Genomic DNA, 72089 nt, shown 5'->3' with positions numbered 1-72089 from the left:
AATACAGCCTAAATACAGCCTTTTTAACATAAATCTTTTGTAACAGTGTACAAGTTATTGCAGTCACTTTTAAGCAATTTAATCCATTCATGCTGAATAAAAGTATTAATTTCTTTCAAAAATATGACTAACCCCAAACTTTTAAATGATAGTTCAGGATATGGCCTCTCTAAATATTTGCTCTTTCAGTGTAATCACATAGGATTTTTAAAATGTATTTCATTTATTCATTTATTTTTCCATGTCAAATCACTTCAAAGTAACAGTATGCCTCAATTTTTACAATTTAAAGTATCATTCATATCTGCAGCACAAAAGTCTCAGCAACGTTTAATATATTAGAAATAAGCAATAGTCATTGGATGCACTAAAAATTACATCTAAAATATAATTTCAGGGTTAAGAATTATTTCTGCATTTTCCTGAATGTTAAACGTGTTCACCCTTGGCTTTTAAACATGCATTCCTGACCTTAAGAGAAAAATGAAAATCTGCAGCTGACGGCTATATTTGTATCTCTGCCTGAAGAGACTAAAGTGTTAGAGTTCAGGGTTTGCTCTTATGTTGATGCACTCGATGTGTCAGAGTGTTTCAAATAAGGCCTGAATTGTACCTTTTATAAAGACATTTCTTATCTCCCAGGCCACAGAATAACCAGTAGAGTATGAAAGAAAGGTCCAAACACCCATTTCAAGCAGGTTCTTAAACAGTGAAAAAGCACTGGGTTTTAACGAAAATGTGATAGATTGCTTTAATTTTGCTTTAAAGTTTGGTTGAGTGAGTAAAAAGAAGCAAAATAATGTTGAAAAACAACTGGTTGTACAATGTTGACTTGGTATCGGCTGCACTGAGTCAAAGGAGCACATGTGATGTATTTTAAAAATGTGAGCTTACCTTTCTTTACTTGAGTCCTTTAAAGAGGACCTATTATGCCCCTTTTTACAAGATGTAATACAAGTCTCAAGTGTCCCTGGAATGTGTCTGTGAAGTTTCAGCTCAAAAAACCCTCCAGTTCATGTATTATACCATGTTGTAAATGCCCATTTTTGAGCTGAAGCAAAAATGCGCTGTTTTCATGCATGTATCTTTAAATGCAAATGAGCTGCTGCTCCCCGCCCCCTATCACGAAGAGGGCGGAGCCTTTACAGCGTGCCTCCACTCTGCCAAAAACTGAAACATCTGTTTGGTTTTGATCATCATCTCTGTCGCAGCCATGCTTGCGTGAGATTGCAGTTCTTCACCATCATGAAAGTTATTATTTGAATGCGTTTAAAATATCAGTCTAAACTTCTGATATATGGTTTTCTGAGCGCACACATCCAAAGCGCGAGCACATGCACTGTCAGACGGTGTGTCACGTGAGTATTAAAGTTTTCTTTCACTCTTATTGCGGTTAAACTGTCAAATACACACAAGGTTGTGTCAAAAACACAAAGTTCACAAACTCATTGGTTATGTCTGTGAACGTAAACAGCATGGAAAGAAATGTGTATATTAGATCTGTGTATTAAAGTGAAAGCAGCGTAATATACAGTACCTAATGCTATGTTAATATGAATCAAACAACAAAAGAAAAACAGAAAATCACTCACTACTCTTAAATGAAAAACTAGTAGCTTTAATAAGAATACATTTCTTACTTGAATGCTGCTGTTCAATGATCTGGCGAGGAGATAAACATGGTGGACTGTGTACAGCTCACTCAGGGGAGGAGCTATGCTAATAGGGCAGAGTCCATGCCAGTCGTGGGCGGGGCCTGGGTGGGAGCAAGCCCCTGAACGGCTCAATTTGAGACTGTAACAGATTTATGGCAAAAATAGCAAACAGAGTGGATGTGTTTTTACCACAATAGGATGGTTGTGTACACACACTAGACACATAAATATGTTCAAAAACAATACAAAAGTGAATTTTGCATAATAGCTCCCCTTTGCCTCCGAATATGACTATTTCCGTAACAGGTGAAAAACATAATGTGAGCCGAGAATTCACAGGAGAGGATTTGTGAATGGAAGTGAAGTGACGCAACTGACGCCGTAGGTCACATGACAGTGTAGCGGATGTACGTCTGAATTTCATTCATTCTACACACATTCATACTACATAGAACATACTTTTTTAAAGGTCGTAAGTATGTTTCAAACCAAATGTACCAACTATCCAGCATGAAATTTCGGACGCAGCACGTCATGCTGTGTAGAGCGGTATCAACACAGAATCACTGATCCAAGATGTCTAAAGCAGAACAATCAAATTACATGAGCCTGATGGAAAGAGAAAGATCCTGCTGAGAGATTTAGGGTGGCTCTAAATGTTCAGTGCTCTCTCAACTACAGACAGATAAACTGTCAATGCACAAGGGCCCGTTCAGGCATAAGCAGGGCTAAATGTTCAGGTTTAATAAAGCCCACCACGAGTGCTATATGGCCATTAATCAGGCACTAGCTGAAAACACAGAGAGGTTTCTAATAGGAATTTAAAGCAGTGTGTAAAGTACCTGCAGCCAATAAAAGTTGTAACAGTCATCTTTCACTATGCGTTAGATCCTCTCAGCCTCGTGTTTTATTTGGCCAAGTCACATTTTGCTCGAGTTCACAAGGAAATAATGCTATTCTATGTGTCTTGTATTGAGAATCTATTATCAAATTGTTGCACAACATCCACAACAATTCAAGAATATTAATGCAAGAATTGTTTGTTTTTTTTTTGTGTGTTTTTTTTTGGTCATTGTCTGATCATTTATTTGTGATGTAAACACATTAAGCCAAAATATACAACATGACATGACTGAGTATTATTTGAACTGCCATTCAAATTTAAAAGTACAGTTTTATTTAGTTCAGTAAGATGTTTTTTCAAAAAAGTCTCTTATGCTCATAGAATGCATTTATTTGAGCAATAATAATAATGTTAAAAATAACAGTTTTGTATTTTAAATTTATTTAAACAAATGTAAATCATTCCTGTGCATGGTGGCAAAGCTGAATTGTCAGTATCATTCCTCCAGTCTTCAGTGTCACATGATTCATTCTAATTTGCTGATTTGCTGCTCAAGAAAGAAACATTTCTTATTATTATCAATGTTGAAATGTTGCTTAATATTTGTGTGGAAACTGATGCATTTATTTCAGGATTCTTTGATGACTATAAAGTTCAAAAGAACAGCCTTTATTTGAAAAAGAAATATTTTGCAATGTTATAAATGTTTTTACTGTCACTTTTGATCCATGCTGAATGAAAGTATTAATTCCTTTAAAAAATTAAAAAATTTAACTGACCCCAAACTTTTTATCCGTATATAAGAATGTAAATGTGGTCAACGACTGTTTACATGCATAAGAATATTCTTATTTTCATCAGAATTCGGTCATATTGCAATTGTGATCATATCATAACTCGGTTAAACCATCATTGCAGTTTTTAGAAGCCGTAACAAGGCAGGTCAAATGAGCCTCTAAATGTGTCTGTTAATGTCTGAAAAGTAATCATGTCTGCTTTGTGATATAGGGAGCAATGAATGGTATAACACTTGGTTTTAATTGTCCTTTAGACATTCTATTAACGATAACTTTGCAATGTCATTTAGCAGTCACTAGAGTATTAGTTAACTCTCTGTCTAATATCTGCTACACTTTCATTTGTTACTTATAGTAGAATGTCTAAAGTGGACCGTTAGAATAAAGTGTAACCAATGAGGAAAACCTTAACATGTATTTTGTAAGAAGAGTGTCAAAACGATAAGAGATGAACTTGTGTGCTTGAGACAATTGCAAAAACATTTGAGGACAACTTGTCGTGCTGAAAGTTTTCAATTACTGCAGAGGTTCAGATAAGTGAAGTGTTTCTCCTCGAAGACAGACGATGACTAATTTTACTCGCACAAAGGAGATTTTCAAGCTTTAGTATGCAGGCTGTGATGTAACACATCAAAACACTGTTCAGAGCTGACCCCATTCAGTGTTTGAACTAGTCTGACTTTCTTTAGAACAAGGGGAAAGTTGGACTAGTTCAAGAGTCACTTCTTCCCCCAGGATGAAGCAAACCTCATCACCTTGTGTTCATTGCCATTATTCCAAAGTAATGTGTCCTTCATATTTGCCTCATGAATGCATATGCATGAATTCCATATAATGACTACAAGAAATGTATGCATAGGCATAGATCTTATTTCATTTTAACGGAGGGATCTTACTTTAGACTTCAGACTCAGAAAAGGGCCTTAATCTCACACTTGTCTGCTCTAGAGTTTCAGAACAGATCTTAAATGTCAGATCTCAGATTTGTCAAGATGAAAGAGCGAGTTCTTAGCAGGAAAGTTTTCCTTGGGGTAAGTACATTCCGTACAAATTTATCCTATGAATTTTTAAATGTGTTGGAATACCTGATACATAAACATTTGCATAGTACTGTGTCTCCTGTTACTTTATAATCGAAATGTAAGATGAACTGACAACTGATGTTTTATTGCATTAATTGTACTGATCTACAATCAAATTGACTACTGACAAATATATGAATTAAAATATAATGCATGTGGATCTATCAATGTTCTGTCAGTGTTCCAGATAAAGTCCAGAGCCATCCGGACGAGGATAAAACATGACAGTATTGGCAGGTCCCCAGATAGAGAAGTGCTTAGCTTTCACAAAGTAGGATTCGTAATTCTTCTATACTTCTATACCAAGCCCATATTGAGCGCTTGTGACACATGAAACTGCCAGGCCATGATGAGAAATAACTACTGTCAGCTTTCATCCGAGCTTCAAAAGATTTAACCCCCAGTGGAGAGATCGGACAGAGCGCTGCAGAAGCGGAGCAGAGATCCCGTTTCAATGTGGTGGGCCACTTTATAATTCAAACTCAATGTTTTATCAATTCCAGGTTACATGCGGAAGATACTACAGAGCTGGCGACTACAAGTTACTTGTTTAATAATTTTTTTGAAATGTATTTAACCCTTTCATGCATGAATTATGATAACCTCAGTCAGGATTTTTTTCCTATGTGTTTTTATTGCTCTTAGGGCATGAAAAACAAGAATTGATTTTTATTTTATTTTTTTACAAATTTTTCAAAGAGATCTTCAGATGTCCACTTGAGTGGACAGCATGCGGTTGGTTTAAACTGAACATATACTGTATGTGAATTTAACAAACTAATCAATGCAATTATATCAAATCATGTGAAAACATGTTTATATATACAAAATATATAAAAAAAATATAAATGCAAAATATTGCAAAGGCTTCATACAACTTCATACAAGTTGCACTTCGCGTATATGTCAGAACATGAGGACGTGATTCCATCAGTATTTTCTACAGCCTGTCAAGGTACAACTGTGGAAACCACTCAGATGCTCCCTCCAGTGCACCAGAGTATGGAGATTTACCCTTATTAGCTGATAATTCTGATTATGTTCAAGATGGACATGCACATTTCTATCATAGCCCTCCTCTGAGAAAACCTAGTGATACGTTTTTTCAGTCTCATCTGAAATGATCAGTGTTGGGGGTAACGCATTACAAGTAACATGCATAACCCATTCAGATTACTTTTTTGATGTTACAAGTAAAGTAATGTGTTACAAGTAACATGCATTACCTAATCAGATTACTTTTTGATCTAACAAATAATTAACTACAAGTAATGTGCATTACCTAATCAGATTACTTTTTGATGTAACGAGTAAAGAAACGCATTACAAGTAACATGCATTACGTAATCAGATTACTTTTTGATGTTATGAGTAAGGAAACGCATTACAAGTAACATGCATTATGTAATCAGATTACTTTTTGATGTTATGAGTAAAAAAACGCATTACAATAACGTGCATTATAAAATCAGATTACTTTTTGATCTAACAAGTAAAGTAATGCATTACAAGTGTCATACATTATGTATTCACATGACTTTTTTCGATGTCAATGAAAATTACATTCTAATAATACAAATACATTTATTTACAGTAGAAAAAGTCAATGCAGATTAAGTTTTTAAGTTTTAAATTTCAAAAACAATATTCACATTATAATTATGAATTGTAGCTGAAATATAGCAATTGATGCATGACGTCCACTACAGTGGACATGTGATTAATCAGAGTTTTCTCTCAATCTAAAATCAAAACTTGGAAAATTTTACTGTGATAGGACTTATTAGATATTGCTTTATGCTGCAATATTTTTTTTACCTACAAGAGTCTCCTAGGATAGAAGGAATGGGTGGATATTCCGGAGCAACTTGGCATGTCTGACTGACCCTTGGCCATCTTGGTTTGGAGGGGGAAAAAATCGAAACACAACGGCTTGCCACTTGATTGCAATTTATAGGATGATGCACCAGGGTCCAATGAAGAGATTGATGTGCAACTTTGCCATAAAAACCAGTGCAAATTCAAGAAAATGCTTTTTTAATAGCTGTCCACTGTAGTGACCACTATGCATGAAAGGGTTAATTCTATTTCATTTTACATGTATGTGCATAATTAATAGTATTTTAAAAGTATATATTTTTTATATAAATAGGCTATAGTTTTTAGACAAATATTAAATACTCTACTTTACTGTAAGAAAATTGTGTCAAGTTTATGGTTCTATGAATATATAGGCCTATGCTAATATGTGAAAACTAATTTCAGAGTTTTAGACATTCTTTAATTAAAAAAATATTATATATATATATATATATATATAATATTTTTTAATAAAAAAAATGTCTAAAACTCTGAAAATAGTTTTCACATTTTTTAATAAAAAAAATATTATATATATATATATAATATTTTTTTAATTAAAAAATGTCTAAAACTCTGAAAATAGTTATAGTTTTAGTTATAGTTTTAGTATATAGTATAGTTTTAGTTATAGTATATAGTTTTATAGTTAGAATATTTTTTCTCACATTTATTTTTTAGAAATAAATAAATACATTTTTAAGTATTTTAATATTATTTATTTATTTAAATTAATATGCAAAATATATTTTTATTATAAGAATTCTGCATCTAAATATTTATTTACTCAAAATAAATTCAATATGTATATATTTATTCAAAACAAATACAACATTTTTGCAACATGGGCTTATATATGAAAAGAGTTTTAAGTATATTTAATAAAAAAATAATGTTTCTCTAATTTTTATTAAAATATTTTAAATGCATTGAAATATGTATTTATTTATTTCACCATCTGTCGTATTATAGGTATTATGCTAAATAATTTGTATTCTATGAATTCTGCATTAAAATATTTATATTTGTTTGTTTGTTTGTTCAAAATAAATACAATAACTATTTTTTTCAAATATTTAAATGCATTAGGATATGTATTTATTTATTACAAAATATATTATGTTATGCAAAATACAAAAACAAATCTTCTACATCTAAATATTTATTTATTCATTCATTCAATCGTGTTTTCAAAAGAATTATATTTTTATATTACCAATATTTACAGAGTTTATTACAGAGTTATATTACAGAGCTTAACATATTCTTAATAAAAAAATATCTTTTATGAATTTTATGAAAATATTTAAATGCACTAAAATATGTAACAGATTTACATTTTATTTGAAATCTTTCTCTACCCTGTTTTCTAAGCTTTGGAATTATGTGTTGAAAAATTAAACCCTCTATGACGTTATTTTCTAAGGGGAAAAGGTACATTGCACCTCGCAATGTTTCCATAATTAATTTCTAATTGATTTTCATTTTCCATCATGTGTGCAGCAGTCTGTGTCTCTATTTTCACAGGGAAGTTTGTGGATAAGTTAGAGCTCTCTCTCTCTCTCTCTCTCTCTCTCTCTCTCTCTCTCTCTCTCTCTCTCTCTCTCTCTCTCTCTCTCTCTCTCTCTCTCTCTCTCTTCTCTGACTGACACTGTCCTTTGCTCACATCATCTCTTGCGGCTCGCTCGGCTCCCATCCACTTCTTTTCTTCAGCCTATTTTCCCTCTCTCTCTCATGGGGTTGCTACTGCCACCCTAACAAAAAAACATTGTCACCCCATCTGATCTGCCACCCAGATTTATCCCTGTATAAAATATAAATGTAAGCATTGTTTTCTGTATCGCATTTTAGCAGCTGCGCTTTTATGTGATGAAATAAAAAAGATTTACGGTGAAAAAATGGCAAGAAAACACGTGTGCTGCACGGATGCTCACACTATGTTGTAGTCATCTTCATTAAAAGATAGGCTTTGACTCTTGTGAACCTGTTCTTTTTGGTGAGTCATAAACACAGCACAGCCAGTGTAGCCCAATTCACAAACAAATGGACTGTTTTTCCATTATTTAGCCTATATAGTAGGCTATTATTTTCCATAATGATTCTCATTGTATATTTTGAACTGCGTCATGTAGGCTACAGTAACTATTTCTGGCACGCGAATTCTCCGACATAATAAAATGAAACACGTTAGAAGATCCTGATCACGGAAACTAATATTAGCGTTAGGTAATAGTTTAGTGTGCTGGATATTGATATTTTGTTATTAGAGGTCCAAACACCAAAGGTGAACGCTATTGCTGATGCTAACTGGAAATTCTAAACTATCAGCCATTTCCACTCAGTGTTGCCAGATTGGAAATGTCCAAGTATCGTACCAGTAGCTCAAAATTATCTTATTTGGAAGAAAATGATCGTACACGAGTCAAACCTGTACAGAATACAGCTATTTATTGACCAACAACTTCGTTCGGTAGTATAGCTAAAAGCCCGCCCGCACTTACAATTGATTGGTTGGGTCCTTACATGTGCTTCGTGAGGCACACTAGCACACACACGCAAGGTCTCTCGCTCCCTCTCTCTTCACGTTCTTCTCCCGGTAGACGTAGAATCCACAGCTAGATCAATGAGTATAGAAGCCCTATGATTACAACGACCATCATTTGAAGTGTCACACAGTTCTGAAATTATCGTACATTATAGGATTTTTTTTTCATTATTGATCGTACATCGTACAGAGGTCAAAATTATCGTACAAATACGATAATTATCGTACGTCTGGCAACACTGTTTCCACTGAAAGATGAAGTCTGTGATATTAATGTTGCCCACTAGAGGGAGCCACAGGATAAGGAATATTTTAAGCCTATTGTTTTTCTATCAGTTTCCATGAATGGAAATAAATAGATTGATCTAGTTCATTTGTTTAATAAAGATTAGTGTTCATAGAAATCTATAAAATGCTTATATCATTAAATGTTTATTTGACTTTTATATACCCTAAAACATATTTTTCAAGTTGCCAGACAGGATTAAATACATTGGTATCCATTTAAAATGAAGATAACCTTTTATTTCTCTTTTTTGAGCTGCAAATATCTTCACATTAATTTGAAATTGACTTGACAATTCATCTCAATTTAAATGTTGAATATGAGTCCATACTTACACCACATATATTATGATCACATGCTTTTGACAGTAAACATTTTTACAGGGGCATTTTTGACATTTTTATTTAACAGTAAGTGATTTCTTTTGAAAGTCAGTTGCCCTTTTTGACACCTGTTGCTAACCTGATTCATCAAGCCCTAACTTTACGTGAGGATTCAAGTTGGACTTTTCTGTTAAAACCACATCAAACGATTCATTTCAGTTGGATCGCTAATCATCCAAAATGGGCCGGTGCTTGGACCCTGATAATTACTGCTTGCAACTCTTTTGTTTTTAATTCTCCTACAGATGTTGTATGATATAATATAGATTAAGTATGTGATTGAATGCTTGTTTGCTTTGGTGTTGCTACCACTCCCAGTCCTCGTGCCACCCCATAAATAGATCCGTCCCTTCTCTCTGTGCTTTCAGATTCAGGTGTCTGTACAGAACAATAAGTATGGCTTTACTCCTGATTAAGAGTTCTCCCACTGGGGCCCTAAGACGGGGAGCCACGGCCCCCCATGCAATTAAATCAAGTTCTTTTTTAATGAGGAGTGTGTTTATTAAGTCCATTCAGGGACTTGTCCACAGAGGCTGTTAGCATTGCTCTCTGATTAGAAAGGCTAAGCAGTCTCAAGAGCTGGTAGTGAGAAAGCAGCGAGCAGAAGTTGATAATATGGGAGGTATGGTAAACAATCTATTTTCTAACAGTTAGCACCTCGGCTAGGGCCGGATTGACGGGGAGAGAGAGTGCAAAGACACTTCAAAAGGGAGGGTGGATACCAGTCTGGGAAATGAGAAAGCAAACTGTCTGGTTTAGGGGTGTGTGGCTCACTGATATCACAGGTGTAGTTTCAGAGAGGGAGACACTTTGTTGGATGGAGACAAAGAAAGTGAGTGAGGTAGGAGTCAGGCCAAATATACCTTGTGTTCCGTGGTGTCATAGGTTTCGGATACGATGCTTATGACAACACTGCCACCTATAGGCCTGCTACGATTCAGCATCCTGGGATCTGATCACTGAATGTGCTTTATTACAGAGTAAAAGAATAGTTGTGAATAGTGAGAAGTTGGTCGTGACATTATGGTTAGCCTACTGAAATTTTTCACTGAACGAAGGTTAACGTGAAGAGATTTCAATTTATCCCTTTTTTTTTTTTTTTTTTACTTCTGCCCCGCAGAATATATAAATATATATATATATATATATATATATATATATATATATATATACTAGCCTATTATTAATATAATATTATTGTTGTTATAGTTATAGTTTTTAAATTAGGTTGTATTTTTATATTTTCAGTTATAATTTTATTTTTAATTAAAATTGTATTTATTTATTTTTAGTTAAAACATTATTTTGCAAAGTGATTTTGTCGTTTTTATTAGTTTTAGTTTTGTTATATTTCTATGTAGCTTTAATTTATGATTATTTCAGTTTTAGTAATTTTAGTACTTAAACTTAAACCTGTGTTTTTCCAAGTTTCCAAGGCATTACTTTTATCTAATATTTTATTGGCAATATCAATCGCCATCTTGCATCTCAGTTATCAAAAATGACCTCAGTATATTATATTTATTGTTTTGTAATGCACTATTTTTTTTCTAAGCAGAAGCTATAATAGCCTATACACGTAGCCTAAAAGTATGAAAATTGAGAATTAAAATTAAAACATGATAAAAGTTTGTCTGTACATTATCATTTACATAATCATCTTAGATAGGCCTCCACATGTAAAAAAAAAAAAAAAAAAAAAAAAAAACACCTTTTCATGATGATTTGTAATTTACTCACTTAACATCCAAGTGGACGTATATGTGAGAAAAATAATACGAATATTTCTGATTTTCATCCTCTTAATGTAATTCGTAGCTCTCAAAACCAAATCCTTTGTTTAAAGGGACACGCGCTTAGGGCTTTTCAAAACACTCAATATTAATCTCCAAGTGCGTCTATTGGATATTTAAAACTTTTCTGAGTGGTGAGAGACAGGGATTATATACCTGTGCAATTACCTCTAGATCTAGCCATTGTTCCCAAACTGCAGTAATTATACAGGTGATTGCCAGCAGAGAAAAACCATTGTTCAGACTACAAATTCCATACACTGTCGTCATTCACAGTGTTAAGTTAGCCAATGACACCAACAGTAATCATCCTGTAGAGTAGATATTCAAACATAATGACCACCCACACGCTCAAACCCATTCAATGGCACCGTAATCACAAACATAACAGAACTATTCTTTGTTAAACCGTGTTCCATGCTGTAGGTCGTTCCGCACAAAGAACGGGGCTGAACTTTGTTCTCTGAGGGTTAGTGTGAGAGCAGTGAAGAATAGAGAGGAGATCAGTATTCAGGCTGAGTTCTGTCATGCTTCTATTAAGTAGGAGAGTGGCAGTCTGATTATCCACTTTGTTGGCAGTGGTGGGAGTGGACTGTACTGGGCCATTTTTGCATTAACGTTCTGATCAAATTTTCATAACTCAATTTGGCGGAGGTTTGCATGTGGAGGATTGAGCACATCTGTAAAGCTCTCTGGTGCCTTTGCCCATGCAATGCAGCTTCCCCATGACATTGACAGTCCCTTGATTGTGCTTATGCTGCACGCATTTCATGATTGCCCAGAGGTACATTTTGTTGCTCAGAGGTTGCACTTTAAAATACCCTAGCAACCACCCAGAACACCCTAGCAACTGCCTATTAATACCATAGCAACCACCCAAAATACACCTAGCAACACCATAGCAACCAAAGAACACCCCAGCAACCGTCTAGCAACGACCTAGCAACCAGCCAGAACACCTTAGCAACTGCCTAGCAACCACCCAAAACACCTTAGCAACCCACTAGAAACACCCTAGCAACCGTGGCGAATTTTGCCACTGCAAGCACCACTCACATTTTCTTCAGGAAATGTACATTCTAGTTTCTAATATTATCTTTTAACTCTTTGTTGCCAACCAGCCAGCGTCCGGATCGCGTTTAGAACGATGATTAAAACGTAGCTGGAATATCGAGTCCATCAACATCCCCAAAGCTTCACAGTCTTATTTGTGTATTTGTGATTTATGCTGTTTAATGTTTGATTATAATTTATTGCATTATTTTACATGTGCATTAGCAATGCTTCCATTGCTCGTTTGTGCTTCTTCTTCGCCTGTGTTTTGATCCGGAGATTCTGTACTATTTGAGAAGTATAACAGTCAGTGTTCATCTTGAAATATTACTAACAATATGCAACTTATTCTTAGGTTTACTTTATAAAAATCAGTATTGTTTCACAAGGGGGATGTTTTTGGAATTATACTAAAAAGACTTACTTCCTTAAAAAAGTATATACTGTACATAACAATATTATTGTAATACTGTATGTTTACAAGAAAATACTGTTTTAGTCATTCTACTTCAATTTCATGTTTAATTCAGTGTGTTACTTGCCATTTATTTGTAATTATTTGTGAAATTTACTTGCAGTGTCTGTGTGAAAATTGTTTTAAAGTAAATCCTACACCATTTGTTTTATATGATTTAAGGAGACGGTTATACAGAGCTAAAACCTATATGAATATTATTTGATCTTGTGAGAATTTGTTGAGAAATCTCTGTCTTGTGATCCCAGGCTATCTTGGCAAATCTGAGCACACTGAGCCATGAAAACTGAACTGAAACTGAGGAGATACGTGAGGAAATGTAAGTATATGTCTCTATGTCGTTCCTACGGTGTATTAAGAAAAAGTGTGGATTGCATTTCCAGTGTTGGGGGAACGTATTACAAGTAACGCGAGTTACGTAAGCACATTTCTTTTTTCAAGTAGTAAAGTATAGCACATTACTTTTAAATTTACAACAAAATTTGTTGAGAGTAATTGGGAGTAAGTGCAGTGGCGTTGTGTGTGCGGTGTGAACATGATGCTTATTCTAGTCTAAATTTAAGCAGGAATTTACTCATCTCACTTGCACAAAAACAGATTCAGTATTCATCAAAATAAATAAAAGCAGTGAAATGCAAACTCAGAATATTACGCAAACCTGCAAAAATTAAATAACACAAATATAGGCTACTTTATGTATTTCATCTATTAACCAATGTCTTTGCTGCTGACCTTCGATTCTCCAATCCAATACCAATCAGCAAAAATGACTTAAACATCACATTTCTTTCTTTTTTTTAAGCCCTTTAATGTGCTCTTTTTGTGAAGAAAATGTACACACTTTTGAGTGTGTAGCAGAATAAGCTTTGGGACATACTATCACGGCATAAAATTGTGTCTTTAACAGACGCTCAGTCCCATAGTTACGTGCATTCTGTCACTGAAACTGGCCTGTCAATCATCTTGCCACAGTTAACATCCTCCACATTCAATTTGATTTAACTTTGATCTGTCGTGGGTCTTTCATGCAGAGAGCTCTCCTAAAATGTTTGCAGAATGATACATTTATTGGCAAAACGGATCTTAATAGAAGTTCACATTGTTGTTGCAGATGAAATATAACATGGATAACATTAAATTCATCTTATTTTATCAGGTTATATGCCTATTATTAGTCACTCAAACCCAAAACTACCAAATAACAAAAAATGTATTTATTTATTTAGTACGTATTTTTCACCTGGGCATTCAGGAAGATTTTGCAGTAGGAAAGTCCAAATATTATAGGAGTTATTTAAGAACAACCAACGTCTCACCACATAATGACAACCACATCCTTCAATTCTGCGCTTTTATTTTTAACATGCACTCATTCATTGTTGTTGTTTTTTTAAATCATGTAAAGTTACGTCTTTATTGGGACAGAACTTGACAGATTACATGACTAAACTACATATCAAGCATGCAACATATCTCATCTGTGCATTAATGGCTGTTATGTTAAATAAAGTTGACTAATTAAGGGAGGCAAGTTATTTGACCTTTGAACAGCGTTGTTGACTCATCTTGCATGCAATTCTCAAAACGCCCAAAAGATTGGTGAATCCGATGTTACAAAACCAATACTTATGGGAAAATGCTTAAATAATTCAAAATGATTATCATTTGATCTCTATAATAATATACATGAATACCACAGAGATCATAAAAGACATCAAAGGGCTTTTGTTGTCAGCTCTATTCATGAATCTCCATCATTTGATGACCTAGTGACCTATAAAAGTATACAGAAAAATGTTCCACACCAAAACCTTATGGTCAAAAACAAGGCACTTCTTAAACCGAAAGATATGCATGGTTCCTATGGGATAGTGATTTTTCAGGTCTGGAAAAGTCTAAAATTAATAATAATTTGATGAAATTTTTTTTTAAACTAAGGATTTGTTTTGAGTGTGTTGCCTTATCTGAGACATTCAAACAACAATTGTTTAGATCTATTAAATGACTTTCAAAAATCACAAAGAAAGGTCAGGGTAACGTTGGATAACACGATGCATATGTGCATGTTTTCTTGAGTCAGATGCATCGCTGAACATCAGCCTATCAGATCAGAGCTCCATCGCCATGGCAGCAACATGATCACGCTCTACAGTGTTTCAGGATCCATCATATCATTCAGTCCCTCATGAATTATTTAAGTTATGATTAGGCTCTGCAAGGATGTTAGAGCAAATCAGATAATACAAATTCAAAAGTGATCGTATACCAGTAATTCGTTTTTCAAAGTTTCTTTTAATTAATTCCTTTGTTAAATGCTATATGCTTTACTAAGTATCTGAACTTTATCTGTGTCTTAATATTAGAATTCATGAAAAGAATGAACTAGTCAAAGTTGAACAAGATGAATGCAAATGTTTTATATTTACTCACACATTTCATTTTATATTATTCAAATAATTAAGCATATGACTGTAATAAAAATGTGTATTTTACTATTATTTTTTAATACCTTCTTAATTGAGAAGTGAGAAACTGTAGCTAGATAGATAGATAGATAGATAGATAGATAGATAGATAGATAGATAGATAGATAGATAGATAGATAGATAGATAGATAGATAGATAGATAGATAGATAGATAGATAGATAGATAGATAGATAGATAGATAGATAGATAGACCCACATAATCTAATGTGGCATTCTAGTTTCATTGATTGATTATCTAGGTTGTTACTTTTAAATATTTGCACTGAATTACATTAATAGAAGCAATGCTTCTTAAATTTCTTATTGAGGATCACAGTTTACATAACAGTTTAAAAGTTTAACTTTGGCTTTAATGCAATGAAAATCTCTACAACAACAAAAAGTTATTTCCTATTTAATCTCAACTGTGAACTAAAACCATTATCAGTTTGTGGCCTCAGCTAAATAGTGTAGTAAACCTCCTGGACACCAGATGGCTGCAGTGAGTCATATAAGCAGAGCAGCTTCCTGTCTGTCCTGACTCGAGCACCGCACGCATGCTCAGTATCGGCAGTTCGAGCTCATCAGTTCTCTCTGCACAGCAAATCTTCGTTCACTGTACTGTTGGAGTCACACATACTGGTTTATTTCGAGTCGGAGTGATTGTTAGGCACCACCGAAAGAGAGTAGCTTTAGTTACTTGTGAGTCAGCGCTTTCTCGAGACTCGAACCGTTTAGAACGGTTCACTCCGATTTGGTGAACTAGTTCGACCAGTTCACTAAAAAGAACCGGTTCAAAAGAACCATTTGCTCAAGAACCGGACATCATTAATGATCAGACGTGAAGAATTCTACAGCGCACTCATTCACGGTATGTTCGCTGTTATGGAAAAAACGTTGATTTTGAATTTATGTAGCTAGACCGCATTTGATTAACACATTTATAATCTATATATACATCTTTTCTGTGCTTAAGCTACAATTAGCCTCGTATCGCTCGAGAGTGTAGAAGGGTTCGTGTATTTCTAGACCTCAGTTTTATTTCCTAAATAATTATTCACAAATAAATGATTGCAGTTTTATTAAGCTGATAATTAAGCAAAGATGGAATAATCTCCATCTTACTATTGTGTAACGGGCCTCTGCGTATTCATGCGAAAGGCCTTGAAGCCCGTTTCACGCCGCACGCGTAAGCAGCACGTATTTTTTTTTTTTTTTTTTTTTTTTTTTTTTGGCCAATGTCACACTTCCGGGTTTTAACTTCCGGATTGGCCCACGCAGGATAAACTTTTTTTTTTCCGTTAACAGCGATGGCTGAGCCTAACAAAAGCCATTTCGGAAATCAAAGTCTTTGTACGATATCATTAAAATGTCTTGGTGATTTATTAGTAAGACTAAAAAGCTCTAATTAAGAGCTAAATGTAGAGTTAATTCGAAATGACTTGGTTATATTGGTGCGACTGTTTTTACATGCAGAGTCATCATGCACAATGTTATTCGCTACGTATTTGGGAAGTAATCGGCTGGCATCTCTCTTCTTACTTCTCCGAATGTATGAGATCGTGGAAATGAAGCTTTAGCTGATTTAAATTCACTGTAAACCACGGCTTCACGGGGCACATTGCTTTTAGAAAACGGTTTGTCCATAAAAATAATTAATTTATTCATAAAATAAACACGCAGCAACAAAAACATCATATTGATAACAAATTGAATCTTCCTTCAAGCAATGTAGTTCTTCAGGAACAATTCAACAACAGACGCAGTGGCGCAGTAATATTTATGTAACGTTAATGAGGTCACGGTGTATGTTTTTATATTATGCTGCCATCATAACAGTAGCTTCGAACACGGCTCAACCAATCAGAATCAAGGACCAGAACTATCTGTTTTAGATAGGGCATCTATCCTCTATATCTATTCATGTTTTTAATCTGTGCTTTTTTTTCCCCAGATCACTCCAAAAATGTCTGAACCACGGGCCTTAAAGAATCCCTACCTAGATTATACTGGGCCTGGATGTGCACAAGACCTGTTTGACATGCAGGGAAATGTAAGTGATTCCAAAAAGCAGCATAGTACTACTGAATCTTACAAATACTATGGTAATCTTAAAAAATAATTGGTATACCATAGTATATATGAATATGGTAATCATTCATATCCTTCCCTGAATTACAGTAATACACTGCTTACCCTCTTGTCATGCCTGTATTCGTTATCATATCTGATTTATAAATCTTATTTTTCCTCTGTGCAGTTGACCCAGCATTTTGCCAGCTGTGTAAGCAGTAAGATTGGTGAGCTTATGGCAATCATGGAGAATGGACTGAAGACCGCTGACCCCAGAGACTGTACTGGCTACACTGGCTGGGCAGGTGAGAACACACTTGCAGATGTATTAAACAAAAATAATTATTAATGCATGTTTAGTGAAATTGTATATGGCTTAATATCATTGGAATCAGCCTCTATAGATAGGGCTGCTTAAAGGGATAGTTCACCCAAAAATGGAAAATTCTGTCATTATTTACTCAACCACTTTAGGCATTCAACTATATAGGGATGCACCCATATAAATATAATACTGCGCTCGTACTCGAACTCATTAAAATGCTTTGATACCAACATCCGATACTATACGGTACAAAGCTTGTGACAAAGAATCACCGACAACAGAGCGGAATGGATTTATCAGAGAAAGATGTCTATGAAGTAAATATATCGAATTAATAGAATGTTAAACAAATTAAATATTTCTGCCTGTATAGCTGCTGTGTGTGAGCTAATAAGTTAAATATGCGGAGCGGATTGACTGCGCCACGACACAGCTTGTTGTCGATGTGCAAGCTTATCGAGTGCACATCCATTTTTCACGCATTGCTGGAAAGTATGTAGTTTGGTCAGATATGTCAATAGCAAAGAAGTTAAAACGGGTAACGTATTACTAACTGAACTGTAGAGAGAGAGTGTGTGGTCTTCTGTTGCATGCTCTTGATTGCTCACTCGGCAGTTGCAGTGACGCAATGACTTTATCAATCAGCGATTGGCTCTTTTATCCTGAAGGCGGAATTTCCACCATATTGCACTTCTCCCTTTTGCATCGTCTTTGTATATCTTAATCTTTGCTATAAGTAACTTTGCAAGTTAACTTGTTCTTGTTAACTTCCATTGTAAGAACAAAAAATGCCAAATTCAAAATTCCATCTTTTGTGTTCAGCAGAAGAAAAAAAGTCATTCAGGTTTGGAACGACATGAGGGTGAATCATTTTTGGGTGGACTATCCCTTTAAGGCATGCGCTGGTATAACTTTGTCCGATAAATTGAAATCTGATTGTATTATAGTATTTGTTTTAAATGCTTTATTTTAGTTCACTTCTCATGTTCATGGTTTCATATCATGAAACTACTTGGCCCGCATTGCTAAGCCCCCCTCCCCCAACTGCAGGCATTGCCCTGCTTTACCTGCATCTCCACAGTGTCTATGGAGATCCCTCTTACCTCCAGAGGGCCCTGGACTATGTCAACCACAGTCTGAGGAGTTTAACCCAGCGCTGGGTGACCTTCTTGTGCGGGGATGCAGGTCCGCTGGCTATAGCGGCGGTGGTCTATCATCGCCTCCAGAAACCCCATGAGGCTGAGGAGTGTGTGAACAGGTCTGACCCTGCTCTACCTCCATCTTTGTGTATGTGTTGGGTCGGTGACATTACTCTTCAAATTAGAATTACACGTCTAAATAATCATATTAAAAATGAATTGTATACTATTTGTGTCTGCTATTCAAAGATGTATTAAAAATGTAATTCATAGGGACCATTTTAGTATTTCTGAACTCAAATTTATTTTGATTATTATTTGAAATAATCAGATGTCTTATTAAAGAACTGAATTTCTTAAAAAAGGAAAAGATTAGCAGTGAGGCGCTTCAGCCAACTCACTCTTTAAAGGATTTCTCTCGGACATCCTTATGTCACTGACCCATGTAAACTTGATAAACATTGGAAATGTTGATTATTTAAATAAATGAGGAGAGTTAAATATAATTTACTTTAGTCCTAAAAGATGATATATTGAAGGAATAACTTTCAAAATGTATAGTTTGTTGTCTGCTGTCCACATTGAGTCTAATGTCTTGTGTTGTATGCTTTGGATTGCTGGCTTGTTTATAGCTTAAAACTACTTTAATAGAATTGCCCTGGAATACTCCCAAGAGCTTGTGTTCATTAAAAATCTCATATTAGGATTCCAGGATGAGGGTGTAATGTGGAGGATTTTTTTGGTCTATAGGGCAGCTCAGCTCTTTTTGTGTCCTGTTTCTCTTTCCCTGTCTTGACAGGATTTCATTCCCAGAGGATCTTATTGTGATCTATTTGCTCGAATGTTTCCAGGCTGCTGCAGTTGTACCAGTCTGTAGTGCAGGGGAAGGGCAGTCTTCCTGATGAGCTGCTTTATGGGAGAATGGGCTACCTTTACTCCCTTATGTTCATTAACCAGCAATTTCAGCAGGAGAAGATCCCCATTCAATACATTCAACAGGTCAGTCACATTTATTTGGCCTCGAACCTGAACAAAAGCACATGAAATCAAATTTTAACACAGGAGAAAACAAATAATCCTCAACATGATCAAAATGTACCATTTTTTTATTACAACAATAAATGCCTCTGGTCTTATTGAGAATAGTCATAGTTTTAAGTCAAATGTAATGCATTTCTCAGTCTATACAATTATTTCTGTCATCTGTTGATGTAACCATGAACATGCAGGCAGTGAAAAATAATAAATCAAAAATGTCTGTTTATATTCAATATCAAAAGTTGATATTGTAGCCTAACATGCATAATCCAATCTAATCCAAATGGATAAAACCAAGCCTACATTATTTATTGTTTAAAGGATGTAGTTTTCAATGGCTGGTAATAAATGTAGAAAGCAGGGCAGATGACCAATATATTCACTTCCGTTCAAATGTTTGGTTTCAGTAATATTTTTCATATAAATAATGCTTCTATACAGCAAGGATTAAAATTGGTAAAAATTAATAAAATTGATCGAAAGTGACAAAGGCTTTTATAATGTTACAAAAGATTTCTATTTAAAATAAATGCTCTTCTTTTGATCTTTCTTTTCATCAAAATATCCTCTTTTTTCCAAAAAGTATATAGTTTTCAACATTGATAATATTTAGAAATGTTTCTTGAAGAGCAAATCAGCATATTAGATTGATTTCTGAAGGTTCATGTGACACTGAAGACTGGAGTAATGATGCTGAAATTCAGCTTTGCGTCACAGGAATAAATTACTTGATTATATTTTACAATATTATTCTTTTCAAAATAAAATTCAAAAGCATTACATATTGGAACTGACAATTGACATTGAACTTGTGAATGGCTGACAATCTGAAAATATTTTCAGCTTAAGACTCAATATTAAAACAGAAAAATGTTGTGAAAGTGTGTATGTTGTCTTGAACATGCACGTGCATTTATTTCAGATCTGTGATGCTGTAATGGCTTCAGGGCAGACCCAGTCTCAGAGGAACAAGATCCAGGAACAAAGCCCTCTAATGTATGAGTGGTATCAGGAGGAGTATGTGGGTGCCGCCCATGGCCTGTCAGGGATCTACTACTACCTGATGCAGGTGAGCACACTCACAATACATACATTATTGACTGAGGAAACAAACAATTGTTGTGGGAAAAAATGATCACTTTGGTCATTCAAACAAACAAATTTTCTCTCTCTATAGCCTGGGTTTGTTGCAGAGGACAGGCTTTCGTATCTAGTCAAACCCAGTGTGAACTATGTGTGTCAGCTGAAGTTTCAATCAGGCAATTACCCACCATGTGTCGGTGATTCTCGGGATCTTCTGGTGCACTGGTGTCACGGCTCTCCAGGAGTTATCTACATGTTGATACAGGCTTTTAAGGTACAGATCTCCACGTCAGTGGTTTATTTTGAAGTTTTACTCATCTGTAGTTTCAAATAGTCACTCTTTAAAAGTGCGAAATTATTTGTGTTTTCATGATATATATGCATGTATGTGTTTGAAGACTTCAGATGCAAATATCTCTAAGTCTGTCTGACTAGGGATGGGTATTGAGTTTGATACTTTTTCGTTGTTTTTTTAGCACCGACCAAATTGCCTCGATACCATCGAGTATCAAAAATGTCTTGTCGTTCGGTACCAAATTTCGATACCTAAGGGGTTAATCTCGTCAAGGTCATTAAGCCAATTAGCATGCAGCGTGATCTGCTGCGTCGAGACATCAAGGAAAAACACTAGTTTACGCCGGTTACGCCCAGAGACGTGTCTCACACGTGTAAGCGTTCCAACCCCTATGGATGGAAAAGATCTGAAGTGTGGCTACATTTCACCAGGCTCGATGCCAACAGCGCGCGATGCAATAACTGCTGCCAAGACTGACAACACGACAAATCTGATGAAGCATTTGACAGTGCACGGAATAAACTCGGACTGTAAAAACTGGAGCGCGTCACAAATGAACCAAAACTCAGCGTATAGGCTACTTGCTTCAGACATGAGAATTAGGCATATGGAAAGCTTGAAATGTCTGCTTTTAAACAAACCAATTTGAATCGAAGGCAAATACTTTCTGATTATGTAATCCAAATGAAAGGTGCATTTCTCTCTATATGCGCGCCCACACACGTTCACTATACTGCGGAGATGACGAGTCAGCTTAAGTCTGTAATAAGTCAACAAACTGGAAAAATAAAGTCAAAGTTGTGTTTTTTTTTTTAGGTAATATGTAATGTAATCTTGTTATAACGGATTTAATAAAATTGGTATAGAAAAAAAGCTTCATTCAGGAACCGGAATTGATATTGAACATTTTTTAATTATGCCCATCCCTACATCTGACATTTTGTCTTTTAAATGAGCATTTTTATCAGTCAGTTATTGAAATGCCTTACTTTCAAAAAGTTCCCTTTAGTCAATTATTTGTTTTTTAACTAATTTGATTGTCTTTTGCTGCAAAACCAGTCCATGTGTGCTTTTTTTGCAAACAAACCCAAGTCCGTCTTGTTTCGCTTTATCATGGATTGAATAGAGCTTTTCTTTAATGTAGGTTATGTCCTATTCTCTCAGAGTTACAGCAGCACAGAAAACACTGTTGTGTTCACAAGCTACTCGTGAAATCCTGTCATTGCCACTGTAATGATTTTCTTAGAAAGGGCAGAAATTATGAGGTTGACAATGTTTCCTTTCACCAGTGAGTGAAAAGTGAGTTTTTTTATTTATTTATTTTTGAGTTCAGCATAAGCCCTAGTTTTTAACTGTTTTTAACTATTACAGTGCCATCAAGTGTGAGTAAACCACATTATACAGAAGCCTCCAAGTATTTGGACTTGAAGTTATTCACAAGTATTAAAGATCATACTTGTGAATAATTTTCTGCCGAATGCATTGTTTGCAAACGCATGGAAGCGTCATATTGGTGTCCAGAACAGAAGTCTGTATAAGCCGTGTTCCTCCTCAGGTGTTTGGTGTGAGGCAGTATTTGGAGGACGCTCTGCAGTGTGGAGAGGTGATCTGGCAGAGGGGTTTGGTGAAGAAGGGCTACGGTCTGTGTCACGGAGCTGCTGGAAACGCTTACGGCTTCTTGGCCCTTTACAAGGTCACGCAGGATCTCAAACACCTCTACAGAGCCTGCATGGTGAGTCTGACCCCTCTCAAGCTTAGAATATATGTCATTTTAGTTTTCTTGAACTTTTTTTTTTTTTATGAAAGTTTTTTAAAAGCCTTTTTAAGTACAGTAGCAATACATTTTCATGAAGTACTCAATTATGAAATACGACATTATATTTTTGATTCACGAGACTTTGACTAGCATTATAAGCGAACTCCAGGGAAAACTACAATAATTTGTAAAGAGTAAATCCCTATATGAAGCAAGACTTTTATTCGCATGTGAAGTCAAATTTTTTTTTTAAATAACTTTGTCCTGGAGTTAATTCATAAGCATATGCTTAAGCATATTCTGCGATGATAAAACATTGTGCTGTCAGGAGGGGACATGTCATTGCCTGTTGTGTGTACAGAGGCTTGATGGGATTTGATGTCTTCTCATCTGCAGTTCGGAGACTGGTGCATGAATTATGGAAGACATGGCTGCCGGACTCCCGATACACCATTCTCATTGTTTGAAGGTAGAGTAAACATTATACATGTATATTTACATTAACGTTCAAAAGTTTGAGGTCGGTAAGGTCTTTTTTTTTTTTTTATCTTATGCTCACTAAGGCTGCATTAATTTGATAACAAATACAGTAAAAACAGCAATATTGCGAAATATTTTTACAATTTAAAATAACGGTTTTACACATTTAAACATATTTTTAGATAGTTCTAATATGCTGATTTATCATCAATGTTGTTCAATATCACAACATTATCAATATTATCAATTATTCTGGATTCAACAGAAAAAAATACTGACCCCAAATTTTAAATTACTTTTTTTATCCTTATATTTATGAGAAGTGAGTTGTTGTTGTTTTATGTTTGTGTATGTTTTGTGTTCAAATTCTGAATAGTGAGGATTACAAACATTTTATTTTACACCGGTTTAATTAATAACTAAAAACTTCACTATTTTCATATTGTCTCATGAAGGAATGGCAGGAACAATTTATTTCCTGGTTGACTTGCTGCAGCCAACTAAAGCCAAGTTCCCTGCTTTTGAGTTGTAAAGGTAACTACACCTCTGATTTGAAACATTTGACTATCCAGACATTACTTATGCAAATAAAACCCTTGCTAACTTCAAAGTGCCTCTTTCCAGACTGTTCCGGATCACTGAGGTTTTTTCGCTTGAGCTTCCTAGAGCTGGAAGAACGCATCCTCTGATGGTGGAATAGTACTGTCTCACTCTGCTTGTGCGTCTGCATGCTTTGGATGGAATCTAGGCTTTATAGATGAGAGTTCTTTGGAACTATAATGGGAAGCTTTTTAAATATGGTTAACAGATTGAACTTATTTTGTTTTTGTGAATTTTTGATGTTATGGGTATATGTTTGTTAGTATTATTTGTATTACTAAGACTCAATGAAAATGACTTATTTTGATGTGTTTGCTAGAATATATATCGATATGACAGCAAGGTAAAGTTTAACATCTCTTTAAATTTGTGAACTAATTGCACAAAAGTGACTGCTTCAAAATAACACTACAATACAGTGTCAATATGCTTTCAGTTAGCTTAAAGGAATAGTTCACCCAAAAAATGTACATGCTGTAATTTACTCACTCTCAAGCCATCCTAGGTGTATATGACTTTCTTGATTCAGCCAAACACAAACCGAGTTATATTAAAAAAATATCCTGGCTTTTCCCAGCTTTGTAATGCCATTGAATAGTGCCTGAGTTTAAGCTCCAAAAAGCGCATCCATCCATCCATACATCATAAAAGTAATCCATCCATCATAAAAGTAATGCACCTCTTCTCTTATATCGAAATCCAAATTTTTCTTTTATGATTTTATACTTCTAATTCGTGACTTCTCTGCGCTTCTGCATTTACTCTCGTGGTTGCTGGAAGCCATGAATTATAGTTTATAAAGTTTTAAATATGGATCATTTTCTCACTAAAAGAAGCCATTTATTAACCCCCTGGAACCATATGGATTGCTTTCATGATGGATGGATGAGCTTTTTGGAGCTTCAAAAACTCACTCATTATAAAGCTTGGAAGAGCCAGGGTATTTTTTAATATAAGTCTGATTGTGTTTGGCTGGAAGATGAAATGCATATACACCTAGCATGGCTTGAGAGTGAGTTAATCATGGGATCATTAAAAATTGAGTGAACTATTCCTTCAATGCTTTGCTTTCTGTATTAGTAATGTCTTTTTTATTTCTTGATAATACTAGTAGTGATCAGAGGATGTGCTGCAAAAATGATTTTTTTTTTTTTTTTTTTTTTTTAAATGGTGGAACAATCTGTTAATATTTTCATCTGCACAGCAATAAAAATAAGAAAAAGAGTATTTTTTTTATCTTTGTTGTCATTCTCGCATCACATTAAAGGTGCAGTAATAGCGATTTCTGAGAAACGCTGTTGAAAGTGCATCGGACTGAGTAGCGCGACACTTGTAGCCAATCAGCAGTAGGAGGCGTGTCCACTCATGATGTGGGAGGAGAGATGGATATTTGAAGAAAGACTAGAAAGAGCTGGCTGAGAGACATTACAATAGAGAAAAGGTCAGAGGAATATTACTGGGAAAAGAAGGGTGATTCAGGCAAGAGCTTTAGACACCCGGTAATATTAGAAATATTCCTGCGCTGGCGAGACCGAAGTGGTAAAGCCTGAACACAGACGTCAATGTTGCGTTGGTTCTGCTACATACGTGGGTATCATTAGTTTTGCTATGCTTCACAGAACCAAGATATGCTGCTGTTGTAGTTACAGGACAGTTTTGAGTGTCACTGAAGATAAAGAGACATCCACTCTTGCATTGTGTGTTTGTGCATTTTGGGGGCCAACCAATGAAGGCAGGGGTGTTTTCCTTTGGGCTGATTTCAAATATCAAGCGTGTCCAGAAATCGCTTACTGCACCTTTTAACAATGTCAAGGCTTCTAGAAGTGACTGCCACAACCATTTGTCTCCACTGGATGGAGCTATACAACTCTGCAAGTTAATGATTTAGTACAAATCTTTGGAAAGTTAGTGTTTATTTTTTTTTTTATTTTTTTTTTTTCATTTAGCTGTACTTCCTTTATGCATGGGTGCCTTATTTTATTTCAAACCAGTCAATGAAAGAAAATTAAATCCACTGGCCAATATACAGACTAACACAATTCAGTTCTCAATCCAGAGGTCTTTGTATATTATTCATCAACATGCAAATTAAGCAGTTCGATCAGTGGGTAGCAATTTAAAATTTTCACTTTTGAAATTCCAAAAGTCTAACCTCAGGTCTTGATTCTGGAAAACATTTGTATACCGGTTATCTGCCTCATTAATCAAAGTAATGACATGTTTATAATGTCATGTGTATCACGTTTTAAGTAACGGATGCTGTACACAGAGGAAATGAAGTATTAAATCAATCAGAGTTCTTTGTTTTTAAAAATATTAATATTTAAGCTTATCATATACTGGCTTTTTTGTAGTTTTGTTTAACGTATGTCATTCAAATGTTATATAGTCAGTAATATATATATATAAATATATATTTTTTTTTTTTAAAGGAAATTAATACTTTCAGCAAGGATGCATTAAATTGACGAAGCAACAGTATAGACACTGACATTGCTACAAAAAAAACCTATTTCATGCTGTTCTTTTGAACTTTCTATTAGAAAGAATCCTCAAAAATAAGTAAACATTTCAACATTGAAAATGTTTCTTTAGCAGCATATCAGCATAGAATGATTTCTGAAGGATCATGTGACTGAAGACGGGAGTAATGATGCTGAAAATTCAGCTTTGATCAGGAATAAATTACATATATATATATATATATATATATATATATATATATATATATATATATATATATATATATATATATATATAAATTCACATAATTACTGTTTTTATTGAATCCTATTTCGATCAAATAAATGCAGGTGAAATCCCCTTTATTTGTATTAATTCTAAGTCACACTGGCATCACAAAGGAAGAGAGTTGAGAAGGAATTAAATTATTCCCAAATGGTGTAATATATAAATGTTGTAATTACAAATGGCGCATCCCATCTACATCCCACCAGGATGATGCAGACTTGGCTTATTTATTATTGAATTGAAAAAAAAGGATTGCTTTACCTTTTTTCCACAAGTGTTGAAAGTCTAAATCCTAAACCGTAAAAAAAAAAAAAAAACCTGTTTCAAACTGCTGAAAATAAAATTTGTAATCAAAATGCAAAACAGAAGCTTTTTCACTAGCGTTCTCAGTCTTCTGGAGCCCACTATGTATTTCACATACAAAGATCAGTGAGTTGACAGGTCATTTACTCTCACTTGAAACCCTCTGGCAAATCCAAATAAGGCTCATACTTTCTCAAGGGCTGATGGACAATGCTTGGCCCATACGACAGCTTTTTTTAAACACTGGACTCCTCAGTGTTCCTTCCAGCTGATCCGAGGTCAGTCTTGCTCTATGTGGAGTGTAATTGCACCGGTAATCCCAGAGATCTGAGGAACTGAACCCGTGTCAGAACAGAGCCACGTAACCTGAGCAGCAGCTTTACGATCTGAAGTTTGCTCGCTTAGTTGGGCATGGGGGTATAAGGGGCTGAGACGTGTCAACCACCCTTGAGGTGCTACCGTCCCTCTCAGAGAAACTCTACACCCCCTAAAAGAATGGCTAAATATAGAGCTCATCTGCCCAGGGGCGAGGTTTGCAGATCCATGGCTTCTGCAGCGTTCAGAGAGAAGAGTCGATGTCTCAGGGCGGGAATGGAATGTCTCTTGCAATGGTAGTTTGTACAAACATCTAATTGACTGGAGCATAAAACAGCTGAGATCAAATAATATTTGGCGAAGCCCTGCTATGCCACCGCAGACCCCCTGTTGGAGACCCCAGGCTTAGATTAAAGTTATATATTTCTCTTAAACTTTTATTTTCAGTGTAGTATTTCCAAAAAGGTGAAATTGGGGCCTGGAGATGCATATTAATGATTTACCTTTGGAAAAACGAAGGCAGGCTCATCGATTCGTAGAAAAAAGAAAGAAAAAAACCCTCAGGTCAAAACCCTTTTGTTTGCAAACAAAGAAAAATGTATTTTATCCCTCATGTTGATTAAACTAGTGGATAATGAGTTATTTTGCAGAAGCTTTTAGCTCCAAAAAGTATCACAAATGTAGTTCTGAAGTATTAAATATGTAATACACAACACTCCAGATATTGTAAAGTCATATGCGAGGAGCTCATGCATACGCTGTTAGTATAGCCGTTATCATCCTAATAAATGTATATAGTCTCTCTCTGAGCGCACTCTGTTAGTGTGTTACATCAGAGCATAAACTCATATCACAGAATGAAATGAAATGTATATAAAATATAAACCACTGCACTGAATGCACTGTATATAAAACTCTTAAAGGGATAGTTCACCCAAAAATGAAAATTCTGTCATAATTTACTCACTCTTATGTTTGTTCCAAATCTGTATGAGTTTCTTTCTTCTGTTGAACACAACATAAGATATTTTGAAGAATGTTGGCAACAGTTGATGGTAGACATTGACTTCCATACATTTATTTTTTTCCTACTATAGAAGTCAATGGCTACCATCAACTGTCTGGTTGCCAACATTCTTCAAAATATCTTATTTTGTGTTCAACAGAAGAAAGAAACTCATACAGGTTTGGAACAACATAAGGGTGAGTAAATGATGACAGAATTTACATTTTTTGGTAGAACTATCCCTTTTAATAAAAAATCTATGACATTACCCTAATGAGAAAGCCAGAACAACCTAATGATTGAGCTGCTAAATGTATGACCGGTTTAGCTATTTCACACTGATAATAGTAAACAACTGATTCAACATCCATAGGTGGCATTTAACCTGAAAGCATGTATAGTATGTCCATGGACACAAGCCACGTTTTCGCTTCCTATAGGTGACAGAATATTAAACCTAGTGGCATCTGCAGACAAATGATACACAAGTCTTTCTTAGAACTAACTTTACTTTTCTGAGCCATTTTTGCAATGACTTTTAATCAACTGGTGTCAAATTCAGTCCTAACCCTATCCTTACCCCTAAACCTACCCATAACTCATCCCTAAAATCAGAGGGAAATTGGTGAAGCACCACTAAACCCTGGTTCTAAACCTTAACTTGACATTAACAGTAAACTTGTCCCTCAAATCTGATTGGTTGTTTGGAATGTTGATCCAGGAACATGTTGTACTTGGTGAAGTCACCTTCTGAACATAACCAGGGATTACCTTGAAAGTTGGTTTCACTTTCAAATATTGTAGCTGGTAGCTCTCAGACAACAGCCAAAACATTACATCACATCAAAGAACTGCTCACATTATTCATAAAAATAATTCATTTGATTTCAACTACAAGAAACATTTCAGTTACTGTTTTTAAGATGAATGAATTATTATATTTTGAGAGAGGAATGTGGCCAAGTGCAAGTTCATTCATGCTGTGGTAACAGTCTTTGAGGAGTGTTTTTACTGGCTTGCCATATAACCATAAGTGGCCGAGACCACCATATGCAAGTTATAAATATCAACAGTGTAATCAAAAGCCTTCCTGAGTTGCCTTCAGTTCATGCACAGAGCCCATAACAGGTGACATCAGGATCATCCCTGGCCAGGGATACAAAATATGCAGAAACCATGTAAATAAAGACATTATGCATGAAATTAAAATGCTGACCAAAGCCAAAGGGTCTTACAAGCAGCCTCGAGCATAATCTAAAAATACCACCACACATGCACACTGGAGAAACCAGCAACCTTCCGTCCAGCTTGACCTAAGAAAGTTAAAGAAGTTCCACGGCGTCACAAGATCCGCCCCTTGACATCATTAGCATAGCATAAATAAGAAGGAGCTGGTCCATTGCTCAGGACCACTTTCCTGGGACTCCGGCTTTTGGACTTCTGCCCCTCTGCTCCTGCACCACAAAACTACATCATGGTGTGTACTTGGATTACGCTTGCTATTTTATCCTACCTTTTTTCATGTTCGTCTGGCTCAAAAACTGTCAATAAGCCCACTGAAAGGAAGTAGGACACCTTTCTTCGATTTTCAAATTGACTTGGGTGGGACAAGACCCCCAATCCCAATCTGTTTGTCACTGTTAAAGAGAAAATCATGCAGCTGATTTATTCTCTTGCTGGATACATGTGCACTTTTGAAGCAGTTATTTTGCTGATGCCCAAAGAGAGCTTATGTTTCCAAATGTATTATAAAATAACTATAAAATAACTAATTATTTAGACTAGACTAGTGTGTATTGTGAGATGTTGGCAGGTTTGCCAACGGGACTGATGCATTATTGTCTTTCTGGCAGGCTGGAGAATTCTCTGCTGACCAGATTGAGGGTGAGTCTTCACACATTGGAGTTTATCATGATGGGAAAATGGCTTTATGACTATAATTGACCAACAAAGTGCAACTATCTCTACTCTTTGTTATAAATATAAATGGGATGTCAAAAATGTGTAATGTCATGAATTAAGGATTAAAGGCAATTCTTCCTCATTAAAGTAAATAATTACTTTGGGAAGCTCTTAAATATATGACACTTTTTTAAAAACACTATACAAAAACATTGGTAGCACTTTACAATAAGGTTTCATTTGTTAACATTAGTTAACTACATATGAATTAACAATGCATTTATTAATCTTAGTTAATGTTAATCTCAACATTTACTAATACATGATTTAAATCAAAAGTTGCATCTGGTAACATTAGATAATGAACCTGACTAACATGAACTAACAAAGAACAGTTGTATTTCTGGTCACACTTTAGATTAGGGTACAATTCTCACTTTTAACTAACTATTAACTATGACTTTTGCCTCAAATTACTGCTTATGTATGGTTAGCAAGGTAGTTGTTAAGTTTAGGTATTGGGTGGATTAAGGGATGTAGAATATGGTCATGCATAATAAGACATCAATATGTGCTTTATAAGTACTAATAAACAGCCAATGTTCTAGTAATATGAATTAGTTGCTTATTAGGAACTCAAATAAAAATAAAAATAAATGTTTATTGCATTTTGAAATGTAGACTATATAGCAGCCCTTTACAGCCCCCTTCCCCCTCCCCTATCGGTAAATTAATCAATTAATGTTAAATCAATATATTGGAGGAATCCGTATTCTGAAATCCTGGCTAGACTGTAAAAAGTGGTAACCTGTTATTATTACATTAAAGAGCCATTTTTACCTGATTTAACTCATAAAATTAGTTTTGCTAGTATAAATTTATATATTTAGGTTGATTCAGTGATGCTAATATGTCAGTGGTGCCATCAAATCTGCTTAATTTAAGCAAAAAACAGGATGACTGATAAATTGAGTAATCAGTGAGTAGAATGGGAATTTTTTGCCATACCCTTTTGCAAAGTAGTCTGATCAAAAGCATACATTTACTTCTCTACAGACAGAATTCATAGTTACCAATCCTCTCAGGCATGCAGTTCACAGCCTGGTGTTACTCATTTAGGTGCAGAAAGCATGCGGTTGGTTGTGGGTGTAGGTTACGTTGCTGTCAGCATTCTTGCTTTTGACTTCGGTCAGTCGAAGAGTGCCACATCCATTTATGGCAAGGGCTACTTTCTCTGAGGGTATCGCCTGTCACGTCACGCATTGAGTGCCTCCTTCATCCAACAGCTGCTGGAGCACAGAAGTTGTAGGATGCTATTTTTCTTTCAACCTAGTCTCCCTCACAGCCCATGGAAATTAAATTGCTAAGCTCTTTTTAATTCTGCTTCCTTCCTCCTCTGCTTCATGTGCAGTTGGCAAAGGAGGGATGTGTAGGAGGCAATGTTAGGACACAAAGTTTCCTTGACCTTGCCTGTTTTGAAAGCAATAATGTCCCTAAATTGTTGTAAAATAAATTAGACAGACAGACAGACAGACAGACAGACAGACAGATAGATAGATAGATAGATAGATAGATAGATAGATAGATAGATAGTCATATTTTGTCCAAATTATGAGATTAAAATCCACCTTAAAAATGTCTACCTACTTCCAGATAACTGAAAAGGTCCCTTGTGTCCTTCTGTTACAGACTTCAAAGAGGCTTTTGGTCTCTTCGACAGAGTTGGTGACAGCAAGGTTGCCTACAACCAGGTTGCCGACATCATGCGCGCCCTGGGACAGAACCCCACCAACAAGGACGTGAAGAAAATCCTGGGTGACCCAACCCCTGACGGTAAGACTTTTACTTTATATAATGCTAGCTTAAACGAATGGACACAATTTGAAATGCTTTACAAACCCTCACTGATTTGTGATGTGTGTGTGTGTAACTGTGCGCACACAGATTATGCCAACAAAAGAGTTGACTTTGAAGCTTTCCTGCCAATGCTGAAGACTGTTGACGCCATCCAGAAGGGAACCGTTGATGACTACGTTGAGGGTCTGCGCGTCTTCGACAAGGAGGGTAACGGCACAGTGATGGGCGCTGAGCTGCGTATTGTGCTGTCAACACTGGGTGAGTAAAAGTTGAATGATTCATTAACACCATGCATGTAAAAGAAAATGACATCATATACTCTTGCTTACAAAAAAATGACCACAGGCAGCACAGTGATCAGAAAATATGTATTTTGACACACACTACTTTTTAAAAGTTTGGAGTCAGTATGACTTCTTATTCTTTTTAAAATAAGTCTCCTATGCTCACCAAGGCTGCATTTATTTGATCAAAAATACAGTAAAAATTTTGAAATATTGTAATAATTCAAAAATATTTTGTTATTTTAAAATGTAATTATATCCTGCGATGCCTAAGCTATTTCTCCAGTCTTCATTGTCACATGATCCTTCAGAATTCATTCTAATTTGCTAAATTGGGTCTCAAGAAACATTTATTATTATTATCAATAATATTATTTGAATATTTGATTATTTCAAAAAATAGCATGGTACTACCAGTTTTCTATTGATTGATTGATTGATTGATTGATTGATTGACAAATTAATATGGCTATGAATCATATTAATTTGATTAAGAGTACTGAATAAGTACCATATTTATATACATTGTAAAAAAAATGCTGGGTTGTTTCAACCCATGTTTGGGTCAAATATGGACAAACTCAACCGTTGGGTTTAAAATTTTACCAACGGTTGGGCTTGTCCATATTCGACCCAAACATGGGTTGAAACAACCCAGCATTTTTTAAAGTGTACCATTGTAATCTAAGGTACTCTTGCGTTACCATGTCCAAAAAACATAATAATACCATGGATACTTTTTAATATTTGTTAAATATTTGTCTTAACTAATACATTTCATGGCACCGACAGGTGAGAAGATGACCGAGCCCGAGATTGACTCTCTCATGCAGGGACAGGAGGATGAGAACGGCAGTGTCCACTATGAGGGTATGTGTTTGGAAAACCCCTTCTGATTTAACCCTTCACTCTTAAAAATGAAGCTTCTTTATTGGAATCTATGGTTCCATGAAGAACCTTTAACATCCATAGAACCTTTCCATTACCCAAAAAGTTCTTTATAGTGAAAAATGTTTTTTTAGATTTTTAAAATGTTCTTCACACTAAGAAAAAAAACATGGTTCTTTTAAGAACAATTCAATGAAAGTTTCTTTGTGGAGCCAAAAATGGTTCTTCTATGGCATCACTGCAAATACCTCTTTTTGGAACCTATATTTTTAAGAGTGTAACTTGTTTTAGGACACACTGCATAGTGACCGTACTGGCAGTCTTTTCTGCACTTATTGGAATGATATAATAAGCTCACGTGTCACTGTATCATTATGACCATTATTTTTAGAAGCCACCTCAGGCCTTGTATGGCGAGCCAGTAGGGATGATCTTTCCTTATTCATGTCTGCTTCTCCTCTTACAGCTTTCGTCAAGCACATCTTGTCCGTGTAAGAGGCCGTCCGATGAGGGAGTGGTGAAGAAGGCTGAAATATATCTGCAGACCCCATGGTGTCAGGACATCCATTATGTTTCGAAGACCAATCAATAAAAAGGACTATGGAATGTCACTTCTAAACCATTCTGGTTTTTTTCCCCTTTATTTGTTTCTCCCCTCTCGCCTACCTTTTTTGGAAGTTACATCGTCATGCAGTTGACCCTCCTTGCCTTCTTGTTCCGCCCGGGGCGGCTGTCCACAGTGGGATGGAGAACGGGGAAGAAGGAAAAGGCCACTCATGAAGTGAGGGTTGGTTTCCTCTTTCTCCACCCATCCAGGGTTACAACAGCAACGCCAGCTGTGTGTTAAAGGCACATGACATTGCTGTGGCCAGGCTGCCAATATTCCCCCATCCCAATTTTCACACAGTCATTTCACAATAAACCTTTTTCCAAAAGTACATAGAGTTCTTCCTTCTTATGCTAACCGATTTGGTCGCAATGTGAAGCACAAGTGTATGTTAAAATTCTAGATAAGAGGTGCCTATACAGGTGATGCAAATTTGAATTTGGCTTGCATCTTTTGCAGATCCCAGTGGCAAACATTAAAAAAGAAACATAAAAATGCTGATGCATGTGTATCTTTAAAGAAAAATTAAGCTAGTTTATGTTGGAGGTGAAAATCATCCATGCTGGATACAGTCTTTCTGACACTGTACAACAAAATATCTGAGTTACTTTTACAAATAAGTAACACAGGTTAGCTACTTTGTTTTCCCATTTCTTGACTGACTCTTGTCCTCATGTTGAGAGTAATCGGGAGTAAATGCAAAGGCGTTGTGTGCGCGGTGTAAACATGTTGCTTATTGTAGTTCTAGACTAATGTGAGCATGTACTCACTTGCACAAAAACAGATTAAACATTCATCAAAATAAATAAAAACAGTGAAATGCCAACTCAGAATATTATGCAAACCTGCAGGGTTTGTTTGAGCTGTGCCCGCCACTGAATGTGCATTTCCTTAAGCCTGGGGCTTATTCATATTCATACCACTTTTGGTGTGAAAGTGCCTTTACATTTGCCCAAAATAGAACTTTTTAAATTAAAAAACAAACAATTAAAGGTGCATTTTGTAATATTTAGGATGATCTGTAGACATAAATGCAATATAATATACATGTTTTCAGTGGTGTATAAAAGACCTTACAGAATGAAGGTCTTATGTTTTTATTTCCTTAGAATGAGCCATTTCTATATACATACACTGCGCCCTTACACTGAAGTAGCCATTTTGCGCCGATATGTTTCTACAGTAGCCCTAAACGGACACATGCGTTTAGTCACTATTGTTGTTCTTCATGCAAAGAAGCTAGCTAAAGTCAGCGAATAAAACACTGACACAATGATGAAGAAGTAACAATAATATTCACAATACCATATCGTTTTACTGAATAATAAAGTAAACATAATTTCTTAATTTATCATTGTAAAGAAACCTCATTGCTTAACTGGCTCTGCTGTCTCAGACAATGACATTTTTTCTCTTTTTGGCCACCGTAACTTTTGTTGGTTGCAATTCGCAACCTCACCTCTAGATGCCGCTAGAAATCACACACTGCACCTTTAAGCCCAGCCAAGAAGAGAAAAAAGTAACACATTACTTTCCCCCATTACTTTTAAAAGTAACTTTCCCCAACACTGTGCAAGGAAATGTATAGCAACACATAGAGGAAATGAAGCTGGACATTAATATAGAGAATTCAAGTCTCAGGATTCATATGCAACAATTCCATCCAAAAGCCAAAAACGTATGGTATAGGTTTTTAATGCTTGTTTTCATATGAAATATCTACATGATTCTCAGAGAATATTTCAAGTGACTTTTATCAAACTGTATCTAAGAAAAAATATTTAGACTTTACAATAAGGTTCCATTTGTTCAGATTAGTTTACTATTTGTTAAAAATAACAATGAAAAATACTTCCAAAGCATGTATTAGGCCTAATCTTTACTAGGCTACATAATTAAAAACAAAAGCTGTGTCTGTTAATATTATTAAATGGACCTTAACATAAATTAACAATGAACAGCAGTAGGCCTAACGTTAACAAAGATGAATAAATATTGTAACAAATGTGTAAGTTGAAGGTAATGAAGCCTATACTGTTGCCAAAATGTTGATGATTTACATTGAATTTATTTAATTCTGTTATAGGCAAACACTTTTCATTGGAAACAAAGTAAAAAAAATAAATAAAAAAAAACCGTCATATGCATTAGCCTATTTTTCTGTTAGAAAACATTTAATAAAGATATAGAAGAGCATACAAATAATCTAATTTTATATGGAAATATTTGATTGATGACACAGGAAAAATAAATAAATAAAACTTGACATTCACCAATAATAGCCACATGCAAAATGCTGAGCAAAAATCTTTTAAAAACTTATATACAGGATTATATATTTTTGTTTTAATTGTGTTATATGGTATATGGTATACCATATACTATATGGTAGCCTATATAATGGTATATATTTTTACAAAACAGCAGTCAGAGTTAGTTCTCAGACAGATACAGTTCAAAGAGTCATTAAAAAAGTAGACAAAAGCAAGGTATTTTGGACATGATATCCATGGTAACACTATTTTCTATGAATTACCTTGAATATTATCTAAATACCATGGAATATGAATATGGTAACATTTCTCACCTGGCACACAATGTGCTTCTGTGTCACTTCATTTCCAGGATTTTGTTATTTACCCCTAGATTATTATACGGGGTCGTTGGCTCACTCTGTACGCTAGATGGCGATGTTTATCAGTGGAAGAGAGCAGTACAAAGGAGGGTTTATTTTTTCTTGTTGCGACTGCAGAGGTATTTTGTCCTATCCGGGAGCCGTACTTGCTCAAAGCAGATTCATACGATGGCGAATGTGAAGTGCTGCAGCGAAGGCCCCTCTAAAGAAGGAGGTGAAACTGTCAAAACTGTTTTAATTTTGCAATGAATTAACTCTTAAAAGTCTCCGCGAATATTTGTAGTTCTTGTATTTTTGAATGTAGTTAAAAAATAAAGTTATAGCCATAGATTTGGACTTTTTTGTTAACTAAATTTAGCAAGCTAGCTAAGTTAGCTGGTAACGAGCTGTTTTCTGTTCCATGCTGTGGTTTCAGATGCGTAATATTTAACACTAATATTCAATATACCTTAACAACGCCAAAATGCATAAGAATGTTGCATATTGTCCAGCTGGATTTTGAACTTTGATGTATTCACAAACACAAGCTCAAAAAAAGTACCATGAATGTTTGGATTTGTACAATAGTAGTACCATAATTCATTTGTGGAAGTACATTTGAGTACCATGATACATGAATTTTAGTAACTTTAGTTATTTATGTATTTACCGTCTTATACTATCATTGAGGTATTCTTAGAAATGCTAATTATATGGCGTAGTGATTCTATCATAGAGTACCATGTAAATACCATAGGTGGTATGGTAATAATCCCTATGGTAAATATCAAAGTACTATGGTATTACTGTCTGATGATATAATATCTGTACCATGGTTCTGCTTGGTATTTAACATAGGAATTATTACCATGTCCCCTATGGTAATTATATGGTGTAGTGATTCTACCATAAAGTTTCATGGTGATATCATATGGTAAATCGTATGGTTTAGGTGGTAAAATGTGCTATTGTCTACAGTTACAAACATTACTATGGCAGAACCATATATGGTATCATCAGACAGTAATACCATAGTACTTTGATATTTACCTTAGGAATTATTACCATGTCTGTGTACCATGGTTCTGCAATATTGTAATGTTTGTAACTAGACAATTGTACATTTTAACATTTCAAATTCCAGTGTTTTGCTGAAAGCAGCCAGTTCCATTTTATTTGGTATTATCAAATGAATCAAGCTAATCAATTAGGTTTTAGGCTCAACAGCTTCTCTCTGAGCAGGTCCTCCTGGCGTCCCTCATCTTTCAGGTAACTGTAGCTCACCTTTGGTCTCCAAGGCAACAGTCGCTCACCTTGGTAAGTTGTTTCGCCTCCAGCAGGACCAGAAGAGAAGGGAAGCAGTGTGAAAACTAAGACTGTCTCTTCCAGCACGGCATCAGGGGACAGTCTGCGAAAGCGGCCTGCTCATGAGATCGATCCAGAAGATGAGGCTAAAAGCAAGTCAGCTCCCCCTAAAATGTTCAAATCGGGGTTTAGCGTGACTGCGAAGAAGCCTACGTCCATCTCTATCAAGCTTGGAGCAAGTGTATGTCTATGTTGTTCTGCGTACATACTTCTACATAGATTTTTCTTAAACTAAATAAGGCTCCCATGAGTTTTTGAATTTTGAACATTTAAAAATGGTGTTTTGTTCCTCCTATTTTAGAAACCTAAAGAACCCACACCTGCCTTACCTGCCAAGAAAGCTGGACTTGCATCTGTTTTTAACGAGGATGATGATGTATGTGTCATTCATTAATATAGTAATTTAATAATAATGCTGTATGTGTGAAGTCATGTAATAATTTATTATGTGCTGTGCTCGTTATATTTGTTTCTTACCGTATTGACAATGTACGAATGTTTAATATAATGCAGTGCTTGGATAATTATTAGGCAAGTTAGATATTCTGATCATCATTTTTAATTGTTATGGTCTCGTTATAATTTAGAATTTTATGTAGGAATAGATAGGCATTTCATAATTTTTGAGTTTTCACTGTGAGTTAAATCTCTCTTTTTTTTACCTGTAAAAGAAAACCTGTTTATTAATTAAGCACATCGGAATGTAAGGCGTTTTTCACTTCCATCCCTCGTTAACAATTATCTATCACTTTATTATATATGATCTATATTAGAAGTTAAGATTGATGTGGTTTGGAATTGGTCAAATGCAAAAAAAAAATATGATCAGAATATCAACTTACCTAATAATTTTGCATGCACTGTATGTTTAAATGCCAATTTCTTAACCTTTTTTATTTGATGTTTCAGAGCGAGCCTGAAGAAATGCCACCTGAAGCAAAGATGAGGATGAAGAATATTGGCAGGTTGGATTTCATTTTAATTCAATTAAACTTCATTTTAATTGTAAGTTATAGTATTGTACTGTATAATACAGTGCTGTTGACAACCTTTTGATTTTCAGAGAAACGCCCACATCAGCTGGACCCAATTCCTTCAACAAAGGAAAGCAGGGATTCTCAGACCATCAGAAACTTTGGGAGAGGAAGCTTAAATCCCACACAGACAAGTAGTGTCTGGCTTCTTTCAATAGCTTGCTTTTTGGCACAGAGATATTTGTCCTATCTGTCTTTGTTTGACAAACATTGTACAAATGTATATATGTAATGAATGTTTATGCTATCAAGCATCTTTTTATTGTAGCTATTTTGTTTTTTTTAACCATGCTGTGGTTAAAAATACCTTCCAGTGTAAGGTGCAAATCACAACAGAGAAAATTAGCATAATCGTTATTGCTGTACAATGGTATGTGCCGCACCGCGACCCCTGTTATCATTTACCTATAGTTTAGTTGTTCTCCAGAGAAGAAATGTAGTGGTCCAGTCATTTAGGATTGTTTAAGTTTAATTTCTAGCAATGAAAGAAGACTTGTTTATAATTCACTAATAAATGAGACGTGGTATCAATTTAAAGATCTGAAGATCTTTTTTTCTAGTATGTTGTAATCAGTGGGTCTTTGTCATTATTTACTCATCCTCATTTTGTTCCAAACCTGCATGACTTTTTCTTCTGTGTTGGAGTTTAAATTTTTGGGTAAACTGCTTTAATAAAGATAAGTGGGCAGTGGACAACCACTTTAAACTCTAGAACTCCTATTAAATAGGAAGATTAATAGTATTTAAAAGAATATTTGTTGCAATATTCCAGCTTAAGAGTTAAGTAATCAATAGACTACAAGAACGGTATACTGTTTCTGACATTTTGATTGTAAAAGTTAAACAAATCTACAATTACATTAAACTCCACTTACGATAGCCATTATAATTATGGAATTTTGAGGTGCCATGAAGTTTAGTTTTTTGGAAATTAAAGCTCTGATGCTTCACCAATAGATACTCTGATAAGACACTACAATGTACTGCGCTTGATCCAAAAGTAGTACACAAATTTATTGACATTTGACAATGGTAAGTACAGTAGTATTGCATAAAGAGGCACTTCAGAGGCTAAAAGAAGCTTCACAAATAGCTATATTAAAAGGTTGATATGGAATGCCTGGTTTTTTTTTTTTCATAAAGTGCTTAAATTCTACTCCCTGTTTCTACTTCCCTCTATGATTTTGTTGCATTAAAACTGTTGCAATCGACTATATTATGAAGTGATTTCTAATAGGTAACTAGGAGGCTGCGTGCTTTCATCAAACGTTTCTGGCGACTCAGTAAGCTCTCCCGCTTTTGTCCAATGTCAAAGTCTTCTTTAAGCAGGTTGTCCACACCATCTTTATCATGCAGCAACTGCAACATGTTCCTTTGCAGCTCAAAAGCTGCTTCCTGGAGCAACATATAGCGGATCACCATTGGGATCTGGTCGGCTAGACGCTTGCTTGCAATCTGGTGAGGTATAAAAGACAGTATCTCAGATATACAGTACAGTTTGAGCTTCCTCTGATGGCACATAAAGCTTTATTTGGCACACTTACCATGAAGTAGGACTCTAGGTGCAACCTCATCTCTCGCAAGGTGGCATGACTGCCTGTGCTAACGTCTACAAAAGCAAACTTTTTAGTGTTTTTCGATAGGGGCTTGTCATTTTCCATCTCTTCCATTTTATCCTTTGCATGCTGCAGGCTCTGGCTGTATGAGCCATCTTGACTGTAAACAATGAGCTCCATCTTGAATTGGGTCCTCAGCATGGATTCTGCAAAGGATTCTTTATCCAGCTTGATGGCTTCGATCTTAGTCTAAGAAAGTATATAAAAGATTAGTTGAAAAATTAAACAAGAACACAATTTCTTTAAATCTGTATTGTGATTTAAAAGTATAATTGAACATTGAAAATGAATGCGACTTGTAATTCTGTGGAATTTATTAGCATTAGGGGTGGAACGGTACACAGAAGTCACGGTTCGGTTCATACCTCAGTTCAGACATCACGGTTCGGTACGAGTTTGGTACAATGGAGGGAAAAGCAAAACAAGAATGCAGAAGGCTTGTGCATGTCTCAGGCTGTACCACTAAAGGAAGATAAATTATTTAAAGTTATAGTGGAGGATCTTTCCGAATTTTAGATAAGACCCGCCCTCTCTACTTTTTTAATAAGTTTGATTGATTCACCAGAATGATTGACAATTAGGAGGACCAATAGTATAGGTGATCCACCCGGAAGTAAAAAATCCTCCACTATACCTTTAAGCCTTGTATTTTTTAAATAAGTTTTATTAATAAAGTAAAGGCATAGAACCAGTTTATTTGTAGTGCACTGACAATAGTTTTATATAATTAGTTTATTCATTAAATTACTAAAAAGACAAAAAGTTCTTGAGATATGTTTGGTAATTGTACCTGAATGAATTGAAAATTAATTTTCAGATTCATATATTTGTTTTCCTTAAAATTTTAATTAACAGTAACTTAAACACTTTGCAGTTTGAATGATGTCCTATATAAGCAAAATGACGGAGTATGTTTTTATGTTTACACTGTTCAATCGCGCCTCACACACACACACACACACACACACACACACACACACAAATGTAAGTTAGCACTTCGCGACCGCGCCTCTCTCTCTCTATCTCTCTCACACACACACACACAACATAGCCTATTCCAGCATTGCAAATTGCAATCTTTACATCACAGCCTGCTTCAAAGCTAAGGCGGGGCTACAGATTAGGTGTCCCTAAAGAACCCGAAATCATGTACCGTTCCACTCCTAATTAGCATCATCAACACTTGAAAAAAAAAAAAAAATAGTACCTTTGCTATTTTTAGAAGATTAGGGAAGCCAATAAAGCTGCACTGGGCCAGCTGGATGAACTTCTTTCTAACCACATCTATTTGAACACAGACACACTGTTGGTACAACTGCTTTAGCAAACTTTGGCTTTCAATGTTGATTATCCAATTAATCCAGTTTTGCCACAAACAACTGCACTGGTCACTAATTTACTGTACCTTTAATAGAAGGAAAATCCACCTGAAGCAACTTTGGGTTGCATGCCTTACTCAAGACGAGAATGTTAAGTTCATGGGTTGCCTTTCAATGTAATCTTTGATATTTATCCACTAGGCAACAAAACTACCAACAAATGCATTGTGCCAACTGGAAAGTTCATTGGGTTTGGTGTTTCCTGGTCCTGGTCCTAGTTTTCTTGACAATTCTAAGATTCTATATTTGAGGCAACAGTCTGGAGAATGCCATTTTCTTTTTTCTTTTTTTTTTCTCAGCGTGACCAAGAGCCCAGTCACAAAGTGAAAATTGTCAATGCCATATATACCCAAGACGTTAATGATCAATGAGCAAGTGTCCACATACTTTGGTCATGTAGTGCATTATGAGAGTATCCTCAAATAGAACAGTACAGTTGGAATAATTTATGTATATTGTATAATGTAGCAACAACCAGAAAAAGACTGAAAAATGCATAAATACGTTTGAAATACAAAACAACACAAACCAGAGACAGTCTTCAGTGTCTTTAATGCAGGTTCCTCCAACAGCTTGATCTGTTCCCTGACAAGCCCCTCAAAGGTCTTGTAATTGATGAATCCTGGAAGCTCTCTTCCCCGATATCTGGCTTCATAGTTATCAACTTCTTTCTCAATCTTCTTCTTGACTGCACAGAGTTTTTGAACATTGTCAGAAAAACAAATTCAGTTCCACAACTCAGTTATGAGTTTGGCTTCTAAAAGTGTTTTTTTTTTGTGAATTTAAGTAATTTAAGATTAATTTAGGCTGGTAATTTATTGATTGCAACTCTGGTAAACCAGAATGCATCAGATGTGAAAATTATAAAGCATTTTAAGCAAAGTAATAACGTAGCACATTGGCCAAAAGCAAGAGTACAATCAGGAGATACAAAGTATAAGCTTCACTCACAGGAATTTCCTGAACGATTTAAGAAGCCATTCCATTTAGCAAATTCTTCCCGAAGTTCTGGAAAAATCAGTAGATCTGAAGCACACTTTAATTCCTCCCCAGAGGTCAGGCTGAACATATCATGAGTGAAAGCTGTGACTTTCTAAATACAGGGATGAGATGTGAAAGATTTCAGTGACTCTGAGATATCAGTATGACCTTTTACTAAATATTCATACTTTGATGTAGTAGATTTCAAGGCTGTACTCACATCAATGAGAAAGCTCAGTCTTTCTGCAGGATCTGATGGGGGTCCGTTGCCATATGCCTCCAGTTCCTTCTGTGTTTCAGCGAGCTTTGTCTCAATTTGCTCTTCTAAACGAGGCAGTGATTTCTACACAGCAATTACGGAAATGAGCTGTTTATTATAAGTTTAAAAATCCTGTAGTTCTCTTGTGTTAAAATGAATTATTTTACCTGAATGTGATGAACCAATTCAATTGTTAGTTTCTCAGCCAACTTGGGAATAGTAGCAAAACCTTCTTCATAGAGTTTGCTGAGGAAAAATGGCATATATACATCATGCGATCTATTAAAGCACAGATTTACTAAAATCTCAAATAACAGGTACTAATCTGTTTGCACTTATGATTGCATGGTCACATAAACTACCTGATTTACTAAGTACAGTTGTGCAAACAAGCATGCATGCAAAGCGGTTCAAAAAGAGAAACATACATTAGCCATGCCACTCACATGAAGGTTCTCAGTGAACAGTATGCTGTTTGATATAAGTATTTGATCGTATCCTGTGTATAAATACATTATGTTTGAAATTTGTAGATTAAAAGTTTGACATTAAACCATTCGTTCACCTCAACTCTCAACGGATAGTGCAATGAGACCATTTACCCACCTGAAATGAGGATGGTCTTTGAAGAAGGCATTCTCTGTTGCTGTGGCCTCATTAAGTGTGACCTGATCTATAATCTCTTTTTGTCCCCTGCACCTTACAATCATGTAGCCTTTGGTAAGGTGAATGACCTCATTGTGCACAATGTCTACCACTGTCCCTTCAGTGCCCTTATCCACCAGGTCCGGCTTTGTTAAAATGCCTGTTGTGTAGTGAAAATATAATCAGAATATGAATGGTAACCTATGCTTTTACTGATGTATAGCATTGAAATGCAATGAGTAATGCACACCTAAAGTTCTTTCGCCCTCAGGGTCCTCCTCCTGAGCCATCTGCAATGCTTCTGTGGTCGCGATGTCAACATTGCATGGCACCACAACCAGGTTGATAGTTTCTTGCTTTGTAACAAACTTCCTGATCAGTCTCTTAATCTAGAAGAAAGGCATTTGATTAATGATCGTGTCTTTCCAACAAAATGTAATTTGAAAAATATAGTATATACAAAGTTTACCTGATCTCCAATATTCTCAGGTTGACCCTTGACAGCCACTCGTGCAATCCCGGGGAGGTCAATGAGAGTGAGGTCAGGAACATTGGCAGAATGGATCTGCAGACTGATGAGTTCATCACTAATACCAACACCTGCTCCAGCCATCTCATCCTGGGCTACAAAAATAATTAGATGTAAGACTTTAAGAAATGTATCTATACTCTTTTGGAAGACTTCAAGGTGCATTCTAAGCATTTTCTACCTTCACGAATCTTTTTCTCCACTTCTGCTGGGTCATCAATGTCTTCCTCATAGTTCTGGTAACTGATTCTCCCACGCCATTTCTCTTCACCTTTAGTTCGTATCATCTTGAGTTCAAGAGGACATCGTGTAACAATTCCTTACAAAACATGAAAGGGTCAGACATTATTAACCATGTTTTTTTTTGGCAAATGATTACCAATTTTATAACCACAGTTTTACCACAAATACCATGGTTAAACTATGGTTAGAGTAGCAAAACCATGGTTTAACTATAATAACCATGTTTTTTTGGTTTTATTTGAAGTAAAACCGAGATTCATTTTCGTAAGAGATGGTGTTCAAAGTGTCGTACATTAGGCTACCATGTACATTCCATGGCATATGAATATGGTAACCCTTACGAAAAATAAGTATACTTCAAGTTCATTTTATGAAGTAGCCTATATTTAAGTAATATTCAAGTATATTTTTAAGTATACTTTATGTAGTAAGTATACTAATATCAATGTGTACTTGTAGTAAACTTGTAATTGTACTATTTCAATACTGCTTGGGACTAAATTGGCCCACTTTTAGTATATAAAAGTATACATTTGTATACAAGTGTACTGTAAGTGTAAAAGTAGTAAACTTTAAGTACACAACTAGGTTTCTCATTTGTAATGCATCTGTAGCCTACTACAAGTGAACTAGTAGTTTACATGTTTTAGTGTATGAAAGTAGACTACACACTGACGTACTTTCAGTAAACTACTAGTTTAGTAGTTTATACTGCAAGTATACTTTTAAGTTTTCTTTAAGTGAACATAACATTATACTTATAGTTAATACGGTATTGATATTATTTTTGCACTTGCAGTATAGGCTACTAATCTGTTCAAATATATTATTTTTTATGCTTGAAAAATACCTTTAACCTTTTTCGTCAACACTTGAATGTCGATAAGTTTAATAAAGAAAGGCAACATTTTAAACAAATAAGTTGAGAAAAATCATTTTTTTGTCAAAGATTCAGATTCAGAACGATGATCAAACACAGATGGAGTAGATCGAGTACAAAACCCCCAAAGCTTTACAGTCGTTTTATCTTCATGGGTACGACATTTCATTTGGTAACATAACATTAAGCAGTTTTGATATTAATCAAGGTTTGATGATCACGTTATTTTACATTTGAGTGAGCAATATTCTATCGCTTGGCTTGTTTCAGCTTCTTCTTCTCCTGTATTTTGATCCGGAGATTCTGTATTAGAAGATGTGTCATAGCGCCCCCTACCCATAACACTGAAAACATGGATAACTGGAAAATTCAGTCAATGGTGGGGAAAGAGTAAAGTAATTAAAGTAAATTCCTATGTACACTACTAGTGGACTAGCCTACACACAAATTCAGATATCAATATTCTAATCAATATTTTCAAACAATGTAAATTTCAGAAGACTTTATATGAAAAACTGTTAAAAAAGTATATTTAATAGGCTACTCGATGAAAAGAGTACAAGATTTGTAAGTATATATTGATCAAAAGATAGAGTACAAGTACAGGCCAAATATACTTGGACTTTTCTCTCAGTAGCCTATACACTTAAGTGTAATGTGTATATTTTTGAGAAGTATGTAGACTGAAAGTATACTTTCTTATTTTTAGTTTAAAAGAAGTATAATAATAGAACACTTGAATAAACTTCTTTTTCGTAAGGGAATCATTCTGTATCATGGTATAGAGAGTATCATCACTGTGCCATGGTAGCCTACATCCACATTTGATAGAAATTTAGAAGTTAATTACGTAAAAAGCAATACAATTAACATTGGTGTATGTTTTTATTTTATGTGTTCTTCTTACCACTACCCCTGGGTAACGCTACCCCTGACAGCGCCTCCAGAACAGAACTCTTTCCTGAGCTTTGGTCTCCAATGACGGCGATGGCAGGCAACGCCAGGTCCTTTTCGACTCCCAAAGACCGTAAATTGTCGATAGTGTCGATGCACGGGCGGATTTTTTCCTCATAATGCTGACTGAACGTGTAGCTCATGTTCTCCATCCTTAAACAACGTCAAAATGTCAACAGTAAATAAAGGTTATCGATATGTTAGGCGCTGTATATTCGCGCACTCCCTGAATGGATTGTCTCAGAGTGATGCTGGCTCTTTGCCGGTAAAGTGAATCCTATAGCGTTTATGTACGTGAGTAAGTTTCATTTCCTGGGTATCACAATAGTTTCGTTTCACCTCTTAAAGTACGCTTTAGACTTGCTTGTTTCAATACCAGCATATGTTTCTATTCAAATGAATAGGTATGGCTTCCCTATTTAGCATGTTTGTGTGCGGGCACGTAGCTTAGACATACGGGCATTGTTTATGTGCCCAACCGGACGAATAAGCCTAAAAGCAAGCAATAGGCTACAGTGCTACAAATGCATGTAAGGTATGGTAATGAAGGAATTATTTACTTAACCTTTTTACGTTTTATTGCGTTGTATGATTTTCAATAATAATATAATTAGCAGTAGTTAGCCTACACATGACAATCCATCCATTTTCACATAAGATCCGCATTTTCTTTGACTACAATTATAAACTCAGTCATCTAAATAACAATTTCTAAAAATGCATCAGTGAATAGCCTACTTCCTGTTCTCTAGGCTACTGTGCTCTCCTAATCTTCCCATATGATCAATTACTTTTTAACGTTATGCGTTATTTGCAAAATGATTGATATTGAAATATAATAATAATAATTAAATAAAATAATAATTATAATTAATTCAAGAAATGTTTTATTTATTGTGAATTTTCGGTTGAAGTTTCTGTTTTCTGGTGAAGTTTCAGTTGAAATCAAAATATAGCCTACTAGCCTACCTCAGAAATAACCTCTAGAAATAATATATGAAATACCCTGTAGAGGGGGGTGTTTATCCATAATCACAATACAGAGCTGATTAGGTGAACAGAGCAGCACTGTCTGACTGGCAGGTTTTCTGACCATGATAATTAAAGCACCCACAATAATAAGTCATCTCAAAAGATTAATCCCTTAGGTACATGCTGTAGTCTATGTATGTATTATGACTTATATTTTTCACCATTCCTATCATTTGCACTGCAAGCCAAGCCCTATAACAGCTGACATTAATTCATGTAGCCTATTTGTTACGTCCTTTTTTTAACAGAACGTAACATATAAACAAAAGTCAGGTCTACCAGAGGGTTGTTCCATGAAACAAGATTAGAATACAAGCCATGCTTATTTTGGTTAGTCAGACTTATTGTCGGTTGATTCTGTTTCATAAAGCAAACTTAAAATAGTTAGAACTCAGTTACTCAGGCAACTTATGCTGGGAAACTAGCTTGGTCCAGGGCAGGCTAACTGTCAGGCTAAGCCTCGGTTGTTACACAGATCCTCTAACACTGACCAATAGGAACACAATGACTGACACTCTCTCATACCATTATTTGACTTTATTAACCATTATCAGTCCAAAAATAAATATACAATAAATAAAATCAACTTAAATACACTGTAAAAAATTTCTAACCCTCCCAAATCAAAAATTTCAAGTGACAGATAACATCTAAATTTTTCAATTGGCCCAAGTGAAAATCTGTGAATTTAATTTGATAATTTACAGAATTTCACTTGGGCCAAGTGAAAAAATGAGATGTTATCGGTCACTTGAAATTTTTGATTTGGGAGGGTTAGAAATTTTTTACAGTGTAAGCTACAATGATATAGACCTACAAACATGTTAAATTGTATATGAAATGTTTGTTAACGTTGTTATATATATATATATATATATATATATATATATATGTATATATATATATATATAACAACGTTAACAAATATATATATGAAGAGTTCAGATGCAAAAACCTTTAAGTGCCATCTGAAATTTTCTTCTAGAATGATCATTTTTATAAAGCTTGTATATTTAAGTAATTTCACTTAAATGACAATTAATAGGCAATTTGCATTGCCATTTAAGTGAAATTATTGAACTTAAATTTACGATAAAATGATAATTCTAGAAGAAAATTTCAGATGGCACTTAGAGGCTTTTGCATCTTAACTCTTCATATACTGTATACATATATATATTTATGTACTTTATTATGTCTTTCAATTCAAACACATTTAACACAATTATACAAAGTTATTTAGTTAATGTAGGCTAATATGTATTCCTTTATTTTATGGAATATTCTTTCATTTTAGAGTTGCACATATCTTTTCAAAATGTGTACTTTTGCTCTTAATTTCACGTTATCCTCTCCATAATAAACTAAATCTAACCAAACATTCTTGCTTTCTCCCAAAAAAAAAAAAAAAAAAAAAATATATATATATATATATATATATACAGTATATTGTTTTAAAAGCTGTAATTCTCAGCATTCTAAATAAGTATAAGTCATCTTTGTTAAGTAGCTTAGGTCCTAAACCCAAAACTATATTTTGTATCTTTATTATATTTGGTTTCTTAAAAAATTCTTCTGTTGAATTTTTAAAATTATTTTAAGTATAAAATATATGAGTGTAATAAGTTCACTGCAACTTATCCAACATCCTAAAGATAAATTATTATAATTATAAGATATTTCTGGTGTTATAAAATATCGCATAGCCTATTAATTTTCCAAGCAAAATGTATATATTGGTCAGAATTATAGCAGCGCTCGTCGTTCAATGTGAAGTTTACCAGCAAAATGGAAATATTTGCACGACTTTCTAAGATTTACAGATGGAGAATATTCCTGTGAAATGTAAGTTTTGCAAACACCATGTCTCAAACGCATAAAACAGCACAAAATATACGCTGGCACAAGGGTGATTTGCGTCCATTTCAAATAGCATTTTCTCAGTGACTCAAAACTGTATTAACAGTCTTCAATGAGCCCGAGAGGCAGACTGAGGAAGCCAGGGAAGAGCTGAAAGCAGGAGATGAAGTGATGGTAAAATGATCCAAGTTTATTAAATAATCTTAATTGCGTCTGTTTCAATGCTCAGTAAAACTTTGTCTGACCAGCACAAATTCAACAAGTGTTATTATACAAGCAGTAGCAATGGAAAATCTTCGCTTCACAACATTGTGATGTTAAAAACCGTGAAATAGAGACATTCTCTTATCTCTAACTCACAAAGACAGCACAGCTCACAACATAAGACTAAGGTTAAACAGTAATGATAAAATAGTATAAAATAACTGATTAGTGTAATGAGTGTATATAAATGGTTTAAATGATTAATATAAATTATTACATGATTAAATAGAATAATAAAATGATGAATGGATATTATCTTCAATAAGGACTCAATTGATAATAATATAATATAAAATGACTGATCAATGAATGAATTAGTGTAATGAATAAATGGTTTAAATGATTATTATAAATGATTATATAAATTGATTAAATGATTATAAATGAATATTAAAAGAAATAAAACAACACAAATGTATGGTTGCTCTCTACACACACACAAAGGTTACTGCAAAGAATTCTTAGATCCTTCATGTTTCTTAACAAAAAGCTCAATTGCAATTTCCAAAATAAAACAACAAAAACATCATGCAAGTTTACATGTTTGTTCCCCATTTTTTTTTTTTTTTTCAAGCTATGACCTATTAAGAGTATGTTTTATTATTATTATTATTATTATTATTTGTTCCATCAAAAACTGAATTCTAATAGGTAGCCAAGAGGCTGCGTGCTTTCATCAGACGTTTCTGGCGACTCAGTAAGCTCTCCCGCTTTTGGCCAATGTCAAAGTCTTCTTTAAGCAGGTTGTCCACACCATCTTTATCATGCAGCAACTGCAACATGCTCCTTTGCAGCTCAAAAGCTGCTTCCTGGAGCAACATATAGCGGATCACCATTGGGATCTGGTCGGCTAGACGCTTGCTTGCAATCTAAGATAGATAAGAGCATCATATACATTGCAAATTGAGCTACCTGTGACAGCACAGAAAGCTTTAGTTTACCGTAATTTAGCACAATTACCGTATAGTAGGTCTCAAGGTGCAACTTCATCTCATGCAAGGTGGCATGATTGTCTGTGCTAAAGCCTTCACTGCTGCAATTAACCATTTCTTTAGTTTCTTCATCCTCTTCAAGCTTTTCCTTTGCATCTCTCAGGCTCTGGCTGTATGTGCCATCTTGACTGTAAACAATGAGCTCCATCTTGAATTGGGTCCTCAGCATGGATTCTGCTAGGGATTCTTTATCCTGTTTGATGGCTTCGATCTTAGTCTTAGAAAGTATTAAAAAATAAATGATAAAACAACAACAGAAAATCCTTTACATCTGTTAATTTAAAGGCATGTGATTTATTTGTATGAAATTTAATAGCGTTATCTACTATAATCAATTTGTCAAACTCTGAACTTGAAAGTTCGAGAAAGCCAAGGGAAAGTAGTTTGATATGAACACTTTGAATTTGTGTATTGCCAGAATCATTGGCAAAAAATCCCTACCTTTGCTGCTTTCAGAAGATTAGGGAATCCACTGAAGCTGCACTGGGCCAGTTTGATGAACTTCTTTGAAACCACATCTATGTTAACACAAACACAGCATTAATACTTCTTTAGCAAAAGTTCATCTTGCAAGCTCAATTATCCAGTGAACAGTGTTGGTACGTTATTCAAAAAATAAATTAATTACTAGCTAATTAAATTTGCAACCGTGTAATTAGATAACTGTACTAATTACTCTCTCTAAGAATTTTCATTATTACTAATCATTTTCTAAATTCCTTGACCAGACATGAAACTGCTCTTTTAATTATTTTATAAAAAAATTATATAAAATTGCATAAATTGTTCTTAAACTGACCAAAGTACTTAAAGGGAGAAGGTAACATAAAACAACATGCATTTTAACATAAGACTTTACATTTTGATGTTAAATCCACTGTTGATTTTGTTATAGAATTGTTCTATAGTCTATACTGTATTTAATGCAATTAAAGAAAAAAATTGAGGAATCTCTTACTTTACTTTTTGAAGTGAAAAGTAATTAAATTACAGTAGTTCATTACTTAGTAATTAGTGACACCCAACACTGCCAGTGTATCCAGGTGTCATAAGAAACTGTACTGTACTAAGCTACCTTTATCCAAAGCGAGATAAAAATCTACCCTCAGCAATTTAAGGTTACATGCCTTATTCTATAGAACCAAATGAGTTGTTCATGAGTTGTCTTTCTTTGATATTTATCCACTAGGCAGCAAAACTCTGTACCTACAAATGCACTACATCAACCTGAAATTCAGTGTGGCTAAAATGGATTTAGTTTCCCTGGTTCATGGTATTCTTGACAATTACACACTTATTCAAAGATTCCACCTTTAAAACAACAGTTCTAGAGAATGACCTTATCAATCTTTAGCATACCAAAGGGCCTGTGCACAAAGTGAATTCCATATGAAAAAATTCAAAACATTATTAAATGATTAAAAACTGTAGAAATGGAGTGGGTGGAATTAAAAAAATATAAAAAAAACAACACAAACCAGAGATGGTCTTCAGCATCATTAAGGTAGGTTCTTCCAACAGCTTGATCTGTTCACCAACAATATTTTCAAAGGTCTTGTAATTGATGAATCCTGGAAGCTCTCTTCCCCGATACTTGGCTTCATATATATAAACTTCGTTCTTAATCTCATTTATGGCTGCAAATGATTAATGAATGATGTTAGAAGATGCTCTCACTTTTACATTACCACAGAATATATTTTTCAAAAATCTGTCAAGGGTGATTAAACTCAAACAGCTTTTCATACATTGAAGAACATTGATGAAGGAAATGAAAGGTCCTGTTTTACACCTGTTATTAAGATGTGTTTTGGTCGATCGGATCACAATTGGACGCTGCTGAATAAACGGGGCCTAGGAAGCTTTAGCTTTTTTAGTCGTCACTCTCGACCGCTTTCAGAGGTATTTGAAAACACATTCAAGCCGATTGTGTGTAAACATTCATAGTCGAATGCGTTTAAATAGCCACAAAAGACAGCCTATTATCAGTTCGCTGAAGACGAAAGACAAAAACGCACCAAGCACAATGTTCTCTAACTGTTCCTGATTTCTAAAACACACTCACAGCAATCAACGTGGTCTTGGGGTTATCAGAGCAGAAGCGAAAGCTACTGCACTCCGTGTGTTTTTCTGTTGTCTCCAGTCCTCACCTCGAGGAAATCAGGACAGAAGTGATTGTAAGTGGACAAAAAAGACGAAATATAACGTAAAGAGGAATGTGTCTCCCTCGTCTACTTATGATCCAATCAACCAAAACGCATTTTAATAGCAGGTGTAAACAGGGACAAAGTTGTCAAAAAATCCAGACACGACTGTTCCCTTTCAAAAGCTTCTCTCTATGCTAAGCTGATTCTAGCGCTATAGGAACACCTTTGTGTATCACTGGCTGTGAATCATGTTTGTTAGTGTGTTAGTGTGCAGAAATGTCTCTCTGTCTGTGAAAGAGAAAAAGAGAGAAAACATCATGCAAAGTAAGCATTGTGTGCTTCCTCCTTCACGGCCCATGCTTAAAAACATAAGTTTTGCTTTGTGTGTTTTGGGGAAAAGCATGCTGCTCTTGCATTGAAGCATGGCGATTGTGAGCACTGTGAACTGTTCACCGTTAAAGTGCATTGCGCTCACGAGTCATTTTGGCTGAGGATCAAGAGGCAGGTCCGTCCCTATTGCTAGCTCTCTCTGATCCAGATCGGGATGTCCTCTTGCCTGATTACGAAGCACGCCGCAGCACCTCTTTGGCTTGGGCAGAGGACAGTGCATCTCTTATTTCTGGCGAAATGGATTTCGAGTGCCGCCTCAAAGCATTCCTACTGTGGTGTTACACATACAATGCTGCCTCAGATTGGAGAGGCACTCGAGGACTATCTCTCCCTTGGGAGCGCATCTTCAGAGGCATTTCAGTCAGCGAGTCAGGCTGGTACTCCACTGCACCATGCCGTTGTTACAGGCATACCAGGCTGATCTGATGAAAGATCTAAGCACAGCCTTTCATCCAGACCGTGTTTGCTTGTCTGGCTGTTCTTTGGCTACATTTAATTCTGATGAATTAAATAGTGAAATAGAAAAAAAAATATTTACTTTAAAGCGCCACCTCGGAGCGCTCCTCCCACAATAATAAAGTGGATGAGAAGTTACTGAAACGAGGTGAATCGTGCAGTGGCCAGATTACAGCTAGACTGCCCCTTTTTGAGGACCTCCATGATGTTACTCTTTCATGGGCAAAACCTCATTCTTTACATGTCTTTGTGGTTTCGACTTATTCGACTATTGTGGGTGCAAGGGCGCGTGGTTATGATTATGCCTCTGTCCGAAGAGATGCTCGAGGACTATCTCTTCTCCACTTTTTCAGTGCTTTTCAGTTGGCGAGTCAAGCTGGCAACAGGCATACCAGGCTGACCTGCTGAAAGAAAGGCTCAAAAGCAGAGTGTGGCGAGTCGTGCTCCCCCTTGTAAAGACTGGGGACCGGCTTGTTGCACTTAGCGGCCTCAAAATAGACCTGACCTCAGGACCTTTTGTTTCAAAAAAGAAAAAGTCCTAAGGATTTTTGTGCCCAGGTCTGTGGGGATGTGCCCCCTCGGGATGGGGCATGTAAACATACATCAATCAGCTAATTTTGGACACCCTCATGGAACCACTATAACATCACCGCCACCTCTGGTGATTCGGGGGGCAGCGGTTTGCAGAAAAATGTTGAATGTTCTGTCCCTTCCTGCTTTCTCCCAGAACACAAAACATTTTTTATCCCCATTGACACTGTCACCTCTGGCCATTTAGTTGGGGACATTTTAATTTCAGTTCACCTCCCTCCGCGTTTCAATGGTGTGCTCACCTCTACCGTTAAACAGGAGCAGGTGCATTTGCTAACACAAGAGCTTCAATCTTTTCTGGGCAAAGGGGCCATAAAACATGTTCCCCTCCCAGAGAAAGAGTCAGGCTACTACAGTTGGTACATTCTGGTTGTCAAGAAAGATGGGGGTTGCGTCCAATTTTAGACCTTCACAGCTTGAACCGTTCCCTCAGAACGCTCAAGTTCAAAATGCTAACTATCAAGATGATTGTGTCGCAAATCCAACATCACGACTGGTTCGTCACAATTAATCTCAAACTTTCACATAGAAATCCTGCCACAAAACCAGAAATTCCTGAGGTTCACTTTTGCGAGCGAAGTTTACCAATATTGAGTTCTTCCATTCGACCTAGCCTTGTCACCAGAGATCATTTTAAACACCCTAAGCAGCATCAGGCTAGGTCATGACATTACTGTTCATCATTTTCAAAAGATCTTAGGTCTCATGGTAACTGCGTGCATGGTGATCCCTATATAAAATGATCATGATTTTAACAGTAAAATACTGTAAAAATGCTACGGTGAAAAACTGTAAATTGGTTAACAGAAAGTTTCCATACTATTATTGTTACGAATTGTGGTGCTAAGAAATTCGCACGATGAGGAATAACTTTGGAATGAAAACTTTAATGAACAAACACATTGGAACTAGGAGAAACTAGGAGAAACACAACCAAACATCAATGAGAACCGTTAGAGACTGAGGGAGAACACAGGGAATATATACATGGGACAGACAAAGGACCTTAACAAGATAATTTACTACACAGCTGAACCAAATAAACTAATGATGACGGTGATGTTGGAAACAAGGAGTGGCGGGTGATGGAAACAACCACTGTGATTGGTCGTTGTCAGTATATTACAATGGTACAAAACAAATATTAGTACTTCAATAGGTCAGTATATTATATCAGATAATGAAACATTTAAGATTATAATAAGATTATATCAGATAATGAAACATTTTTTTTTACTGTAAATTTAAGTGAGACTTTAAAACCTAAAATGTTGCTGCCACAGCTGCCAGTTTTTACCATAAATTTAACTGAATATTTTTTACAGTGAGGGCCTTTTTGCAAATGAGACCGCATCAGTTGTGTCTCAAACCCTGGGGATTTCATACAAGGGCCAATCCCCAAAGGCAAATAAGGGCAAGGGCACCCGCTGAGTGCTTCGTATTTCTAAAAATAAATGTTAATGGTAAACGCATGTGCTGAACACATCATAACTATCACATCACTTTCTAAAATCCATTTTTATGGTAAGGGTTACGCACTGCTGCTTCGTTCCCTTTCAATGTGGCTCAGACCCCGGTTCCTCACCTCGAGTCCCACTCTAGGTGTGTGTTGTCGTCACAAGACGCTAGCGACAGACGCTTCCCATACAGGCTGGGGAGTGGTCTTAGGTGGCCATCCAGCCCAGGGTATCTGATGAGGTTATCATTTCAATTGGCACATCAGTTGCCTCGAATTGATGGCTGTATTTTTTCGCCACCACTGTCAAGCAAACAATGTCACACTGGATGAGGGATGCCATTGCTCTAGCCTACGAGGCATGTGGACAAAGCTTCGCCCCTAGGAGTTAGGGGCTAACGAGATGCTGCGCTTCATTGCCGCACTGAGGATGTGTCTAGAAAAAGTGATACCTGAAAGACGTACCTGTTGCACATCTATTTGTATTCTATGAAGAGCACACATTCCAATGATGTCACCGTCTGAGGCTCAAGTTCAAGGCCAATTTCATTGCCGTGCTTGCACACATGCTTTACAGCCAGTCATACACAAAGGTGTTCCCATAGCATTAGAATTAGCACAGAATCTCGTTCCCATCTTTTTCAGGGAACAGGATTACAGTCAAGTAACCCGAGAAATTCCAATTAAAGCATCAGAAAGTGCTCATTAGTAAAATAATTATAATAATAATTTACTTAGATTAAGTTCGAAATGTTGGTTGGTAATTAACTGATTGAAACTGTTATAAAGGGGGATACAACTGATGTGAATATGGTTCAAGTATTTTTAAGCAAAAAAAAAAAAAACAGTACACTTAGGAGATACCAATGCTTCACTTACATGATTTTCCAGAGTCAACCAAGATGCCATTCCAATTTGCAAATTCTTCACGAAGTTCTGGAAAAATCAGTAGATCTGGTGCACATTTAACCGCTTCTCCATTGGTCAGGTTAAGGGTATCACGTGTGAAATCTGTAAGTTTCTAAATTCAGAGACTAAATATGACTAAATATTCATACTTTGATACTGTGTAGATTTTAATGCTGAACTCACATCACTAAGAAACTTCAGTTTTTCTGCAGGGTCTGATGGGGGTCCGTTACAATATTTCTCCAGCTCCTTGTGTGTTTCAGTGAGCTTCTCATCGATTTGCTTTTCTAAATTAGGCAATGATTTCTATATAGCAGATTAGTCATATGAAAATAAGATACAGTATGTTTATTATTAGTTTAAAAATTATGTAGGTCTCTTTTGTAAAAAAAACCAAAACAAAATAACTATTTCACCTGAATGTGATGAACCAACTCAATTGTTAGTTTCTCAGCCAACTTAGGAATAGTTGCAAAACCTTCTTCATAGAGTTTGCTGGGAGAAGAAGCAAAACAAAAAACAATGTATTACGGTGAGCTGTGATTGAACATAACACCCCTAATTTTATAAAATCCCAAATAATGGGTACTAATTTGCATCTGCACTTCGTAGGCATACTTCAGGTGATTAAGAAATGCTATGCAAATAACCACAAATACAAATAACACCCTCCAAGAGGAGGAAAAATATTTAGCCATACCGCTTACATAAGAGTTCTCACTACAGTGGAAAATAAGACACAGTCTTTTATCATCTGAAACGTCCTGCGACTTATAGGCCTAAATTATTTATATAACACTATTAAGGCATGCAAAACATAGCTAGTAGTTCAAGTTTTGCTTTAAATAAATTTGTTTAGGCTTACCATTTATAATGTTGTTTATAATAAATGCCACTATAATTTATTTTTGTTTTATACCTATAATTTTCATCCCTGTCCTGTTCTGAATAATGGTAAATTTAAAGGTTTTGTTATGGAGCGAGGGGAACTAAAATACATATTTATAGTGTCTATAATGTATGTCGTTTAATTTATTGGTATTTTACATGATTTCTGAATGTAATAATAATAAAATATGAGATATACATTGATACAACGTGTGTGTTTTTTTCTCAACAATGCAATTCTGTGATAAACCATTTCAGCTTGAATCTCAAAAAATAACTAAATTTAACCATATATTTACCTGAAATGAGGATGGTCTTTGAAGAAATCATTCTCATTTTCTATGGCCTTATTAAGAGTGATATGATCGCAAATTTCCCATTGTGCCCTGCACTTTACAATCATGTAGCCTTTGGTAAGGTGAATGACCTCATTGTGCACAATGTCTACCACTGTCTCTTCAGTGCCCTTATCCACCAGATCTGGCTTTGTTAAGATGCCTGTAGGAAACAAACAGTAGTAATACAGAGTCTGATTCAGTATGATATGTTGCAGGGTATTGCAACGAGAAATGCACACCTAAAGTTCTTTCGCCCTCAGGGTCCTCCTCCTGAGCCATCTTTAATGCTTCTGTGGTCGCGATGTCAACATTGCATGGCACCACAACCAGGTTGATTGTTTCTTGATTTGTAATAAACTTCCTGATCAGTCTCTTAATCTTGAAGAAATGCATTTGATTAATGTTTCTATGCCTTTAAACAGCCCATGATATCACAATGGTCTTTGCAACAAAATATCATATGAAAAATAAGATCTTTATTGCAACCATCATGAGAAAGTTAAATTTACCGTTTCTCCAATATCATCAGGTTGCCCATTGACTGCCACTCGTGCAATCCCAGGGAGGTCAATGAGAGTGAGGTCAGGGACATTGGCAGAATGGATCTGCAGACTGATGAGTTCATCACTAATACCAACACCTGCTCCAGCCATCTCATCCTGGGCTACAAACATAATTAGTGTAGCGTTTGGATGCAATCAAGATGCTCAGTTGTGTTTTAGGCATCATAAACCTTCTCCTTTTTTAACCTTAAATCACAGACCTGGTGCCATTAGGTGCCACACCAATACCTTCAAGTTACTTTTTTTTTAAACATTTTTTTAATTCCCCTGCTGTTCTCCTGAAGAACATCGAAATCTTCAAGCTCACTCCTAATGAGCTCATCAAGAATATTAAAAAAAATGTAAAAATAAAATAAAACAAGCTTTCTGGACAAGAGAAAAAGTATAATTTTAGGGCTTTGGGTCATTTTGACCAACGAGAGAAAGTTACAAATTGCAAAGGAAGGATGAGGGTTAAGATGCATCTTTAAGTTTTGACCCCTTGGTGATTTTGATTCTCTGATGGTTCTTGGTTGACTGAATGTAAACCTTGCCGTTCTTTGTTCTATCTCTTTTTCTTTACTTTTCTCCGTTCTGTATATGTGTTTCGCTTAGTGAAGTTAGTTTCTGTTAGACCCTTTATACATAGGATTGATTCTTGGTTTCCGGCTCACAAATCAAAGTCAATTTAGCGTTTGATGTTCACTTGCATTTTGTACTGTTAATACAGTATGAAAGTTATCCTTCTTGGCCATGCAGGAGAATAATTTTTCTTAGAGTAAATGATTGTGCTGTCTGTTTGGTGGATAAACAGATCAATCGATTGTAATGTTAATTAAGCTAGAAAGCTGATTTAAATATTCATAATTAATTATACATATTTTCCTTTTGAGCTAATTTGCTACTTTAGAAGACATTAAGAAATGCTGTAAGGATACATTCTATGCATTTTCTACCTTCGCGAATCTTTTTCTCCACTTTTGCTGGGTCATCAATGTCTTCCTCGTGGTTCTTGTAACTGATTCTCGCATGCCATTCGTCCTCGCCTTTAGTTCTTATCATCTTGAGCTCAAGAGGGCACCGTGTAACAATTCCTGTACAAAACACGAAAGAGTGGATGCCAGACAAATGCTGAATTCAGAACTGCATACTAGTGTACTAGTCATTTATATGGCAGGAATAGTAAGTGTATATGCTAGTATGCAAATCCGAATTCAGTATTATTTTTACCATGTACCATGCAAATTCCATATAGTAATCATTCAATATCATGGCTAAGATACCATCACTGTGCCATAGCATTTGTTGGTAAGGCTGTAGTCATTAAAGGGGTGGTTCAGAATTTTGGACATCGGACCTCATTTCCAAGTCAGCCTATGTGTTATATATCAGTGGAGACAGTTTTCCAAAATATATATATAATATTTTGTAAGTGTTCTTACCACTACCCCTGGGTAACGCTACTCCTGACAGCGCCTCTAGAATAGAACTCTTTCCTGAGCTTTGGTCTCCAATGACGGCGATGGCAGGCAACGCCAGGTCCTTTTCGACTCCCAAAGACCGTAAATTGTCGATAGTGTCGATGCAAGGGCGGATTTTTTCCTCATATTGCTGACTGAACGAATAGCTCATTTTCTCCATCTTTAACAATGTTGAAATGTCAAAATAATAAAGAAAATATTTCACGTTGATTTAACAGATGCTGTCGGTTTGTGCACTCTTCGACAGGATGTCTCAAAGTGATGCTGTTTCAAAGTGAATCCCACAGCGGTTTTATACTTCAGTAAGAGGAACTCATCATACAGGCGGAACAAAAAAAATACTAAGTAAGTCTGCATACCAGCAGATCCTGTTTTAAATAGATAGTTACCGATCTTGTCTTATTCTTGCTAACACTTTACAATACGTGTGCACTATATGCATCACTGCAAAAAAAGAAAAGAAAAAAAAAATCTGTTCTACAGTATGAATACTGTGAAATTGCTATAGGGTCATTGATCAAACTCAGAAGAAATAGTACAAAAGCTGTTACTGGGACTGCACCCTAAAAGCTAGCTAGGTACTAATATCCATTTTATGCATTTTAATATGCAATTAGGTACAAAAGTTTACCTTTTGAAAGGGTGCCATGACAAGACAGTTTGTGTACTGCTTCTCTGAGAGTGCTGGGATTATGTGCCTTTTGTGACCCCAGTAAAGATCATGAACTTACTGCCTTAAAATGGTGAACAAAATCCATTTTAAAGCTGTCATAGTCATAAATAACACTACATGAACTCTAAGCATATTGAAATTTATACAAAAAAAAAAAAAAAAAACCATCAGTTCAGACATTTTACTACATTTTGAACCTCCATGTCTCCAGGCATTCGTTACCCATATTTAGTGTGCTGTATGGCATAGATCAAAGCATGTGACAGACAGTGGTCAGAGGCAGGGCCAGATTACAGTTTTTCTCGATTGCTTAAACACTATAACCAGGCTCTTGAACTAAAATTTCAAAACCATAACGCCATTTATCAAAAAGCACACCCATTTCACTAAACTATAAACACTATTCCCTGTTTTGACACATGAGTCAGATTTGTTGAACTGTCACTGCAAAACTCTACACACAAATCCCTTCATTTCTCATTGCCTAGACCATGTTGTCATGTATAAAGCACTAGCATTCAATATTGTTCACTCAAGTCAGCACAGCTTCAGCTCAGTTAGACACAATTACCCAAGTGGAAACACTAAGAGTCAAAATTTAACACACATCAATCAGAACCTTCAATAGATATATAAAAGGGCCCAAATCAGTTTATTGCGTTTTGGAACAATGGATCCAGAAAGACATGAAGGAAGAGGGATAAGAATGAGGAGGAGGAAGGGCAAGGGCAAGAAGACAAGCAGTCTCAGATGAAATTCAAGCCACTCTAGTTGCCCATGTCTTTATCAATGGTATGACTATGAGGGAGGCTGGGCTATGAGTAAGGCCAAATTTGAGTCGCTTTACCGTCGCCTCGAGAACCTTCAGGGAGGAGTGGTGGCAAACACAATTCTATCACTGAATAAGAGACAAACATTTCCAATAGTCTTTGATGAGGTTTATTTTCTTGCAAGAAAAGGCCAGCAGTCGTACAGTCAGACAGAGTGGCTGCAGAGTGTGACAGTGAAGGGACGGCATCCTTTCTCCTTTATAGTCTTGACTCCCAGAATGTTATCTTTCTAGGCAAATGATGGTATTTCAACCATATGTGGAACATTCTTAGACGTGTCCATCATATTGTCTCCTTGAATGGAGGCCCTCCTGTTACGTCCCAACACTCTTTACCATTCCAATACAATTCGAATTCCATATTAGAATAAGGTTTGTGTGTGCTCTTTTACTGTCATATGTTGGTCACACACATCTTACTGTAAGTAAATATAAAAAAAAATTTAGAGGAGAGAGTAAAAAAAAAAAAAGTAAAACAGGAAAAAAAAAATGTTTTTGTGTGTGTGTGTTTTCTGTGTATGAATAAAAATGTGCCAATGTATCCACTGGTTGTGTCTTTTGTGTTCATCATGTGAAAAGGTTTGTGATGGGGGAACCACAAGCAACATAACTTACCAGTTTTGGAAATGTTGTTTTGAATTTATTGCACCAGTGTCTTAGACTATGTTGTAGTGTGTGTGATTTTGAGGGCTTGTGTGTGGTGTCTGAGGACAAAGTTTGGTTTTTCAGCAAGAGTGAATGGTTTTGAGTGTAGAGCTTCATTTTGACCTGAAAATAGGATGTTTGAGGAATTGTGTGAGACGTTATGGATTTGTGTTTATAGTTTTGAGAATACGAGGCATAGTTTCAAGAAATGTGTTTAAGCAATCGAGAAAAACTGTAATAATTCAGAGGCCCCTGGGCACAATATCTTGTAGGCCCCCCTTAGGCAGGCCAAATGTAGTTTGTCCAAGGACATTTTAATTTGGCATTAACAGTTTTAATGACTTAAAATGAACTTTGTTGTACTATGCTGGAGTAAAGTTCATAAATGATCGTTCTTTCACAATACTTTTGTCCTAATTTCTTTGCAAGAAATAAACCCTTGAGCTTTTATTTTGGAGAAAACACCAGTCCCACCAGCCCAATCCCGTCTATGGATAATCCGGCCCTGGTTGCCCCCATATTGGCTGGTGCCCCAGGACACTCGCACAATCCCGTCTATGGATAATCCGGCCCTGGTCAGAGGAGATCAGCTGAAAAGGTGGCATAATGAACAATACTCGTCAGTCGTCCGTATAATGCAATATGTCAATTATGATAAACGGTCAAAAGCTTTGTGTTCTCCCAAAGTGTGTCTTAACTTATTGCACGTGTCAATAACTTTTTACATAAGCTACGCTACAAAACATGACGTCACTGAACATGCACAGTAAGAACAAATACAAATAAAATAAATGAATAATTAACAAAAACAATAATTATGACCGCCGCTAGCGTAGCTAGCAAAAGCGGTCATATAGGGATTGTCAAAGTTTTTTTTTTTTTTTTTTTCGTCACCTTACTGAATTTTTCGTCAACGATACCAGGGACACCGAAGCACCGGGGAACATGAAATTTGGTGGGCATGTAGCCCCACTAGACTTCTAAGGAAAAATTTCGTTTGGTCCCCGGGGGCCACTCCCCCCCCGCGCTGGGCCCCCCCAAACCCCCAAAAATGCAGTTTTTCCTAAATAACTACCTGAACCGTGGCACCGAGGATGAAGAAATTTTTATGGTATGTTGGTCTACTAGACTTTTACGGAAAAATTTCGTTTGGTCCCCGGGGGCCACTTCCCCCCCCGCGCTGGGGCCCCCGTAAATTTTTCGTCAACGATACCAGGGACACCGAAACACCGGGGAACATGAAATTTGGTGGGCATGTAGCCCCACTAGACTTCTACGGAAAAATTTCGTTTGGTCCCCGGGGGCCACTCCCCCCCCCGCGCTGGGCCCCCCCAAACCCAAAAAAATGCAGTTTTTCCTAAATAACTACCTGAACCGTGGCACCGAGGATGAAGAAATTTTTATGGTATGTTGGTCTACTAGACTTTTACGGAAAAATTTCGTTTGGTCCCCGGGGGCCACTCCCCCCCCCCCGCGCTGGGGCCCCCGTAAATTTTTCGTCAACGATACCAGGGACACCGAAGCACCGGGGAACATGAAATTTGGTGGGCATGTAGCCCCACTAGACTTCTAAGGAAAAATTTCGTTTGGTCCCTGGGGGCCACTCCCCCCCCGCGCTGGGCCCCCCCAAACCCCCAAAAATGCAGTTTTTCCTAAATAACTACCTGAACCGTGGCACCGAGGATGAAGAAATTTTTATGGTATGTTGGTCTACTAGACTTTTACGGAAAAATTTCGTTTGGTCCCCGGTGGCCACTCCCCCAGCCGCTCTGGGGCCCCCGTAAATTTTTCGTCAACGATACCAGGGACACCGAAGCACCGGGGAACATGAAATTTGGTGGGCATGTAGCCCCACTAGACTTCTAAGGAAAAATTTCGTTTGGTCCCCGGGGGCCACTTCTCCCCCGCGCTGGGCCCCCCCAAACCCAAAAAAATGCAGTTTTTCCTAAATAACTACCTGAACCGTGGCACCGAGGATGAAGAAATTTTTATGGTATGTTGGTCTACTAGACTTTTACGGAAAAATTTCGTTTGGTCCCCGGGGGCCACTTCCCCCCTGCGCTGGGGCCCCCGTAAATTTTTCGTCAACGATACCAGGGACACCGAAACACCGGGGAACATGAAATTTGGTGGGCATGTAGCCCCACTAGACTTCTACGGAAAAGTTTCGTTTGGTCCCCGGGGGCCACCCCCCCCCCCCCGCGCTGGGCCCCCCCCAAACCCCAAAAAATGCAGTTTTTCCTAAATAACTACCTGAACCGTGGCACCGAGGATGAAAACATTTTTATGGTATGTTGCTCTTAAGGGCCCACATCAACCTAGCCCATAATCACTCATTTGTGATTTGCGCCCCTCCCATAAAAAATGAAAATGCAATATTATTCTGCTTTAATCGCCCCTATCTTCAGTGGAGATGTTCAGAACTGCACCATATTTCATGTGTATGATTAACTTGACATCCTCTGGGGGTATCCTCTGCTAAGTTTCGTAGAATTTCATCCATGGGGGGGTATAAAATAAATTCATTTATGTGCACATTTAGTGACTGTACACTCATCGGCCTGTAGATGGTGCTGTTGAGCGAAGGGTTGCTGGTTTAGGATGATACTGTCACACACACACATGCAGGAATACAAACAAACGCAAGCATGCACACACACTGACATCCACACGCACAGACACACACCCATACACACACATACAAATCCACATGCACAGACACACACACACAAACACACACGCGCACACATGTACGCACACATACATACACGCACAGACACACACACACACACACACAGACACACACATACACAAACACACACACATACACACACACACACACACACACACAGACAGACATGCACATACTACTACTTTTTTTTAGGTATATACATAAACACGCAATACAGCCAAATTACTCCACGTCATTTATTTTTGTGGAAAGCCAGTGCAGGCCTGAGCGGCGGTCATATTTTGTACCGCGATGCGGTACATCTAGTTATTATACACACACACACACACACACATATATATATATATATATATTTATTTATTTTTTTTTTTATTTTTTTATTTTTTTATTTGCAATATGGCTCTTAAATTTCCAGCCCCTAATTGACAGGCAGGCAGACTGACGATTACCTTTTCACCAACAACAATGGAGCCATATTGATATAGCCTACTCACATTAGCCTACTCGCACCTATTCAAATATATTACAGTTTTTCTCGATTGTTTACACACATTTTCTGGTACTTGAGACACAATGACCACAACATGTAACTCATTCACCAACCCCCTGAGCCAATTCTGCTAAACTACAAGCACAATTCCTGCTTTACACTCAAACTGCAGTTCTAAAACACACATTTTTCAAAACACTACACACAATTCTCTGCTTTTGGCACAATTTTCATGCAGAAAATCTCTTGTTTTCACAAGGAACACACTGCCATTCAAATATGCACACTGACTCATCACATGGGCAAACACCCGTCACACAGTTTTACAATTAGCAATCAGAGCTTTAGCAGAAAAGGGCGACAGGTGAGCTCTTCAATGGGGCAATGGATGCCAACATTGGATTTTTTTTATTTTTATTACTGTAACTGTATACAGTAAATTCTGCTGTTGTTTTGTATGTAGACCACTGTATGTACAACTTTGTGTTGGTTGGGATGTACACTGTGTACATTGTTTTTGTGGGAAAAATAAAATATATTCGTTACCGTGTATTTGTGTGTTCTGAGTATAAAAACAATATTCTCAGATATTTTACAACACACTTATGTATGTACTGTCTGTAGAAAGTGTAACACTGAACAAAAAAAGGCCTAAATCATTATGATGAATGGAGAAGAAGTGTTTTCCATTCATCATAGTGTTTTACACTGAGCACATCAGTGTTCAACTGGTTCTTATAAATGTCTATTCATATGATGGTTTGTGTGTGTCATTTGAAAACAAAATACCATTTTGAGAAGAAATAACATTGTTTTGAATGTAAAGTTTCATTTTGCAGGAGAATTGAGGGGTTTTGCCCATTGTGTGTGTGTTTTTGGATTTGTGTGTAGAGTTCTGAGAATATGAGGCATGCTTTCAGAAAATGTGTGTAAACAATAGAGAAAAACTGTAAATGTCTATTATCTATTTACTGAAATGTCCATAACTTGTGCATAGCAGAGAAACACTCTTAGATATTTGAGGCATAGTCCATTTCACAGATAACACATAACTTGCCAACAGGCCTTTCCAGGTACGCCTGTTGGTCTTGGTTTTAACCAACGTGTCTTACAAGCCCTTTTTTTTTAAATCTGGGAACACTTTAATGATTCTTCCAAAGACCCATGAATTTCTTGGGGAAGAGTCATCTATTATTAGGAAACTGAAAGGTTGTTCTTAACTTGAGTCCATTTTTGACACTCTTGGAGCAACGGTAAATTGTCAGTATTTTGCTTGTTATGTTATGTTTTGGTTACTCAACATGTAATTAGTGTTATTAGGTTCACATGTGTCTCATTCAGATGTGTGTATTTAAGTCAAGATAATAAGGGTGTCTGCAAAAAGATTGTAAGAGAGGAATTTAAAATAATTCTTAAATTCAGAAATGAAGAGGCGCATATAGTCCAATAGTGATAACAGGCATTCCAATTGACGAAGATCTAGAAAAAAAAACTCAAACAAAGTATTTCTAAAGGGGAAGTGAGTAGAATAAAAAGGTTGCAAAAAACAATGAATGGGGAAAGGATTGATAGTTTGTCAGTTATTTTGGAGTTTCAGGAATCAGTGCTTCCAGAAAGAGTGAAAAAGAGAAAAGCTTCTAACAAATTAAGGAAGGGATGAGGTTAAGTATGTATGGGAAAGAATTAGAAAGGGTTAGAACATTTACGTTTTTGGGAGTTATTTTCGATTCACGGTTAACATGGGCAGACCATACAAGGACAAAAGAAGAAAAATGCAAAAAAGTTATAATTGTGATGAGATGTTTGACAGGTCAGGAATGGGGAAATATTTGCTCAGCATTAAAAACAATATATGTGGAACTGATAAGATCTGTGTTGGATTACGGCAGTGTAGCTTATGGAGCAGCAGCCAAGTCTCTTTTAAAGAAACTAGATGTGATTCAGGCACAGGCATTAAGAGTGTTCAGTGGTGCTTTTAAAACATCACCAGTACCATCACTACAGGTAGAAATGGGAGAAATCAGAAATGCCGTTAGAATTAAGGATGCAGCTGATGACAAACTATTGGGCTAATTTGCAGGGACATAATGATTTCCACCCCACAAAAGTATCCAATCCAATCCACTTTATTTCTATAGCACATTTTACAAACATAGAGTTACCAAAGTGCTGCACAAAAGACTCAGAACATACAAAAGAAAGAATCAGTATAAAATCATTTCAACAAAATAAGAAAACATATATATATAAAAGATATAAAGAATAAACACCACAGAGGACCACACAACTCACGCGGAGTTAAAAGCCAGAGAATAAAAATGAGTCTTTAGACGAGCCTTAAAACACTCAACTGTAGGGGCAGTTCGGACATGTAGGGGCAGAGCATTCCAGAGTTTAGGTCCAACCACAGAAAAGGCCCTGTCCCCCCGAGTTTTAAGTCTTGACTTGGGGACCGCAAGCTGGAGCTGGCCCTCTGACCTCAGTGTCCGAGCTGGCGTATAAATTTGGATGAGGTCCGAGATATATGTTGGGGCCAATCCATTTATAGCTTTAAAAACAAACAATAAAATCTTAAAATCAATCCTAAAGCGAACAGGAAGCCAGTGCAATGAAGCAAGAATTGGGGTTATGAGCGCGCTTTTTGGTTCCTGTTAAAAGACGTGCTGCAGAATTTTGGACTAACTGTAAGCGTGAAAGTGCGTTTTGATTTATACCAATATAAATTGCATTACAGTAGTCTAAACGAGAAGAAATAAAAGCATGTGTAGCTTGTTCAAAACTGTTAAAAGACAAAAACGGTTTAACTTTGGCTAAAAGGCGAAGATGATAAAAACTAGATTTCACTACTGCATTTATTTGTTTGTTTAGTTTAAAATCACTATCTATTTTTACCCCAAGGTTAGTTACAACAGGATGCACAAAATCATCGAGGGGGCCCAAATCTATCATGGGGTTAGTGGGGCCAAACTGCATAATCTCTGTTTTACTCTCATTTAATTTTAAAAATTTTTGGGCCAACCACGCTTTGACGTCATTTAAACATTCAAGTAGGGGTGTCAGGGGGCTACCTTCATGCTTTCTGATTGGCATATAAATTTGACAATCATCAGCATACAGATGATAGGAGATGCCATGCTTTTTAAAAAAATTTCCAAGTGGGAGAAGGTACAACGTACCTGCAAGTAGTGTTGCAGGAGACCTGAGAGAACAAAAGATATAAGAGATAATTTTAGTCGGGTAGGCAATGAGGTAGCATTTGAATTTGGAGTGTTTTATATGAAGATGAGCTCTACAGTTGTATATCCAATGGTGGCTCCATGGGTTTGAATGGCCTGATATTGACTGGTATTTGTTAGAGTTAAATAGGAAAGAAAATGATCAATGATCAGATATGTGTATATATTTATGGTACTAAGAAACCTGAGACAGGAGTGACAGGATATGGGGTGGCAATACCTGCTAAAGGAGTAGGAACACATCAGATTTTTTAGGAGTATACACACACAGTGGAAATGGTGGCAGTTTTAGTTGCATTAAGGTGGGTGGAAAAAACAAGACAAGAAAATGCGCTGATATGCTCTGATTCATCCTCAGTCCTTGTGAGTTTAAGGTCTTTTCACTCAAAAAGCCGCCAAGATGTATTATATGAAGTCCTTCAGTCAGTTACGAGGATAACAAAACAGGACGGACATATATTGGCAAACAAACTTGTATTTTGAATTTGACTTCTTTTTCTCCTGTTGATGTTAGCTAGGGAGTTTGCTTATTTTGCTGTATTTTAGTTTTCTTTTAGTTTATAGGTAGTTTGGTGAATGAGGAGTTAGAATTTTAGGTTAGATATTTGGGTTATTGTTGTGAAAAGAATCTGGGGCTGGAGACGTGGTGGTTTCTTGCTGTTGCACACTCATTCACTACCATCTATTTTGCTTTTGTGTTTCTCGACCAATCAGGAAATCGTAACACTTGGTATTCTTGACAATTCTAAGATTCCACTTCTGAGGAAACAGTTCTAGAGAACGGCCATATCATTCTTTAGAATGACAAAGGTCCCACGTGCACAAAGTGAGTTCCGTGTGAACATATCGGGATTGATCAATTACAGTACCTTTGAAAAATTTGCTAGGGAACAGAACAAGCTTTTGAAAGAATCTGCCATAAAGATGCTGAAGACCATCTCCGGTTTGGTTGGAAAATGCAAAAAAGTTATAATTGTGATGAGATGTTTGACAGGTCAGGAATGGGGAAATATTTGCTCAGCATTAAAAACAATATATGTGGAACTGATAAGATCTGTGTTGGATTACGGCAGTGTAGCTTATGGAGCAGCAGCCAAGTCTCTTTTAAAGAAACTAGATGTGATTCAGGCACAGGCATTAAGAGTGTTCAGTGGTGCTTTTAAAACATCACCAGTACCATCACTACAGGTAGAAATGGGAGAAATCAGAAATGCCGTTAGAATTAAGGATGCAGCTGATGACAAACTATTGGGCTAATTTGCAGGGACATAATGATTTCCACCCCACAAAAGTATCCAATCCAATCCACTTTATTTCTATAGCACATTTTACAAACATAGAGTTACCAAAGTGCTGCACAAAAGACTCAGAACATACAAAAGAAAGAATCAGTATAAAATCATTTCAACAAAATAAGAAAACATATATATAAAAGATATAAAGAATAAACACCACAGAGGACCACACAACTCACGCGGAGTTAAAAGCCAGAGAATAAAAATGAGTCTTTAGACGAGCCTTAAAACACTCAACTGTAGGGGCAGTTCGGACATGTAGGGGCAGAGCATTCCAGAGTTTAGGTCCAACCACAGAAAAGGCCCTGTCCCCCCGAGTTTTAAGTCTTGACTTGGGGACCGCAAGCTGGAGCTGGCCCTCTGACCTCAGTGTCCGAGCTGGCGTATAAATTTGGATGAGGTCCGAGATATATGTTGGGGCCAATCCATTTATAGCTTTAAAAACAAACAATAAAATCTTAAAATCAATCCTAAAGCAAACAGGAAGCCAGTGCAATGAAGCAAGAATTGGGGTTATGAGCGCGCTTTTTGGTTCCTGTTAAAAGACGTGCTGCAGAATTTTGGACTAACTGTAAGCGTGAAAGTGCGTTTTGATTTATACCAATATAAATTGCATTACAGTAGTCTAAACGAGAAGAAATAAAAGCATGTGTAGCTTGTTCAAAACTGTTAAAAGACAAAAACGGTTTAACTTTGGCTAAAAGGCGAAGATGATAAAAACTAGATTTCACTACTGCATTTATTTGTTTGTTTAGTTTAAAATCACTATCTATTTTTACCCCAAGGTTAGTTACAACAGGATGCACAAAATCATCAAGGGGGCCCAAATCTATCATGGGGTTAGTGGGGCCAAACTGCATAATCTCTGTTTTACTCTCATTTAATTTTAAAAATTTTTGGGCCAACCACGCTTTGACGTCATTTAAACATTCAAGTAGGGGTGTCAGGGGGCTACCTTCATGCTTTCTGATTGGCATATAAATTTGACAATCATCAGCATACAGATGATAGGAGATGCCATGCTTTTTAAAAAAATTTCCAAGTGGGAGAAGGTACAACGTACCTGCAAGTAGTGTTGCAGGAGACCTGGGAGAACAAAAGATATAAGAGATAATTTTAGTCGGGTAGGCAATGAGGTAGCATTTGAATTTGGAGTGTTTTATATGAAGATGAGCTCTACAGTTGTATATCCAATGGTGGCTCCATGGGTTTGAATGGCCTGATATTGACTGGTATTTGTTAGAGTTAAATAGGAAAGAAAATGATCAATGATCAGATATGTGTATATATTTATGGTACTAAGAAACCTGAGACAGGAGTGACAGGATATGGGGTGGCAATACCTGCTAAAGGAGTAGGAACACATCAGATTTTTTAGGAGTATACACACACAGTGGAAATGGTGGCAGTTTTAGTTGCATTAAGGTGGGTGGAAAAAACAAGACAAGAAAATGCGCTGATATGCTCTGATTCATCCTCAGTCCTTGTGAGTTTAAGGTCTTTTCACTCAAAAAGCCGCCAAGATGTATTATATGAAGTCCTTCAGTCAGTTACGAGGATAACAAAACAGGACGGACATATATTGGCAAACAAACTTGTATTTTGAATTTGACTTCTTTTTCTCCTGTTGATGTTAGCTAGGGAGTTTGCTTATTTTGCTGTATTTTAGTTTTCTTTTAGTTTATAGGTAGTTTGGTGAATGAGGAGTTAGAATTTTAGGTTAGATATTTGGGTTATTGTTGTGAAAAGAATCTGGGGCTGGAGACGTGGTGGTTTCTTGCTGTTGCACACTCATTCACTACCATCTATTTTGCTTTTGTGTTTCTCGACCAATCAGGAAATCGTAACACTTGGTATTCTTGACAATTCTAAGATTCCACTTCTGAGGAAACAGTTCTAGAGAACAGCCATATCATTCTTTAGAATGACAAAGGTCCCACGTGCACAAAGTGAGTTCCGTGTGAACATATCGGGATTGATCAATTACAGTACCTTTGAAAAATTTGCTAGGGAACAGAACAAGCTTTTGAAAGAATCTGCCATAAAGATGCTGAAGACCATCTCCGGTTTGGTTATTTTTTAATATTTAAAATCCCACCCTCTCCATTACCATATAACATTGCTGTCCAAACTATACAGAACCCCACTGAGAAAACAGTTTTTTTTTTTTTTTTTTGTCCGTTGCAGATAGAGGACAACTATCTGAACATTCTACACATTCATTTCAGTTGATTATGGAATTTTGTGGTGCCATGAAGTTTCATTTTTAACATGTTGAAACAAGTTCTGCTGCCTCACCGATACTCTGATAAGATACTTACCATGTAAATTTAATTTTCAACATTTGTTAAAATACAAGTTCTGCTAGCTCGCAGATACTCTGATAAGATACTACAATGAATTGCTTAAGACTTAAAAGTAGTACAAGAAGCTTTTTCAGTA

At 36.2% G+C, this 72089-nt stretch overlaps 5 protein-coding genes across 14 annotated transcripts; 3 read left to right on the top strand and 2 right to left on the bottom strand.

Moving 5' to 3' along the window:
• The first annotated feature begins 15770 nt into the window (after positions 1-15770).
• Positions 15771-25256, top strand: lancl1 (LanC antibiotic synthetase component C-like 1 (bacterial)). Of its 2 annotated transcripts, none has more exons than XM_079897415.1 (11): positions 15771-16111; positions 17195-17293; positions 17501-17618; positions 18689-18896; positions 19629-19776; positions 20738-20884; positions 20993-21172; positions 22749-22925; positions 23346-23418; positions 23885-23963; positions 24054-25256. In XM_079897415.1, the coding sequence occupies exons 2-10, from the start codon at positions 17207-17209 to the stop codon at positions 23959-23961; spliced, it is 1215 nt and encodes a 404-aa protein (XP_079753541.1). In that variant the 5' UTR covers positions 15771-16111; positions 17195-17206; the 3' UTR covers positions 23962-23963; positions 24054-25256. The 2 variants fall into 2 exon arrangements, with proteins under 2 accessions (XP_079753541.1, XP_079753542.1); XM_079897416.1 differs by lacking the exon at positions 15771-16111 and adding an exon at positions 16511-16877.
• A 4240-nt stretch (positions 25257-29496) lies between these two features.
• mylz3 (myosin, light polypeptide 3, skeletal muscle) lies at positions 29497-34273 on the top strand. Its single transcript, XM_079853017.1, has 6 exons — positions 29497-29881; positions 30258-30288; positions 31996-32139; positions 32251-32421; positions 33240-33317; positions 33802-34273. Exons 1-6 carry the CDS (start codon positions 29879-29881, stop codon positions 33828-33830), a joined length of 456 nt encoding a protein of 151 aa, XP_079709143.1. The 5' UTR covers positions 29497-29878; the 3' UTR covers positions 33831-34273.
• A 2374-nt stretch (positions 34274-36647) lies between these two features.
• On the top strand, positions 36648-39492 carry pcnp (PEST proteolytic signal containing nuclear protein). Of its 8 annotated transcripts, none has more exons than XM_079856663.1 (6): positions 36700-36791; positions 37799-37825; positions 37894-38102; positions 38223-38297; positions 38831-38886; positions 38985-39492. In XM_079856663.1, exons 1-6 carry the CDS (start codon positions 36746-36748, stop codon positions 39091-39093), a joined length of 522 nt encoding a protein of 173 aa, XP_079712789.1. In that variant the 5' UTR covers positions 36700-36745; the 3' UTR covers positions 39094-39492. The 8 variants fall into 8 exon arrangements, with proteins under 8 accessions (XP_079712791.1, XP_079712792.1, XP_079712789.1 ...); XM_079856664.1 differs by having other exon boundaries at positions 36704-36791; positions 37897-38102; XM_079856670.1 differs by lacking the exon at positions 37799-37825 and adding an exon at positions 37826-37873 and having other exon boundaries at positions 36708-36791; positions 37946-38102.
• A 437-nt stretch (positions 39493-39929) lies between these two features.
• LOC307149931 (interferon-induced GTP-binding protein MxA) lies at positions 39930-46877 on the bottom strand. 2 transcript variants are annotated; one of them, XM_079856555.1, is made up of 12 exons: positions 46395-46877; positions 44546-44683; positions 44305-44459; positions 44086-44224; positions 43797-43995; positions 43358-43436; positions 43152-43274; positions 42902-43043; positions 42480-42638; positions 41779-41855; positions 40500-40760; positions 39930-40410 (listed from the first exon to the last, which is right to left on the bottom strand). In XM_079856555.1, exons 1-12 carry the CDS (start codon positions 46591-46593, stop codon positions 40186-40188), a joined length of 1896 nt encoding a protein of 631 aa, XP_079712681.1. In that variant the 5' UTR covers positions 46594-46877; the 3' UTR covers positions 39930-40185. The 2 variants fall into 2 exon arrangements, with proteins under 2 accessions (XP_079712681.1, XP_079712682.1); XM_079856556.1 differs by lacking the exon at positions 46395-46877 and adding an exon at positions 45719-45852.
• Positions 46878-50241: 3364 nt separating this feature from the next.
• On the bottom strand, positions 50242-59938 carry LOC307149951 (interferon-induced GTP-binding protein MxB-like; the record flags this gene model as incomplete). Its single annotated transcript, XM_079856596.1, has 12 exons — positions 50242-50466; positions 50558-50806; positions 51031-51107; positions 52068-52226; positions 56509-56650; positions 56722-56844; positions 56955-57033; positions 57726-57924; positions 58004-58142; positions 58274-58428; positions 59263-59400; positions 59749-59938. 12 exons carry the CDS (start codon positions 59936-59938, stop codon positions 50242-50244), a joined length of 1875 nt encoding a protein of 624 aa, XP_079712722.1.
• Positions 59939-72089: the final 12151 nt, after the last annotated feature.

Source organism: Squalius cephalus, assembly GCF_949319135.1.
Source record: "Squalius cephalus genome assembly, chromosome: 2".
Lineage (NCBI taxonomy): Eukaryota > Metazoa > Chordata > Actinopteri > Cypriniformes > Leuciscidae > Squalius > Squalius cephalus.
This window is presented reverse-complemented; position numbering and strand designations above follow the sequence as displayed.

Bases quoted from the DNA above. Each gene is read 5' to 3' on its own strand.
- pcnp (XM_079856663.1), top strand. From the start codon at position 36,746: ATGGCGAATGTGAAGTGCTGCAGCGAAGGCCCCTCTAAAGAAGGAG. The intron at 36,792-37,798 runs GTGAAACTGTCA...CTCTCTGAGCAG, and splicing joins AGGCCCCTCTAAAGAAGGAG to GTCCTCCTGGCGTCCCTCAT. The intron at 37,826-37,893 runs GTAACTGTAGCT...TTTCGCCTCCAG, and splicing joins TGGCGTCCCTCATCTTTCAG to CAGGACCAGAAGAGAAGGGA.
- LOC307149931 (XM_079856555.1), bottom strand. From the start codon at position 46,593: ATGGAGAACATGAGCTACACGTTCAGTCAGCATTATGAGGAAAAAATC. The intron at 44,225-44,304 runs GTAAACTTTGTA...CCTTTCTTCTAG, and splicing joins CTGAGAATATTGGAGATCAG to ATTAAGAGACTGATCAGGAA. The intron at 43,044-43,151 runs GTGAGTACAGCC...CCCTGTATTTAG, and splicing joins GACTGAGCTTTCTCATTGAT to AAAGTCACAGCTTTCACTCA.
- mylz3 (XM_079853017.1), top strand. The intron at 32,422-33,239 runs GTGAGTAAAAGT...TGGCACCGACAG, and splicing joins TATTGTGCTGTCAACACTGG to GTGAGAAGATGACCGAGCCC. The intron at 33,318-33,801 runs GTATGTGTTTGG...CTCCTCTTACAG, and splicing joins CGGCAGTGTCCACTATGAGG to CTTTCGTCAAGCACATCTTG.
- lancl1 (XM_079897415.1), top strand. From the start codon at position 17,207: ATGTCTGAACCACGGGCCTTAAAGAATCCCTACCTAGATTATACTGGG. The intron at 17,294-17,500 runs GTAAGTGATTCC...TCCTCTGTGCAG, and splicing joins TGTTTGACATGCAGGGAAAT to TTGACCCAGCATTTTGCCAG. The intron at 17,619-18,688 runs GTGAGAACACAC...CCCCAACTGCAG, and splicing joins TGGCTACACTGGCTGGGCAG to GCATTGCCCTGCTTTACCTG.